A 72,089-nucleotide genomic window follows, 5' to 3' on the forward strand; every position below is an offset into this window, starting at 1 on the left:
TGTCTATGATGACCTGAGGATACAAGTAATTTTGAAAGCGAGTATCAGCTTTAAAGCTGGTGAGATCATAAGTATTTTAGTGTCTTAATTTGTATGTAAATACTTGTATGTATTTGAAATGTAAGTATTTGTATGTATACGAATTGTAAGTATTGAAAATGTAAATGAACTGTAAGTATGAAAATGATTATGAATTGTAAGTATGAACATGTTTGTAAAACAATTGTAAACGCTTGAAAAACCCTAGAAATCCCTATGATTACTATTAGTAACAAAAGGAGTCTTCTACCAAGACTTAACTGTTTTCATGTAGTCTTCTACCAAGACCTAACGGTTCTGAATGTAGTCTTCTACCAAGACCTAACTGTAATAGTATCACCCTTTGGTACTAGGGTAAATAACAATGTTAACTGAAGACATCCGTAGATATACATTTACCTCTGTTGCTAACAACTGGGTATAGGAATAGTCAGTCCCCAAAAGTATACCTATAATGGTATCAACCGTTGACATCTGTGGATGTGCTTTTACCTTTGTAGCTAACAGAGATTCTAGGAATGGTCAGTCCTGCAATGTATCCTTGGGTACCAGGATATTAATCCCAATATATCTCGTCGATTGTGTAATTGAATCACAAGGTAAAGATAAGAATGAGGATTATATAACAGAATCTATACATATAAAATGTACTAGTAATTCCTGTAAGTGTACTCATGTACATGTGATCATGTAAACATATCTATGTAATAGTATAATAATGTACTGTAATGTTCCACGTGTGCTAGCTGTAAAGTGTGATATCTCTCTATCTAGCATGTATAGTAATGTACTCATTCTAGTATCATTGTATATGTGCTTCTCTACTATAGTTGTATATGTTCTTCTCTAGTATAGTTGTATACGTTCCTCTCTAGTATTGTCGTATATGTTCCTCTCTAGTATTGTTGTATATGTTCTCATAGTAGTAATTATTGACTCATGAATGAACTGACTCATAGTATGATATTGTGTTCTAGTAATAGTTCTAGTATCTTTCTAAACTACCCCTATGGTAGTTTAGTAGTAATCTAACTTGTATGTATGGACATGGATGTATACCCTTGCTACCCAAGGGTATTGATTGAACTGGAAGAACCTTTATGACTACATATGTACACATGATATATAACTAATATTTAAACGACCTTCGGACGGGTACCCGATATCCCACAAGACCACATCTCAAGCGCGAAAAGGAAATAGGATAGCCTTCCTGAGTCTTTTAAACATTACTCATATAAATATACATATATAGGCATGCAATTATTAATATAAAAGCATAAAGTAAGTTTTCTAAAACCTTTGAATATAATTATTATCTTAATAAAAGATCGACTTGATGTCAATCTATAAAACAATTTGAAGGCATGGGTTTGATAAAACAGTTTAGTATAAAGAAACATTTGTTTGAAACAAAATTGTAAATAAGTTTGAAATGTAATATACATAGTAAAATGTACAGTGAAATAAAGAGTTGTAAACACATAAAGTGTTTATGAAAAACATTTGAAGGAAACTATTTGGTAAAACGGCTAATGAATAGCCAATCATTTGAATGCTGCTTACTAATCACATGTGAATGATATAGTAACTAGCATGATTCTAGTTGTATCCCCCCCATAAAACATTTAAAAATGGTTAAAACATTGATTAAGGGGTATGAACTCACCTGTAGTAAGTGGATCGGAAGTAAGTGTCGGATAAGTGCTTGGTGTCAAGTGAAGGCTTAGACACGCACAAAGATCCTAATAACATATAAGGATATATGTATATACATAATTAGTCTTTAAACAACTAATTAACAATGTTAAGACACTCTATGACATGTTAAACACTTTATACAAGTGTTATAAGTCTCAAGGGTTGCATCTAAGTGTTGTAGGGAAAGGCTAGTGTGTTTGGGGTTCAAGGGTAAACTCTCTTGGAGTTTACGGTTTTGATGGTCAAGATTTTGGGATTTTATGGTAGTAAACTCTAGTTTTAAAGTCCAAGTGTTGTTTTGTGGTTTAGCAAGCCAATGAAGCATTACTACTAAGTGGTTTGGCCTTTGGAATGGACTAGGGCAACAAAACACCTCATTTGAGGAGTTTACGGCCTCATGGCTTTTTCCTTTGGGTTCAAAAATCGTAAACGCATATGGAAGAGTGTATGGCCATGATTTCAAGTCCCTAACACATTTAGGTAAGTGTATGTGCTAGTTTATAAGCCTAAGGAAGGAAAATAACCCATATGGACATACTTTTGGGTGTTTACGGTTTTGGGATATCCCCAAACCGTAAACACTTATATTTGTGGGTATTTGGTGTTTTTCAAGCTTTAGATACATCAGAGGAAGGTTTAATCATTTCTTGGAAGGCTTAAACATCAAACTATGGCTTTGATAAGGACTTAGGCACACTTTGGTGCATTTTAGGGTGTTTACGGTCCAAGCATCTCCTTGGACCGTGAACACCTTTAAACATGTGTTCTTGGCATAAAATCTTGATGTTTAAATGTTGTACTAGCTTAGAATCACTCAAGGATGAAAGCACTTACTCGTAGAAGGGTTGATTTGAGCTAAAAGGCCAAGAACACTTAGTGTGTGTTCTTGGTGTTGTTGGTGTTTTGCAAAAAACTAGTCAAAACACATCAATGAATGGATTAAAGGATGTAAAATCACTAGATTAAGTGATATACTAACTTGAAAGGGTTAGAACACTTACTAGTTTGAAGATCTAGAATAAAAACTTGGATGATACTTGAGAGGATATTTTGGAGTTTACTCTTTATTGCTTAGTAGTGGGTTAGGAATAGATTTGAATCATTGTTGCTACTCGTCTGATATGGTGAGAAATATTATTTCCTTTCATTGTTTGTACAAACAAGGTTTCACATTTTCGTGTGATAATGAAATTGGTGGAATAAATGCTTATTATAATGATGTTTTTTATTTTAAAGCATTACCTTGTAATGGTGTACATGAAACTGTGAATGTTGTAGACAAATTAGGAAATGATGTGTTGCATATCGATTCTTCCAATGAATTGGATAAAGCATGCTTGTGGCATTGTCGTCTTGGACATGTCAACAAGAAGTGCATAGGCCGACTCTAGAAGGATGGAGTTTTAGAGTCATTCGACTTAAGGTCATATGACACTTGCGAATCTTGCTTACTTGGAAAGATGATTAAATCACCCTTCACTAGTACTTGTGAGATGAGTGAGGGTTTCTTGGATCTCATACACACTGATGTGTGTGGGCCCTTCAGAACTGGCACAAGGGATGCTAACCACTTCTATGTGACTTTTATTGATGATTATAGTAGATAGGGCTATGTCGACTTAATCAAGCATAAGTCAGAAACCTTAATAAATTCAAAGAGTTTAAAAATGAAGTGGAGAAACAGCTGGGAGGGAAGATAAAGATGCTCCAATCTGATCGAGGTGGTGAGTATCTTAGTATTGAGTTCCTAGACTATCTTAAGGAGTGTGGAATTGTTTCACAGTTAATGCCACCTAGGACACCACAAGTTAATGGTGTGGCCGAGAGGCGCAATCGAACCTTATTGGACATGGTTTATTCCATTATGAGTCGAGCTTCGTTACCAATCTCATTCTGGGGGTATGCCTTAGATACTGCCGCCCATATCCTTAATCTAGTCCCTACCAAGAAGGTTTCCAAAAGACCTCACGAGATGTGGACCGGGAAGGCTCCCACATTATACCACATCAAGGTTTGGGGCTGTGAGGATTTCGTGAGGCGCGAGACTCGCGACAAGCTCAAACCTCGGAGTGAGCAGTGTATTTTCATCAGCTACCCACTGAAATCATTTGGTTATCTCTTCTACAGACCAAGTGACAATGTTGTCTTCTTTTCAAGGAGAGGATTCTTTCGCGAGAGAGAGATCATAGGCCAAGGAGATAGTGGGAGGCAAATTGAACTTGAAGAACTTCAAGAGTGAAGCGGTGAAGGAATCTCAAACACTAGCGATCAAACTAGGTAGGAAACTCCTGTTGAGCCAATTGACGTGTCCGTACCCCTGAGGCGTTCCAGTAGAGTTAGTGTTCCACCTATGTTATATGGTTTTCATATAACATCTGAGGTTGATACATTTATCAGTGATAGCACAATGATAAATTTGGATGAACCTAACAACTACAAGGAAGCCATGCAGGCCCCAAGTCTGCTAAATGGAAAGAGGCTATGGACAACGAGATTCAGTCCATGTATGAAAATCAAGTTTGGAACTTGTTGACAATGTATCGGGTCGAAAGACAGTCGGGTACAATTGGATCTTCAAGATAAAGACCGACATGGATGGGAATGTACACACTTATATGGTGCGACTGGTTGCGAAGGGTTTTACTCCAACTCCGGGAGTTGATTATGATGAAACCTTCTCACGAGTAGCGAATATTATGTCTATTAGGGTTATGCTAGCCATTGCTGCATTTCATTATTATGAAATATGGCAAATGGATATCAAAACCGCTTTCCTTAATGCAAAGTTGGCTGAGGATGTTTACATGAGTCAGCCATAGGTTTTTTTTTGATGCAAAGTACCCTAATAGACTATGTAAGCTTGAGAAAACCATTTATGGATTGAAACAAGCATCTCGCAGATGGAATCTTGGTTTCAATGAGAAAGTCAAAGAGTTTGGCTTTTCAAGAAGTGAGGATGAGTCCTGTGTATATGTCAAAGCTAGTGGGAGCATAGTTAGCTTTTTATTATTGTATGTGGATGACATACTACTCATTGGATGTGACATCCCAACCCTGCAGGAGGTTAAGTCCTGGCCTGGGAAGTGTTTCATTATGAAGGGCCTCGGAGAAGCTGCCTATATTCTTGGGATAAGGATATTGAGAGATAGGAGTAAAAGACTAATTGGACTTAGTCAAAGTACCTACTTGGATAGGGTGTTGAAAAGATTAAGCATGCACGATTCCAAGAAAGGAGTGTGACATCCCCATTTTCACGGCCAAAAAAGATAGATTTTGTTTATGCTTGTTTGAAAATCAGAGTAATATTTTTCATAAAAGTGTTGCGGAATTTGTTCCCAAATAAAATATGATAAATATTTTTCAAAGCATTTCCGTAGAAATGTATTTCATTAAAAGACTCGGGATGTCATGTTCGATACAGATCAAAAGTATAAACAATACAATATAAGCCATACTACATTATTTCATATCTACAGGCCTATATCTGTAATCCCTCATCCAAAACATCACATCTATGCTCGAGCGCCACTACCTGTAATACATGAAACTAAGTGGGTCAGGCTTGGGAGCCTGGTGAGCACATAGGGTTTTCAACCCACAATAAATACGTTATTTAATTTCATCAACCAACAATAACCCGATTATCCATCCTGTTATCCTCACTATACATCCCTAAACACCTATCATAAGGGACCTAGCCTAAGGATCATCATTGGGATGGACACTACTGCTAAGGGGGTTCCTCAACAATAAATGTCCTAAAGGCAACCATGAGGGGGATGGAGTACACTGGTGAACACATCGTTCACAAACGCGTACACGTTGTGAGCCTGCTAGTGTTCCACTGGACTGTCTAAACGAGTCTGTGGTCATCATCCATACTCCGCTAGATGACAGAATCAACAACAACAACATCGAGTCCTCTCATTATTTTATAACACATCGTCTATTACATCTACCCATGTTTTACCCCCCAGAATTTTTTGTAGATATAAAATACATATTGTAACGACGTGAAAATTTAAAACAAAATTTTCATTTTTAAAATGCATACTTTTTATAACACTTTGTAAAACAATCTCATTTGTTCACTTTTCAAAACACAACTCGATATTTGAATAATTAATAATCCAGGATCGTCAAAACATAACTCTTTCTCTGGTGTGTACAATCAAGTCCGTGCCGTCCCGCTAACCTGAAAACTTGAAACACATAACACATAACACTATAAGCACTAAGCTTAGTGAGTTCCCCAAAATAGCTCATACAACACATACGCTGCTCGAGGCTACAGTACGACCCTCCGGTCGATGTGTCTCAGCAGGAACCTCCAATCTTGTAGCTCGTTGGACCCTCTGGTCCGGTCATATCCCGTCAAACCCTTCGGTCCAGTCTGTCGTTGGACCCTTCGGTCCAGTCTATATCGTTGGGCCCTTCGGCCTGGTCTATTCAACAAACAGCATACATATAAAACAATGCACATAATCTCATACATATACATAGCATACAAGACCCTCTGGTCTACACATAAATATCACTGTAGGTAATGTATAGTGAGAAGACTCACCTTGGGTGAAGAACAGCACCTATAAACACTGATGCTACGCCCCGACCTCTAACCCTATGCCAAACCCACAATTATCTCAATTAGGAGCTAAGTCCAACCTCTCACTTATTGGGTCTAAGGATAGACCACCTACCAACCCATTATTTCCCTAAGCTCATTGGGCCCACCAAGGCCTAATAATAAATGGACCCTCACACGGCCCAAATCCCAAACTAAGAGGCAAGCCCAAACCATGGGCTCAAAGCACATATATCCACTTCTCTAGTCCAAGAGTCTATTGCATGAAGTCCAAACTCTAGGCCCAACACTCAAGGCCCAACACAACGCTTAGCCCAAAAACCCCCAGAAGGAGTTACGCAGGGCGTGCCCCCTTGGTACACTCAATGTACCCAAACGCGCATGGAACTGATCGCGGACCTTAACCCACTACGCTGCGCATTCTGAGACTTACGCCCAGCGTAAGTCCTAGACTCATCCTTTCTATATTTTGGGCTGAATAGATTAAGACAATAGTTCATATCTCAGATCTCGACATTCCTCAGTCTCCTAAACCATAAAGTCGAGACCTTTAGGCCTTTACATGGCTGAAAAGGTTGTAACTCACTCCAACCTTTTATCCCCTTTTCTCATTAAGACCAAAACTCATGCATGACCCTATAACCACAACCAAGTTTGGATTTTTATAGATCCACAACACATCTTAAACTGAAATAGGTCAGATCAAGGCTTAGGGAGACCATTTACACCAAAAAGTCTCCTTCTTGGGAAAAAAAACCCTATAAAATGGACCATGAAACACAAAACCAAAATAAAGAGGAAAGTTCTGAGCTTTTTACAACCAAGTGAAGCTCCTCCCTCTGAAGAACTCAGATCCAAGCTTGAACACCAAACCCTAGCCTCCACAAGCACCTCTCCTTTTTCTGCAGTAACACAAAAAGGCACTTTCTAGCTCAAAACACTCACATACAAGCTTTAGAACGAAGATAATGCTCTCTTAGTGTTTCTCTATGTGTAATGGTGGCTGAGGATTAGGTCATAGCATTCCTTATATAGTGCACAAGTCTCATTTAGGGTTTGAATTTGGGCCCACTACGCCCAGTGTAGTTCAAGGTACGCCCAGTGTACCGTGAGTATTCCGCATCCAACTTAAGCGCATGAGTACGCGCATCGTACTCTTCAGTACGCCCAACGTACTCATTTTACATAACTTTCATTTAATGGCTAATCTTGACAACTTGAAGAAGCAGAAGGGTTAAATAGATATATCCATATTCCCGGATGTTACAATTCTCCCCCACTTGAATTAGATTTTGTCCTCGAAATCGCTGCTTACAACAAAGATCGAACCCAACTAATCGAGAAGCACCAACGAAGGTCCTCAATCCAAATCAAAATCACTTCCAAAGATACTTGATCCCACCAACAACTCTTGACCCAAAAGGGGCAGACCCAACTGCCGCTGCGGTACTCAATCTAAATCTTCAGAACATAAAAACTTTTGTGGTTTACCTCCTTGCCAGAACACCCTCGAAACATAACCCTGTTAATCTCCCACCAACTAACATACACTAATAAGACACATCAATGTCCTTTCCACTCAATTATCACTCTTTCCCACGTTTTTTAGAGCTGAATATTCATCCTCTCTCCTCACTCCTCTCATTTGCTCTCATTTCACAAGAAGATCAAATATTTTTTCCTCTCTCATTTTCTCTCTCTAGAAATTCGAGATTCAAGGGTTGATCTTGAGTTTTTCCTCCACATTTGGTAAGCATAATCCATTCTCTTTATGATTATCTCACTTATTTCCACTCAAATCATGGATATCTTACACAAACTCCATTATATTTGTGTTAGAGCTTCGAATCTTCAAGTGATTCCTCAAGTGTTCTTGGGTTGAACACTTCTCTTCTTCAACACTTATCTACTGAAATCACTCAAGGTGAGTTCATACCCCTACATTTTCATGTTTTCTCAAGTTTTCAGGGGGGGGGGGGGGGGAATACAAGTTAAAACACTAAGAACATAACTAAAATTTTCTAACAGCCTTCATCAGAAAATTTCAACTCCATTCACGGACTGTTTTGGGCATCTTAAACATTTTTGTTTTTAAAACTGTACAAGGTGCAAATAGGTCAAGTTCTTAGCTTTAAAATGGCTACTTGCACATCTCCATATGATTTTTCTACAATTTATGGTGATTTTTACAAAACTGCCTATCATTTCAAACAACAATCCGGACCAGTCTGTGATTATGGACTTTTTCACCCAAGTTGGAGGTCGTTAAAAATCGTGATAAAAATTATGAGTAAACTAGACACATTTTTTTGAACTCTCAGAATTTACGGATCTAGTTTTCGACTTCGTATGGTTTTTCTATGATTTTTCCAAAATAGGGCAGAATGGCTAAAGTTAGCCAACAGCATGTAAATATCATAACACTTTGTATTATGTTGAGCAAAGTGTATAATCATAAGTTCTAATTATTGAATGTGTTTCCTTGTTAGTTTGTCATCATGAACTGAAACTAAGTAATTCATAATAAATATTAATCATTCATTTTAGAACACGTATATTAAACTATAAAGGTATAGTTTGACAAATTCATAACACTAATACATTTTCATAAAAGAGTTCATACATATTACATACATTTTAGATAAACTATAATAGGTATAGTTTATGATACATCACTCAACACACTCGTACAAAAAGGGTACATTCATACAAGAAAGATTTATATCCACACACATTTCACGTAAACTTGTTAACCTATAGTTTGATAAATTCATAACACTAATACATTTCCATAAAAGAGTTCATACATATTACATACATTTTAGATAAACTATAATAGGTATAGTTTATGATACATCACTCAACACACTCGTACAAAAAGGGTACATATATACAAGAAAGATTTATATTCACACACATTTCACGTAAACTTGTTATCCTATATTGTGAGACTCTCTCTCTCTCTCTCTCTCTCTCTCTCTCTCTCTCTCTCTCCCCGTACGTCCGAGTGCGGGATATAATTCCTGGTAGTTATAATCAGAATCTCCTTGAGGGAGAACGTGATACTTGTATATAGATCTATATTAGGTTTGACACCCCACACCTTGCTGCTAGCTACAGTTGGACCTGCAGGTCTACAGGTGACAAATGTCATTTCAGTTTTCGCGACGCCTGAGAACGTCGTGGCAGGTTCACATAGTCATAGTATTATTATAGCGACTCACATAGGATACAACAATCCATAAGTTTACGGGATTTTATTTTTAAAACCTAAATGAGTTTTATGTCGATCAAAAATCACTTTTTATCTCTATGAATACAGATTTTACTGTACACTTTTGGTTTTGGTAGTTACGACTACACATCATTTGAAACCATATTTATACCTTTAAGTATGGTCAATACTTGTTATTACTCGGTCCTCTAATTTAGGACTACATATATATAATGTATTAACAAACATGAGAACGTACAGAAATTTCATTTAATTCAAAAGCGTCCATGTCTATTTAAATACATAACATTTTCTACTAATAAGCAAGGTTACTTATACATTTTGGTCTTCAGTCATAAGACTACATTACACAGATTTTAAATAAAATATCGGATTTTTTGGATACATACTCTAACGCTTTTACAAGGAAAACGATTTACTTTTCTAACGAAATCTCTTATGAACTCACCAACCTTTGTGTTGACACTTTTCAAAACTACTTGTATTCTCAGGAATTCAGTGAAAACAGGAAATCAACAACGTTTTGAGGATGGGACGATAAATCGTCAAACAATTCATTTTGTATCATAATGTAATTGATGTGAATCATGTAAACATGTGCTTTGATGTAACGTTTTCAATTATATTCGTGTTGGTTGTATTTACTTTGAGCACTATTATACTCATTGTTGTGATACTCTACATTTAGTCCTCCACCCCCGGACGTTTCCGCCATCCTTGGTTTGGGGGTGTGACAGATTTGTATCAGAGCATTGTTTATAGTGAACTCAGAGTATCAAACCATATAAGATATACCAACTATAAATGCATTGGGACTAAGTCTCTGATTTAAAGTTTCAAAACAACTATACTTTTAGAAATAAATAGTTTCTTATTAAAGGTATACATGCATACATACATATTAAGGTCAGCACCACTCTAGAATAAAACAAAAGTAATGATTGTTGAATATCACAGGTAAACTCGGGGATGTATGGTCAGTCTTGGGAATGGCATAGCCTGATCAACTATGCTGGTCTGAGGAGTGATTAGCACATTCCCAAGAATAGTTGTGATATGGCAACAAGTCTAAAACTTACCAACACTACCACATTGAGAACATTAGAACAGAACATGAGTTTAAAATACTATAGGAGTATTTTGTGATATCATAACTTATATGAAAACTAAATAGATCCTTAATAATAGGTCTATAGTCCCTAAGTGGATACTTTAAGGTTATATATAACCTAGAAATTATAGACTTAGAATTTGTGGTCATTACTTTACTTCCTTTTCCTTGTTTGGATGTGGACCTAGAGTGGAATCACTTATTCAAAGGTCTATCGTATCATGTTATATGTAATTAGTATGCACTATGTCATTATAGGAGTAACTAATAAGGATCACCCCCTATAAGTAAGTGATAATAGAGTTAGACGCATCATACTTATCTCCTCCACTTCTATTCTCGAAAATACGGCATAGCAAAAATCCTACTTACCGGACGACCCTTACTTTCCTAATCCGAACTCGAGGAATGGTGAATGGTTATGAGAAGAATCATAAGCGGGACCGGAGGAAATCGATCCTCCATGCATAGCAAGGGTTCCGCGAACCGTTTCGACTATAACGAACCTTTGACCCGTTGGGCAATCGTGATCGAGGGTTGAATGTCAACAACAATGACAACAACCACCATGTGGAGACCAACGAGGGTGCTATGACCTCAACCACGGGGGACTGATGGACAGAGCCCTCCCGGCAAAGACCCGGCGGATCGCGATCATCGGGGATCAAAACAGGAAGACTACAATCTGAGTTCAGAAAACTGCGCGCTACTATAAACCCCACCATCTCATGTACCGGTGACTCAGAATTATACTACTATTCCCGAGACCAACTCTCTTTTCAGGACCTTATCAACACTCGTGAAGAGGAAAGAGAGTAAAAGGGTAGGACACACAACATTCAAAGAAAGGATGATTGTAGCCAAGCGTTGATTGGCAAAGCTACAAAACCACATCGACCTTGCCTCAGGCATCACAAGGGATGGATCATCGTAAGTAGAGTTCGTACCGCTCACCAGACCTGGTAAATTAGCTTCATAAGTATGCGTTGGTGCTACTCTATTGTAAGTAAAATCACGACACTACAAATTAAGTGGTCATACTAATCGAGAAATCTATCTACTATCAAAGCCCGCCCATGCACAAATGTGAAGTAGACCTGCAATGAGGTCGAAATTTTCACTGAAACCATGAATTCTGGAGTCATATTAACAAGATGGGCTTAGGATGTACCTAACAGACTCGATGGACTATCTAACCTTAATTATATAACTAAGCATACATCAATAGGTCGTGATAAGGACCTAGCTTGGGTCAAGTATAAGGTTTCACTTGGATACAGAGCTACTAAAATACATGAGTTTATTATACAAAGAACTTCATTATAAATTGTTTTCAGAACACCCTAAACAACCAAACTTTGATACAAATCGATATGAGATAAACTTAGTTAGAAAACTCGTGACATATAGCCATTCTAAAAGCTCATTATCGTCTCACCTTTAAACATTTATTGAGAAGTTTCTTCTTCATAGACCTATGGGTGCGATCACACCAGCACTAATGCACCGGATCCCATCAAAATTCCTCAGCCAAGTGTGTTCGGACAAACATGATTCTAAGAGGAGTAAAGCTTAACGTCCATATGAAACCTACTCCTACCTACTGCCATAACTCCATCTCGGGAGCGTTAGCAGAAACACTAAGAATAGTTCGAGCTATGTCTTCACCAAGAGGCAACAAACCAACTAGCAAGGCGCCAACACTTCAGATAGATGCTACTACTTTTCAAGCTGCAGTCACGGCAGCCGTGGCAGCCGTCATGGTGCATTTCAATACTAACAACGTCAGCAGGGGTGGAAGCGGTACTAACAATACAAATTGTGGTAACAATCAGAGACACCAATGGGTACCTACCAACAAAAATACCTCAGGCCACGAACCTACGAACAAGAAGAGAAAGTTTTGGAACATGAAAGAGCGCCACCCATCTCAAGGATACACTAAAAGACAACAACCTAGGGCCGCCCCTACCATTACAATAGCAGTCACGACACATGCCTCGACACTAGCCTCGGGGTCTGCCACCCAAATGCCTGCCAAACCATATGAGGGATCACTCCCAAAGTGCAACAAATGTGGCTTTCATCACCATGGGGCTTGCCGGGAGATGCACTGTAAAAACTGCAACAGGAAAGGGCATACCATCCGTTTTTGTAGGGCCTTGGCCCATCACCTCCCTTCAATCAATTGCACCAAGGTAGGCCCAGTATGCTACCTATGTGGTGAAATGGGACACTTCAGGAGAGAATGTCCAACTGAGAAGAATGACGAAGGAACAGGAGGAATGTGATGAACACACCAACAGGAGCAGCAAGGGAACCATGTTAGGACTTTCGTAATGTTCCCAATGATAAAACGTTTAAGTACTATATGTTTGTAATAAATTTGGTACGCTTACTAAAGTAACCTTCCTTCTAAAAAGTAGCTAAAACATTTTCTCTCTCATACAAATCAAATCAAAGACGTTCATATGTGACCTTAGGAGCATTACCTGTAAGTTGTGATGACCTTGTCCATACATTGGGGTTAATTTAAAATCAAAATACTTAAGTCTTGAAATAGATAATTCCATCCTGACTCCGATTCCATGTCTAGTATTAGGGGTTGAGTGGGGTCACCCACTCGACAATTTCACGATGTCAATTTACATACGACGATCATATACCGCTCGATCGTAAGGAGACCTGTCAGGAATCATGATATCAAGTATCATTACTGGCTATCGAAAACACACCCACTACCAGTGCTAGACACTGTGGTATGAATCATCTACAATAATCATAACATCAAACAAAATGGAACACACAGAAAAGAAATACAGGACACTCTATCACTCTAGTGATCTCTTCCTTCGAATACAACTTATCTCATGTTATCTAAAAAGATAGTGTTGTCGTATTCCAATTTTGATTGATATTGCCCTTGTCTTCCTGATTAAACGACTACAAAAGGGCCTTTCGCCTAACCCCTGAATATCGAAACTATCGTCTCTCATAAACATCCAGCACAGACCTTTGGGTCATCTCTCGCTGTGGAACTCCAAAACACGAACCAGAGGAGTGTCATACTTCCCGAAGCCTTATCACATGTATTTACTGGAGACCTTCAGGAATGTCACGCATGTATCAGACAAGATTCAAGCATAGAAGCTTGGGACAGATATGGTACGAGTCATGCCATGAGCTTCGGGCTAAGGTTGCCCAGAAGGACGAGTAAATGTCCTACCATTCAAAAATTCCTAGTCGCGTAAACCAATCCCACATACTTCCTACCGAGCTACAAGAGCTGTCATGTCAAACCTATCGAACTACTCAACAATGAAATTGAAGAACCAAGCTTCTCACCCTGAAAATCTCTGGTCTTATTCTTCAAATTAGAAAGACAAATTGCTCATAATTCCATCGATTTCAGAGGCCCCGACAACATCTCTAATAGAAACCTTTACTATCTGCCTCGCATAGACGAATAGGCCGACCAACCTCAAGGAACGAGGTACCCTTCAGGATTTGGACCTGAGATCAGAATATCACAAGTCACGAGTATTGAAGAAGGATGTCTGAGAACAATCCTCGAATTTCGATGCAGACACTGAAAGTTCATAGTGATAACCCTCGGTTAGGACCAAACCCACTTGTTGGATTCATGAACATAATAAATAGGATATACCATTCTTGCTAGGATCACTTCATCATCGTCATTACAAATGACTTACTTATCTACCCTCGTAGTAAGAAGGAAACCAAGGAGAGCAGCTACAACAAACCACGAAAGCATTACGATCAGAGAAGTATTACCCGAAGTTCTCTAGATACGAGTTTTGGAATTGAGGAGTTCAATTCTCAAGACACATCGTTACCAAGGTGGAAATTCATAAGGACCCTTTCAATTGATCAAAACCATTGAGAAACAGTCAGCACCGAAGGCGTTAGCAGAAATACGCCAAAATTCTGGGTCTCGCTGACCTACCGTCTTAGTTCCTTTGGAACTTCTCAAAAAATACGGACCCCCCTCCCAACTTTGACCCTAAAGGGAGCAACCCTTGACAGGAAGAGAAGCAAGAAGAAGAAACCTTTAGAACTCCAGTATAACCGACCAAATTCCTCTAGAAACACTCACTCTGGGAAGGCTTAGTACGCTTCGAAAAGCGTGGAAAGCCAATACCCCAAATAATTGTGTCTTTCGAGATTCTTGTCAGAATCAGCCCTGTAACTCGCTACTTCAATCTACTCCCGCAAGCTTGGTAAAGTACACCCTACCCAACACGTCCCAAAATTTACAGGAAGTATCTATCCGACGAGACTCTAGCAGTTCCCCTCGACGAGATCGAGTTCCACAAGAGCCTCACCTTCTTGGAAGAACCATGGTGACCATGGACCGAGGTCAAGCGGATGAAACAACGCCAATTCCCATTAGTGAAAGTTCGCTGGAATACTAACCAAGGACCTAGAGTCACATGGGAGCGCGTGAGTCAGTCGATTAGGAAGTATCCTCACTTCTCGGCTTGATTATTCATGCCTACTCCTTGCCTAAATTCAAATTTCGGGACGAAATTCCCTCTAACGGGGGGATGATGTGACAACTGTCAAATTTCGGTCAAGTCAAAGTCAACTAAAGTCAACAAGTCAAACCGTTTGACTCAATTTGCCCTTGGGTACTAGAATTTACATTATGAAACTTCTACATAACTCTCTATTCTAATGAGGAATCATAAAGCAAAAAGTGCGAACACCTAGATCTCCTTAACCTAAAACTGTGGTACGTGGCGAGCCAAACCGATAAAACAATGTTGCATACTCATCGGGAGTGTGTAAGATCCTTAAACAAGGCTTAACAGGGTTTACGAACCTTGCATTGCGAAGCCGGACACTCACAAATGCCACACTCGAAACCTCTCTCAATCGTTTTCACTCTATCTCTCTCTATTTGAAATCTCTCTAAGTATGTGAAATCTCTCCCAAAACTCTCTTTGTATGAGAAATCTCTCCCAAAACTCTCTTTGTATGAGAAATCTCTCTAAGTATGTGAAATCTCTCCCAAAACTCTCTTTGTATGAGAAATCTCTCTAAGTATGTGAAACCTCTCCCAAATCTCTCTAAGTATGTGAAATCTCTCCCAAATCTCTCTAAGTATGTGAAATCTCTCCCAAATCTCTCTAAGTATGTGAAATCTCTCCCAAATCTCTCTAAGTATGTGAAATCTCTCCCAAATCTCTCCAAGTACGTGAAATCTCTCCCAAATCTCTCTTCAAAGTTTCCCGTAACTTTTTGGAATCATTCGGGTCATTCCGACCCTTAATCGGGTCAAAAACGGCTTAAAACGGGGTAAAAACGAGAAAAATTGACATTAGGAACCGAAACCTCTCGAGGAGAGAGAGAAGCTTCTTAGGACCCGAAGGTCCTCTTAGGGACCGAGAGCAAGAGGACCGAACCCGAGCCCAGGAGGAACCGAACCCGAGAGCAGGTGGAACCGAACCCGAGCTCAGGAGGAACCGAACCCGAGAGCAGGTGGAACCAAACCCGAGTCCAGTAGGAACCGAACCCGAAGGTACTGTTCACTATTGTTCATTTGGTTCATTTCGGGTCTGACTTCTGGCCTTTCACCTCCGGACCGTACCCTCGCCTTTGCCTTCGCTTCTCGCTTCCTCGCCTCCTCTCGCTTCCTCGCCCCTTCGTTTCCCTCTGCTCGTTTCCGGCTACAAATCCTCAGCAAGGACCGAGTCTCGGCCTAGGGACCGAACCTCGGCCTAGGACCGAGAGGTCTCGCTGGGAAGTCATTTTCTACCGGTTTTCGCGTAGTTTTGCGTTTAAGGCCCGTTTTTAATTATTTTAACGCGAGATTTTCACCCAAAATCATATTTTAACATAATAAACCCTAAATATTCACAATTTAATCATATTTTCATAAAAATCTTTATTTAAATAATAAAAGCAAGTGGGTAAAGTACAAAGAGGTGGAGTGTTGACTTTGCTTTACCTTATGACACAAGCAACCACTCCCACACCCACTCTATGACCAGCCACACCTCCCCACCTTACCTAGGTCACATCAATGTCTTTTCCACTCAATTATCACTCTTTCCCATGTTTTTTAGAGCTGAATATTCATCCTCTCTCCTCACTCCTCTCATTTGCTCTCATTTCACAAGAAGATCAAATTTTTTTTCCTCTCTCATTTTCTCTCTCTAGAAATTCGAGATTCAAGGGTTGATCTTGAGTTTTTCCTCCACATTTGGTAAGCATAATCCATTCTCTTTATGATTATCTCACTTATTTCCAGTCAAATCATAGATATCTTACACAAACTCCATTATATTTATGTTAGAGCTTCGAATCTTCAAGTGATTCTTCAAGTGTTCTTGGGTTGAACACTTCTCTTCTTCAACACTTATCTACTGAAATCACTCAAGGTGAGTTCATACCCCTACATTTTCATGTTTTCTCAAGTTTTCAGGGGGGGAATACAAGTTAAAACACCAAGAACATAACTAAAATTTTCTAACAGCCTTCATCAGAAAATTTCAACTCCATTCACGGACTGTTTTGGGCATCTTAAACATTTTTGTTTTTAAAACTGTACAAGGTGCAAATAGTTCAAGTTCTTAGCTTTAAAATGGCTACTTGCACATCTCCATATGATTTTTCTACAATTTATGGTGATTTTTACAAAACTGCCTATCATTTCAAACAACAATCCGGACCAGTCTGTGATTATGGACTTTTTCACCCAAGTTGGAGGTCGTTAAAAATCGTGATAAAAATTATGAGTAAACTAGACACATTTTTTTGAACTCTCAGAATTTACGGATCTAGTTTTCGACTTCGTATGGTTTTTCTATGATTTTTCCAAAACAGGACAGAATGGCTAAAGTTAGCCAACAGCATGTAAATATCATAACACTTTGTATTATGTTGAGCAAAGTGTATAATCATAAGTTCTAATTATTGAATGTGTTTCCTTGTTAGTTTGTCATCATGAACTGAAACTAAGTAATTCATAATAAGTATTAATCATTCATTTTAGAACACGTATATTAAACTATAAAGGTATAGTTTGACAAATTCATAACACTAATACATTTTCATAAAAGAGTTCATACATATTACATACATTTTAGATAAACTATAATAGGTATAGTTTATGATACATCACTCAACAAACTCGTACAAAAAGGGTACATTCATACAAGAAAGATTTATATCCACACACATTTCACGTAAACTTGTTAACCTATAGTTTGATAAATTCATAACACTAATACATTTCCATAAAAGAGTTCATACATATTACATACATTTTAGATAAACTATAATAGGTATAGTTTATGATACATCACTCAACACACTCGTACAAAAAGGGTACATTCATACAAGAAAGATTTATATTCACACACATTTCACGTAAACTTGTTATCCTATATTGTGAGACTCTCTCTCTCTCTCTCTCTCTCTCTCTCTCTCTCTCTCTCCCCGTACGTCCGAGTGCGGGATATAATTCCTGGTAGTTATAATCAGAATCTCCTTGAGGGAGAACGTGATACTTGTATATAGATATATATTGGGTTTGACACCCCACACCTTGCTGCTAGCTACAGTTGGACCTGCAGGTCTACGGGTGACAAATGTCATTTCAGTTTTCGCGACGCCTGAGAACGTCGTGGCAGGTTCACATAGTCATAGTATGATTATAGCGACTCACATAGGATACAACAATCCATAAGTTTACGGGATTTTATTTTTAAAACCTAAATGAGTTTTATGTCAATCAAAAATCACTTTTTATCTCTATGAATACAGATTTTACTGTACACTTTTGGTTTTGGTAGTTACGACTACACATCATTTGAAACCACATTTATACCTTTAAGTATGGTCAATACTTGTTATTACTCGGTCCTCTAGTTTAGGACTACATATATATAATGTATTAACAAACATGAGAACGTACAAAAATTTCATTTAATTCAAAAGCGTCCATGTCCATTTAAATACATAACATTTTCTACTAATAAGAAAGGTTACTTATACATTTTGGTCTTCAGTCATAAGACTACATTACACAGATTTTAAAGAAAATATCGGATTTTCTGGATACATACTCTAACGCTTTTACAAGGAAAACGATTTACTTTTCTAACGAAATCTCTTATGAACTCACCAACCTTTGTGTTGACACTTTTCAAAACTACTTGTATTCTCAGGAATTCAGTGAAAACAGGAAATCAACAACGTTTTGAGGATGGGACGATAAATCGTCAAACAATTCATTTTGTATCATAATGTAATTGATGTGAATCATGTAAACATGTGCTTTGATGTAACGTTTTCAATTATATTCGTGTTGGTTGTATTTACTTTGAGCACTATTATACTCATTGTTGTGATACTCTACATGAAGTCCTCCACCCCCAGACGTTTCCGCCATCCTTGGTTTGGGGGTGTGACAGTCTCGCCCCTGATCTGACCACCAGGCTCCCAAATACTCATAAATTAGGGCTATTCAAGCCTAAAACCCTTCTGTGTCATGCTCTGAACAAGAATGCTTCATCAAAATAGCCTTTCGCTAACTAAGTGCATACTACGGCTCCCCATAGCATCACAACAACCTCCTACTGACTATTGAGTACTACGGCTCCCCGTAGGATCACAACACCCTCTCTCTGACTATTGAGTCCTACGGATCCTCGTAGTATCACAACACCCTCTCTCTAACTAGTGAGTACTACGGATCCCCGTAGCATCACAACACCCTCTCTCTGACTAGTGAGTACTACGGCTCCCTGTAGCATCACAACACCCTCTCTCTGACTAGTGAGTACTATGGCTCCCCGCAGCATCACAACACCCTTTTCTCTGACTAGTGAGTACTATGGCTCCCCGTAGCATCACAACACCCTCTCTCTGACTAGTGAGTACTATGGCTCCCCGTAGCATCACAACACCCTTTCTCTAACTAGTGAGTATTACGACTCCCCATAACATCACAACAACCTTCCACTGACCGATAAGTACTATGGCTCCCCGTAGTACCACAACACCCTTTCCATTTGGCGAATACCACGGCTTCCCGCAGCATTCCCACCCTTCTCGCTATCCGTTGGATACTACAGCTCCTTGTAGTATCACCACACCCCTTTGCACTAACTCTTTTAACTGCAGCTCTCCATAGTCTCACCACACTAGCTCTTATCACTTCACAACTCATCCTTAGATCGACGCCACACAACGATCATTAACTCATGCTCTGCAGACCATCCCTAGATAGGTGCATGCACCTACCCAAATTATGCACCACTATAACTGATGACAATTGCCATAACCAAACACCTTTCCTTGCTGCAATCCATTGCCTTAAAGAATCCACTTGCCGTCATTAACTGAAAGGGCTCCTACTGGAATCATAGATGCTTGACATACCACCCTATAACCTCACGATGTTTTGCCTCAGCCACTTATCTTCCTGTTACACAATCCGGATTTTCGGAACATTCTAATTCTCACTTACAACAAGGAGGGATTTCCAATGACTCAGAACACGATGACGACAATCCGAAACTCCTTCCTACAATGCTCAATTTCATGCCCGAATACTCATAATGAACCTGGAATTAGTTGCCAAAATCAACTTCTGCCCTTCCTCAACTTCATAACAGCCCAAAGATTTGAACCAGCATTCTTCCATCATCGAACTAACCCTACGAGCCAACCACCTCGAAGAATTTCTATCCATCACAAGGTCTTCGACCGATGGCCACTTTCCATGGAGACATTCATCCTTTACCAAACACATACCACATGCATTATCTCGCTCTGTACCTCACTTCAAACACCAATAACCATGATCACATAAATCCATACCGTAGGTCTCTATATCTAGATCTCTAACCAATCTCTAACAAATCTCTGATCCTCTCAACAAAATACCCGGTCCTCCCCCACTTAGGGTTTGAACCATCACCAATTGGTGCACCAACACTCTATCCCACAGACTGTCTCTACCTGTAACATCGCACCCAATCTTGCAAGGTGCTACGCAACGCTCGATGATCTCCCTGATAGAGATCAAACAACTCCAATTACCCAAATATCATAGGAAATCCTCAGAACTTACCATCATGACTACCTCTAGTCATTCAGAATCTCACATCGTACCATCACCAGACCTCCCAAATGTCCAGTATTAACCATGACTCCTAATCTGGAAACAATGAACTATCATACTCCTCATCCTCGACTTCTCGCCCAATGCTCCGACACATCCTTTATCATAAGAGCAGAAACCACATTTCCACTCTCTATACCCATTAAAGACAATAAGAGTCACCGCACTGATATACTCCTCTTGATCGTCCAACGCTGCAGCTAACACATGCCCTGATATACTCCTCAAATAGGGTGTATCCTGGTCCTTGACCATCTCAGTCCCCACTGACAACCTGCTTAAGCTATATCATTCCCTCATGATAGACCTATTTCTAGATACTCAGATTGAAGATCACAATCAGTGCAATCCCACAGGGCTCACCCCCAACTCAGAAACCGGAATCTCAGCACCTCTTACGTCTCCCTTAGGAAACGGAAATATCACCACTTAGGACACAAAAGGTAATATCTCTACTATCGGACGGTAGTCCAACTCAGACCGTATTCTTCCATAACGCACCATCCCTACACAACTCTGAGTCTTGCGACTCTACCGGCATATCATCAACCATCCCTTAGAGCTAACTCGATTCCCTTATCCAGGGATGCTCCACTAAAACTCGTTCAACCTGGCCTTCTGGACCCATACGCTTTCACATTCGACCTCGGTCTAGATAATCACTACGGAATAATCGGTAAAACCAGAAGCACTAACCGCCACATATCATGGTACTCAAACCACGATATCTCCTCTCATTCTACCACCAATCATGGTACTCGAACCATGACACCACCTCTTGATCTGCTACTAACCGTGGTACTTGAACCATGACATCACCTCTCGATCTGCTACCAATCCTGGTACTCGAACCATTACATCACCTCTTGATCTTCTACCAATCATGGTACTCGAACCATGACATCACCTCTCGATATGCTACTTAGAACCTCTGGAATACTCCCTGCATCGAGTACGGGTCCTCTGCTTTTAGTAGTACGAACCCATACTACCTGCCACATCTACCCATACTCTCTACACGGACCACCCTAGATTCCCTAAGTAGCTGCTTAACCTTCTCATCACCAATCTCCACATGCATACTTGCTCCCCAGCAGAATGCTCTACTCTGTCAGCGTACTTATCTGACTAAGGTCACTTCCTAAGCTCTTCCTAGGTTCTCACACTTCTCCGCAATTAGCTACTGAGAAACTCCTTATGATGCTAGTCATCTACCTCCTGAATATTGTCACATTCATTTGGTAGCTGCATCCCATCATCAAGAGTTCCACAAAGCACGAAGCAAGTAGCATTCAGGTGATGGATAAACACATATAACCCGCTCTAGGTGATAACTCCACGAGCTTTACTCATACCCAAAAGATATCACCGAACTCTGCAACTCTACCCCCGCGGGTATCTAGCTACTCTCTCGGTAGGCTCCACCAATGCTCATCTAGGTATGTCTCCTAGATTATTCCTCTACTCAAATCCCTCTCTTTAAGGATTCCTGTTGGATACTTTTACTCAACACATACTCGAAAGCGTATCACAGATAACAAAAACTCCTAGGCTAAGGCATCATAAATCAGGCCACTCTACTATTAATATATGAAATACCAAGCCTATCTCTAGCATGCATGATATCTCATAATATCTCATAAAACATAAGGTAAGGGTATTTTGGGAAATAACCATTCGTACTCTGGCTGATTGTACACATTGATCTTTCTCGTCTTCTCTTAGAAACTCTTGCTCATTTTAGAAAAACCATTTGTTTTGAAAATTTTCGTCAATTCCTCAGTTTGAGTCCAGATATAACTGAAGGTGCATCCGAATCCCTCAAACCAAGGCTCTGATACCAACTTGTAACGACGTGAAAATTTAAAACAAAATTCTCATTTTTAAAATGCATACTTTTTATAACACTTTGTAAAACAATCTCATTTGTTCACTTTTCAAAACACAACTCCATATTTGAATAATTAATAATCAAGGATCCTCAAAACATAACTCTTCCTCTAGTGTGTACAATCAATCCGGTGGCATCCTGCTAACCTAAAAAACTGAAACACATAACACATAACACTGTAACCACGAAGCTTAGTGAGCTCCCCAAAATACCTCATACAACACATATGCCACTCGAGGCTACAGTACGACCCTCCGGTTGATGTGTCTCAGTGGGACCCTCCAGTCCCGTAGCTCGTTGGACCCTCTGGTCTGGTCATAGCTCGTCGGACCCTTCGGTCCAATTTGTGTTGTTGGACCCTTCTGTCCGGTCTATATCGTTGGGCCCTCCGGCCCGGTCTATTCAACACATAGCATACATAAAAAACAATGCACATAATCTCATACACATACATAGCATACAAGACCCTCTGGTCTACACATAAATACCACTGTAGGTAACGTATAGTGAGAAGACTCACCTCGGGTGAACAACAACTCTTATAAACACTGCTGCTATGCACCGGCCTCCAACCCTATGCCAAACCCACAATTATCTCAATTAGGAGCTAAGTCCAACCTTTCACTTATTAGGTCTAAAGATAGACTACCTACCAGCCCATTAATGCCCTAAGCCCATTGGGCCCACTAAGGCCCAATAATAAATGGGCCCTTACATGGGCCAAATCCCAAACTAAGAGGCAAGCCCAAACCATGGGCTCAAAGCACATATATCCACTTCTCTAGTCCAAGAGTCTATTGCATGAAGTCCAAACTCCAGGCCCAACAATCAAGGCCCAACACAACGCTTAGCCCAAAAACCCCCAGAAGGAGTTACGCGGGGCGTACCCCCTTGGTACGCTCAATGTACCCAAACGTGCATGGAACTAATCGGGGACCTCAACCCACTACGCTGCACGTTCTAAGACTTACGCCCAACGTAAGTCCTAGACTCATACTTTCTATATTTTGGTCTGAATAGATTAAGACAACAGTTCATATCTCAGATCTCGACATTCCTCAGTCTCCTAAACCATAAAGTCGAGACCTTTAGGCCTTTGCATGGCTGAAAAGGTTGTAACTCACTCCAACCTTTTATCCCCTTTTCTCATTAATACTAAAACTCATGCATGACCCCATAACCATGAGCAAGTTTGGATTTTTATAGATCCATAACACATCCTAAACTAAAATGGGTCAGATCAAGGCTTAGGGAAACCATTTAAACCAAAAAGTCTCCATCTTGGGATAAAACCCTAGAAAATGGACCATGAAACACAAAACCAAAATAAAGAGGAAAGTTCTAAGCTTTTTACCACCAAGTGAAGCTCCTCCCTCTGAAGAACTCATATCCAAGCTTGAACTCCAAACCCTAGCCTCCACAAGCACCTCCCCTTCTTCTTCAGTAACCCACAAACGCACTTTCTAGCTCAAAACACTCACATAGAAGCTTTAGAACGAAGATAATGCTCTCTTAGGGTTCCTCTATGTGAAATAGTGGCTGAGGATAAGGCCATAACATTCCTTATATAGTGCCCAAATCTCATTTAGGGTTTGAGTCTGGGCCCACTACACCCAGCGTAGTTCAAGGTACGCCTAGCATACCGTGAGTATTCCGCATCCCACTTAAGCGACAGAGTACGTGCAGCGTACTCATTTGCCATAACTTTCATTTAAGGGATAATCTTGATAACTTGAAGAAGAAGAAGGGTTAAATACATATATCAAAATTCCCGGATGTTACACATATACAGTTTAAATCATTTAAAACATGTATAAAAATCGTTTATCAGCATAGACAATAAGTATTCAGACAAGATGCACACATAACACGTAGTTTATATTAAATACTTCATATCTATGTGTAAGATGAAAGTGACTATGCACTCACTTGAAAAGGTGGTGATTCTGCCTTCGAACATCGCTTCGTTATATCAAAATAATTATCCCTCAATAAAACCTAGTATCAAGATCACTAGGGTTTAGTCTAACGTTAACCGTGACTAATTAATATTCTAGCTATTATTACTATTTTATAAGTGCGACACAATATTTTTCACCCACTATATACAGATGAGGCCAGACATGGAACACCAGTGGGTAGGATTATTTTGGCATATAAGCACTTTTGAATCCAGCAACCCAAGTGACCCTCCAAACCGGAAGCCCCGTACCGTGAGTAGTTAAAAAGATATTATAACGACATCATATAACTCATAATAATAGCCTAAATACTTATTATAAGTTCCTAATAACGTTACTATATTAAAACATAAGCTATACTAAAGATAGGGTAGGTATAGCTCACTTACAACAGGTTTCCTTGGAAACCGGGCTCCGCCAAAGCAGAGTTTCTGAGTCGGAGGCTCTTCTTTTCGGAGCCTTCAGGTGCTACGGGGCTTCTACCTCGTGCTAGGTGGGTTCCCTAGGCTTTTTAGGGGGTTTTAGGGCTTAAAGATAGAGAGAGAGAGTATACAGAGAGGGGTGAAGGATTAATGTGTGAGGAATGAAGGAGAGGGGGGTTTCCATTTATAGGAGGCTGGAGGAAGGTTCACATCATGAGTTTTTGATATTCACTTCGTGAGCCAGTTGGATACAGCTAGCCACAGCCTGGTGCTAACACGTGACATTGCACACAGGGTGGAAATCAGCCGATTTTCAAAAATTCATAATTTTCGCATACGATCTCCATTTTCGACATTCGTTTTTTCCACGCGTATGTAAAAACAAGATCTACAACTTTCATTTAGACTCTGCCGCCTAATTCTTGACCAATCTTAAATTTAATAGTATGAGGAGATTAGACTATTAAATGACCGCGAAGAATTTGTAACTCTTTCATACGGACTCCGTTTTCGTTTGTCTTTTTATCGTTGAGTTCCTATTAATGAGATCTTCAACTCTCATTTAGGTCGCATAAGCCAAAAACCACATGAACTAAAATTTGAGTTTCAGGACGTACACTGCTAAGCCGAAACTTCGAAAAATCATAACTTCCTCATACGAAGTCAGATTTGGGCGTTCTTTTTATGGATGCTCTCGGTTTAACGTATACTACAACTTTGGTTTAGATTACTAAGGCTAAAAAGTCGCTCCATCATAAATTCACCATTTACGCTTCCTGGTGCCGTGTTGGTTCCATCGCGAAACTTCAACGGGCCATACATGTTGGATATAGTGTCTAAGTCCATAACTTTATTTGGTATGAACTTGACCCGACCCGGCATGGTCCATTTGGGTTGCATGGCATTGCAATACTTGGATAGACTAAATGAGAGAATAAGGCACTTATGATTATTAATATATTATAAGTTCTAATATATTAATAATAGTATTATTTAATTAGTATTTGATCAATTATTAATCTAGTATTAATTTGGTGATCAAAGTGAGACTAATTAAATATATAGGGTTGATTATGACAATCATCAATTCTTTTATGGTGGATTAACGATCCATGGTTTATGGGTTTGGTTATAACCATATGGAGCTCCATGGATAGTCTATGGGAGTTACAAATCCATGGGTCATGAGAAATGATGAGTCATGATAATTAGGGTTTACATTTGTAACTCCTAATTATGACACACTATAAAAGAAACCCTATAGCATGCAAAATTGGGACTAGTGTTACTAGAGAGGGCATAACCGATTTTTGAGTGTAAGCAATATTCTCTCAAGTTATTCCAAGGTTGTAGTGTTGTGTGAAGCATTTGAGGCACAACATTTGGGGTGCTAGGCTCACAAAGTCTTGAAGGAATCCAAGCAACAACAAGGTATGTATTTCTACTAGTTTTTATGTTTTATGTAATCCCCATACCATGCTAGTTAGGAAATAACCTTGAAAAAGAAATTTGCATGTATATAGAGAAAACATAGATTCAAGGTTATTAGGGTTGCATGTACACTTAGGAAGTGTTAGAATGCTCAAAACCCAACAGTGATATCAGAGCCTAGGATTGTTTTCAGTATACTTGATGCAAAACTGCTTAAAAAATCGAAAATTCTGCACTCTGACGACTGGACTCGCCGAGTTCATGGGGAGGACTCGCCGAGTCCATGAACAAATTCATCCTACTCGTCGAGTAGGATCATGCACTCGACGAGTAGGAGCGTGTTGGGTAGTTTTTCGTGTTTTGTTGCTAAAAATTGATTAAAATCATTATCCCAATCTGTTTTGGACTTGTAAAATCTGTTTTTCAAAATTGATAATGATTATGTTAACCCATTTTACATGATTTTTATCAATTTTCAAGTATTGTATATGTTTATATGATTTCTTGAAATTGCTTGACTTGAATTTGTGTTCTTATGAGTTTTTAGAAGATCATAGGAATTAGGTGTAACCTCCATGTGAGTTTAATTCATGATCTTAATGGCAATAATGGTGTCCATAACTTGTCCTCAAGTTATGGATAACCAAAAGTCACTTATTTAAAAGTTGACATTAAAGAATAGTATGTTTCATAAAATGAAGAGTATTCAACATTATGAACCATTAAAACTCATAAGTTACAAATTTGAAGAGTCTTGAAATAGTTTCAATACTTGCACTCAAGTTTTGGAATTTGTAAAGTCTTACACTTTAATACCAAATTAATTTTTCTTTTAAAAGTTAAAAAAAAAAATTCAAACTTTATGGACTTCATTAAATTAATTAAAGTGTTTAATTAAAAGAGTTAATAATTTCATAAAGACATGGTTTAAATTTAATTAAATTAAGAGTATAATTTAATTAATAGATTAAACCACCAAGTATTTTAAATGTTTAAAATACACCCTTATACTATTATTATAATTTTAATTATATAGATATGTATAAGAATATGTCATTCTTACCATTAGTAGGCCTCATTCACGAAGCTGGTCTATAAGGGGGTATAAGGTTGTTGCCTATAAAATGGTGACTTAATGGGTGTCCACTCTCACCCACCGCTTCCTTGATCGGTTGAGGGTTGTTAGCCGAACGGGTAGGATGCGACTTTAAATACTCATTAAAAGTATAATCAATTATAAAGTAACTATACATTATAAATTCCCAATCTTAGTTACTTTAGGAAAATGTGAAATTGGTGCTAGCCCATAAAATTACACTTTCTACCTTACCAAGTCGTTAGTGGAGCGTGTGTGGTTAACCGGCACACTAACATGGACTAATAAGAGTGGCAAAGGGTAACTTGAATTTATTATAGATCGGTGGAGCGTGTGTGGTTAACCGGCACATCGATTAGGTAATATTGTTGAGGGTACCAAGTTAATTTGTATGGTTATTCACACCTGTTTGTGATCCTCGGCATCCCAGTCACAAACTTGAGAGGGCACAATCGAGATTCAAACATGCCATTGAAAGTTCAATGTATCTCAAAAGATCTAGGAGTTTCAAATCCAATTAAAACTTAATTATATTTCGTTTTTCATGGTGGAAATTGGTAAATCGTCATTTACCTACCTTTAACTATTTTATAATTTGGATTACGGCATCCCTCTTCCAGTTATAAATAGGTTATTGGGTCCTAGCCTTAATATTTCATATTGGGTGTTATACTAAGGACTTTAAATCAACTAACTTGAATTTCTCCCATTATAGATGTCTAGTTTAGACAGCTATGGTCTTCCCAAATCTTTAGGAAGAAGCTTCCTAATGAAGATGATATCCCGAATGACAACCAAGGTGAAAGATCAATCCCTTTGTTGTGTATTAGTGGGACTGAAAAGCATACTTCTCTTCCTCCACCTACTCCAATAAATCTCCCTATCCCACAAGTTTCAAGACCTAAAAAGTTCTAAGTCACTCAATCCCTATTGGCAAACAAAGTATATATGTGCTTAGGTCTTGGAGATTAAGTCACATATTGACAAGCCGGGAGAGTCGGGTGTCAAAGTCTCAAGGTAGCTGGCTGTTGACTTGGTCACTCCCTGATGACAGATCACGGCATGACCCCTAATGATCTTACCTATTTGCTTGATGATGCTGAATCAGCAATGATTGGAGCATTGGTAAAGCAAAATTTGATTGGAAGATCAACTTCCCAAACTTCCATGGACATTTACAATGGTAACATTGGAAGTCTAGAAAAACTTTCTCTTCCCAATTGAAAGGGATTGGCCATAGTCAACTCAGTTGACCAAATGGTAAAGAGAAAGGCTAAGTATGTGATAGTCCCGTGTACCATTTCCAAAGAGTCCATATGCTTCTAAAGGAAGGGCATTGGTTGCGAAGCTGCCAAATTTACCTAAAAGTCCATAAGGATAGTAAAGTCAAATGTTTGACGCTACTTTCGGTAAAGTCCATTGTCTAACTCTATTAAGTTTCTATTTTGAGATTCTTATTGCATGTTGTGACTAGGTCACATATTGATGTTTAAGAATCAAAGAAGAGTGAAGAAATTTAAAGGAAGTATATGCTGATTCTGATCGTGAAGATGGATTTCGATTGCATGGTTCGGTGATCAGAATTTTGAGTTGTTACTTAAGAGTTAGATATATTGCTTAGGAAAGGATAACAACAAGTTTTCCATATGGATTGTAAGGATAAGTTTTCCGCAAAGTTTTAAAATAAAAGAAAATGGTTTTGATTTTATTTATTTTAAGTATCCTTACAATGGGATTTGTGAAAAAGGTTTTTGCTTATATGTTTCCATTGATAATAAATATGGGTGAATGGATTTGATTCTTTCATTAGTGGTAGTATCATAATTTACCAAATAAGGAAAGATTCTCATCACCCAAGTTTCAGTTGGATAGAAACTTGGAATTATGCAAGTTGTATTGTGTGATGAATGAGAATTTTCATCTTTGGTAAATTAAGATTGATTCCTTGTTCACATTCACATGTGAGTCAAGCAAAGGACTAAGAGATTGGGTACACTTGGTTGTGTGCTGGTCAGGTCCACCACAAAGGCTGATAAGATTATTCTTTATGATTTACTAAAGTTTAGTAAATATGGTTATGCTTACGAGTTTAAGCGTAATTCTAAAACATTGGAAAAGTTTCAATGTGTGGCAGAATGAATAAGAAGAATCAAATAAGGCAGAAAGATAAAAGTTTCTCCAATTTGAAGAGATGGGAGAGTACTTGTGTATTTTGTTTTCTGATTATCTTAGTGATTATGAAACCAGATCACAATTGATCCTCTAAGGACACCTTAGTTCATTTGTTTGGCTAAGGAGAGGAATCATGAGTTGTTGAAATGGTTAAATCAAAAGATAAATCATACATCAAATCTTAGAGTCATACTCCAAGATTGAGCCATTGAGTGATATAATCTTTAGAAAGTTTATAACACTTATCAAATGTAGAGTAAGATGTGTCATACTCTTCTACATTTGAGGTTGGTTGTGATGTTTTGGATAAAACAAAGACCAACTAAGTCCAATTATGGGAAGTGTTTAACTTGATAAGAATCCGCACTAGCTCTTGAATATTTGTATTGTCAAGGAATGGTTCTTGACAAAGAGAAGTCTTATATGTCAAGAGGACAGTGGGAGTCTAAATGATTCTGAAATAGTTTCAAGAATTAATCAAGAGTTTTGTTAATCACTAGCCCACGACTTGATTTTTGTAACCTATCATGTTGACATATTCTTATATCTGTGTCAATTCCAGTTGAAATTTGATTATGCTTGTGAGTTCTATGAGTTCTCAATTGTTTGCATAACAACCCGGAAGCAATGGTGGGCATTGTGCTACCAGGTGGCAAGAAATTAAGATTGCACAAGTTCAATCTATATGAATTTGCAAGTGTCACTAGCCTAGTCCTCTGATTTTGGTTTTGATAAAATTCACATGGAAAAGAACACATACACCATAAAATCTAAGTGTCATAAGGTTTCTATTCGATTCATGAAAATGATGGTAAAGAAACACTTCCACTAAGAAGATTTGAAGTATATAGCGGTTGTGATTTTTGCATTCTCATATAGTTAGTGGAGCGTGTGTGGTTAACCGGCACACTAACTAGTGAGAATTACAAAAGGTCTAGACAAACATGTGAGTTATCTAAGGAAAGGTGTATGTTTTTGATAAAGTCTTATCAAAGCAATCTAGTATCAGAAATATGAACTTTGGTAAGAAAGTCAATAAAGTATTGATTTCTAGAAGTCTAGTTGATTTCTGAGTACATGTCAAAGCTAGTGGGAGCATGAAGTGTTATGCTGGTAATCATTATGCTAGTGGGAGCATGATGATTATGTTAAGTATTGCAAGTTAGCAATATTAATTATAGAAAACAAAAGTTTCAATTTTCCTTGAAAAAAACTGTTTTGCTATAATTAAGGGAGAGAATTTTATACTTCGTTCCAATTCTACCAGCTTAGATTGAGTTTTATCAACTTTAGTCAAGGATATATATATGAATGTTATGTTGAATTGTTCAACATAAGGAATTTCTATATATGTTGTGTTCTCAAAATTCGATTATGATTATGGCATACCTCTTTATAGTTCGAATTTTGAGAACATGGCAAATAAAATTATTATAGCATGAATCGTGTCCCATATGTTTCGGATATAGGATCGATTGCATGTACTATAATATTCATCCATTCTAAAATTTCCTAATGCTTATGGCATTAAAAGGGAAAAAAGGAATAGAACTGGAAATGACTAAAATGATTAAACAAAATTGTCGAGGACAATCTGAGGTTTACCAAAGATTGGTTGCTCATGGACAATTAGAAGTATAGAGTAAGGACCATATTGACGTATTTTGAAAAGCGGTAACTCTTGTTCAGAAGTGATGGTCAAAATGGTAATATGGAATTATCTCCATAGGTGGAAGTTATTCTTTAAATCTGTGTGAGATTAAAGAACTTAATGCTAAGAAGGATGTTCAAAGGAATGTACTTTGAATTTGAGACTTCATTTCCATGGAACTTTTTTTCCATTGGAATGCTCTGTAATGTCTGTTGACAAGTCTTTGTGACTTCTGTGCATAATCATTACAAGGGGATCATTGCATATAAGTTTAGAATCTAACAAATTATAGTAAATGGCAAGAGTTTGGTATTGTTGCATTTACAACAAGGATTGGGATTGTGAAATGAGCATCATTTGAATATTGACAATTGATCAATTTCACAAACAGAGGACCATATGTAAACATAGTATGCATACTTGGAGTATGGCATAATTGTTGTTTGGAAAAACATAGTGTACGTGCTTGGAGCATGGGACAACTAATGTTTTAATTCAAGCATAAAGTTGATTAATCGAAACATAAATAATGAGTAATCAATATGGTGCTTAGATAAAAGTTGTTTTATTTACACCCAAGTGTTGGCGTCATATAGGATTAAGTATTATTCTTTTGTTTCACTTTTCATGTTTTGATTTCCAGAATAATTATGTTATGGTATATATCATATTATTCAAACCATCCACAATCAGTCATATGTTGGAAGTAGATATGAATCAAGACTATCATGAATTTGGCTTGTATGATTTGTCTAAAGTGCTTTAGACAATGCAATGGTTGCTACAACATTCATGAGTACTCATAAGGGCTGAGTATTGGATTCAACCCACGCTCACTTGCATCACTTCATGGAATTTATCTCGAGTGATCGTGAGACGGTAATATCATATAAATCTTCAAACCTAGAGATATGAGTTGTTGACTATGAGTTGGTTATTCATTGATTGTACGAAAACGCATTGGTAACTCGATGTTATAAAACGTGCCTTTGTGAATAATTCAACAAGTAGTTAGTACAAGCATATCAGTCGAAGTCTATCTGTTCCTTCTAGAAATAGAAGCGATATCCGGGCACCTCGATGATTTGGTTTTTACCTATGTACCGGGCCCGGTCAGAACCTAATTGATGTGTTCAATTTAATTCTATGTTGAAACAAATTGGAGATCGAGAAATAAATGTTGGACAATAAGCAAGACCATGTTCCATGTGTTTGTCCGGATGATATCATGAGAACAGAGGATTATATGATCACTTATCTTAAATGGCGTATCATCATCATCTCAGTTCTGAGAGACTTTGAAAGAGCTACGATTTCTAGTTGGATTTTGAAGTCATATTTGCAAATATATTTATTAGACTTATCCAAGTGGGAGACTGTTGGATATAGTGTCTAAGTCCATAACTTTATTTGGTATGAACTTGACCCGACCCGGCATGGTCCATTTGGGTTGCATGGCATTGCAATACTTGGATAGACTAAATGAGAGAATAAGGCACTTATGATTATTAATATATTATAAGTTCTAATATATTAATAATAGTATTATTTAATTAGTATTTGATCAAGTATTAATCTAGTATTAATTTGGTGATCAAAGTGAGACTAATTAAATATATAGGGTTGATTATGACAATCATCAATTCTTTTATGGTGGATTAATGATCCATGGTTTATGGGTTTGGTTATAACCATATGGAGCTCCATGGATAGTCTATGGGAGTTACAAACCCATGGGTCATGAGAAATGAAGAGTCATGACAATTAGGGTTTACATTTGTAACTCCTAATTATGACACACTATAAAAGAAACCCTATAGCATGCAAAATTGGGACTAGTGTTACTAGAGAGGGCATAACCGATTTTTGAGTGTAAGAAATATTCTCTCAAGTTATTCCAAGGTTGTAGTGTTGTGTGAAGCATTTGAGGCACAACATTTGGGGTGCTAGGCTCACAAAGTCTTGAAGGAATCCAAGCAACAACAAGGTATGTATTTCTACTAGTTTTTATGTTTTATGTAATCCCCATACCATGCTAGTTAGGAAATAACCTTGAAAAAGAAATTTGCATGTAGATAGAGAAAACAAAGATTCAAGGTTATTAGGGTTGCATGTACACTTAAGAAGTGTTAGAATGCTAAAAACCCAACAATACCTTCTTCGTAATAACTCAGATTTCGGCGTTCTTTATATCCCCATAATCCTTGTTTCGACCACTAAAACTTTATGTAAAGATATTGGGCTTATCTCACACTTTAATTTTGATGCTTATTTTTATTTTTTATTTATTATAAGTTTATAAATAAGTAACAAGCATACAAATTGACATAATACTGAAATATTTCATCTTTATTACTTCAAAAAGAGTTACAATAGTTAACATATAGTATTACATCGTCTAAAATGCATAGCCCTGAAACCCGTGTGTTACAATTCTCTTCCCCATAGGATGATTCCGTCCCGGAATCATGCATTAGCAAACAGATGTGGGTAGCGACTCATTATGTCACTGTCTGTTTCCCAACTGATATTTGGCCCATTCGAACGTTTCCATTGGACTAGCACTAAGTTGACCGTCTTGCATCATAACTTCTTAGTCTTACGGTTAACAATTGCCTTGGGCTCTTCAATTAGCCTCTTATTCTCATCCATTCTTAACTCTGAGATTGGAATTATGTCAGGAACTTCTCCCGTGATCTTCCTCAAATAACACACATGGAAAGTGTTATGAATACCATCTAGTTCTTCATGTAATTCGAGCTTGTAAGCTTGGTTCCCAATCCTATGAAGAACTTTGAACGGCCCAACCTTGGACTCAGCTTTCCCTGTTTCCCGAATCCCCAACTTCGAAGGTCATCGTTCGTCTTTTCTTGTCAGCATAGCTCTTCTAGCGATCCTGAGCTGCTAACATCCTTTCCCTAATCACTTTCAATTTCTCAGCAATCTCATGGACTATCTCGAGGCCCATAAACTACTTCTCTCTGACCTGAAGCCAACAAGACGGCGTACGACACTTCTGTCCATACAAAGCTTGGTAGGACGCCATCTTGATGCTCGAGTGGAAACTGTTTTTGTAGGAAAATTCTACCGAAGGTAAGTACTCATCCCAGTTACCTTGGAAATCCAGGGTATATGCTCTCAGCATATCTTCAAGTGTTTAAATTGTTCTTTCGCTCTGACCATCAGTCTGCGGTTGGTAAGCTGTACTTAAACACAATTTCGTACCCAATTCCTCTTGTAGACTCCTCCAAAACCTTGACATGAGATGGCTATCACGATCAGATACAATTGTTAGAGGAACACCGTGAAGTCTTACTATTTCCTTCACGTAAGCCTTTGCGAGCTTATCCATAGACGACTTCTCGTTGGCTGCTATGAAGTGTGCACTCTTAGTGAAACGATCCATGACCACCCAAATCATGTCGTGGTCATTCTTCGCCCTGGTCATTTTAGTCACAAAATCCATGGTGATGTCTTCCCATTTAGCCATGGGTACAGGTAAAGGTTCTAAACTCCCATACGGTTTCTGATGTTGTGCCTTAACTCTCGCACATGTTACACACTCGGCCACATATTTTGCAACATCGAGCTTCATCGTCGGCAACCAGTAGTAGGGTTTTAGGTCCCTATACATTTTAGTGCTACCGAGATGAATTGAGTACATGGTCTTGTGCACTTCTTCCATCAGAAGATCTCTTATCCCTCCCATCTTAGGTACCCAAATCCGATTTTGGAATACCTTCAACCCTTGACTGTTGGTACCGAATTCTAACATCTTGCCCAAACGTTCTTCCTTTCGGTCATTCTTCTTTATAGCTTCTTATTGATATTTCTTCATGCTTTCCATGATTGTCGAGACAACTTCTATGCTTAACGCTCTTGGCCTTTTCCTTTCAAGATTGACTTTACGACTGAGACCATCAGCAAAAACATTTACTTTACCGGGGTGGTAAAGTATCTCACAGTCATAGTCCTTGAGTAATTCTAGCCAGTGTCGTTGCCTCATATTCAATTCTTTCTGATTAAAGAGATACTGGAGACTCTTATGATCAATGAAAAGCTTGCACTTTGTACCATAGAGGTAATGCCTCCATATCTTTAGAGCAAAAACTACTACCGCCAACTCCAAATCGTGAGTGGGGTAGTTCTTTTCATGCTCCTTCAATTGTCGAGATGCGTATGCTATTACCTTTTCTCTTTGGGTCAGAACACAACCCAACATGACTCCATGATTTAGACATGTCATCAATCTGTGTTAATGATCATATTTCATGAGTCCGTGAAGTATGTAAAACCCAAAATTCTCACACATTAAGGAATTGACGGGGAATCATGCTCCAAATTTTTATGAAACATTTGTTTATGTACTCAATATTTCATATACTCCAAATCATATTTTTTCGCATGAGTGGTCCTGATCAGATGTTCGAAGCCCACAATGTTTGTTTCCCAACAGGATCTAGCACTTAATTTTTTTTTATAGATGACTATGATTTCCGTGTGAGTATATATCTGAATTCATTGTCACTTTTCAAAATGATCCAAAGCAAACTTGTCCCTGATCACAATGATCAAACAAGTAATTTTGGTTACAATTACTCACCTTATGTTTAGGTTGATATGTAATGAAATTCGCATAACCACCAAGTCAAGCCTATAAAAGAAGCCCTTCGATACTTTTCTACAAGTAGTCGATTGTATATCACGAGAACATACGAAAGCAGTTGATTACCTCTCTTGGTAATTAATAAAGTAACCTTTGCCCGAGGTTTTACTGCTTCGTGTCACTAAAATTTGACATCACAGAATCCTAAATTTTTCTTAAAATTGCTTCTTATCGCATTCGTTTGACTCACATGCACTCACGAAATCCTTGTGGTTCTAAGTACTACTAACTTAGGCTGATGATTTCAAAAGTCTGGCATATGACTTCGTTTAACATCCCATAAATGAAAGAGCCTAACCTAAAAAATGAAGGGTTCATTTTTGACAACTAAGATTGCGAAGGGTTTAAAGTAACCGTTGGCCCTAGTTCCAAGGCATTTAATAGGGCATGATCATTATAATGGCGTGTAATTATGAGTTTTTAGGAACACGTAACCTAGTCTATAATTCTTAAACGGTTCAATTTTGGGGAAATATATAATAAGGGAATTTTTCACTATAATCTTTACGTGATTCATAATTCTCAGACGAACAAAAGCCCTATAATTTTTCTCTCAAAATGGCAGCCAATCAATCCAACACTGAAGAAAGTGTCTCACAACCTCTGATGAAAATCCAAAGTACCAATTATTAGGTTGATGCTGCTGTGTCAACATATCTAGAGGAGTTGAAGATGTTGATATTTTCTCTAAAAAGATCACCTTCAGCTACGGTGATGTTTAATTCTTTTTCTGTTCCAATGACCTGGTTATCAATGGCGGCTTCCACAGCATCATACAATAAAGCAACATACATCATCACTTTCAACCTAGTGAATGATAAAAGGATTCGATTGACAAAGTCGATGTTCATAAGTTTCTTGGAAATTCCTAACTCAACCCCATTCTTTAAGCCTCACAATGCCCAGATTGTTCATATGTTCAATGAGATGGGGCATCAACCACCATTGGACAACATCAGTGATTTCAGAAAGTCAGGCCTACCATGTATGTGGAATTTTCTCTTTGGAATTTTCCTCAGATGTTTAACAGGACGAAGTATTGGTCTTGATAGAGGAAGGATGGAAGTGTATGCAATGGTAATGGGGTTATACTATGATCTCAGTGTGGATTATGGGACTCAATTATGGAAAGAATTCATTAAGAGTCTTGAAAATACAACTGTTGAAAAGGGGATTTCATGTGCTCGTTATTGGAGCTTAATTCTTCAAAAAGTCTATGAAAAAGCCGGAATTCAAGTTCCTAAAGGTGCAGAGGTTGCAGAGTTTACCAAGTATCAATGTCCTAAGGTGGTAGACGATGATGAAAACATTGCGAGAATTCCTGATACAATGCTTCGCAAAGTACATTCCTCGCATAAAGTGCTCATCAGATATATGAAGACTATCAATCCAGATGTTCAAACTGGAGTTTTATTGAATGTTGAAGGTGAGTCTTCAAAACAAGCAAAGAAGTCGAAGACTGAGGAACAAACAAAGACTGAATTACCTAAGTGTCACACCCCGAAAATCAAAGGCGGAAACATTTCCGGGGTGGACTTCCACATTGTGTATCAAATCCAATGTACATATTAATCACAGTAAACAACCATTACATTACATATATATGAAAGTTTACATTTGTTTCAAAAGTAAAGTTATACAAGATATACATATGCACCATATTAACAAAAGTTGAGACGAGTCTTCTGAGCACTCCGTCTTCACCAAAAGATATCGTCGGGTACCTGTCTAACTTGGACCTGAGAATACAAGCGGTTTGAAAATCAGCATAAAGCTGGTGAGTTCATAAGCGGTTTTATTTTATGAAAATGTATCGGTTTCCTTTAGTTTTCCGAAAAGGTTTGTTATTCAAGAAAATCCCATATTTTCTTATGTGAGGTTAGTTTAGTTATCATTTGTTAGTAATTTGATTACGTGTTGTATTTTACCCCAGGAAAATCCCATATTTTCCTAATTGTAAGACCAGTTGTATATCACAAAGTATAGTTTAATACACAAAACTATATATTGAAAATCTTGGGATCACTATCCCAAAAGAGATATAAGATAGTTTGACACATATGAAAATACAGATTTAAGGTCATGGGACTACCATCCCGGACTAGACACAAGATGGTTTGATATATATAAAAATATAGATTGGGAACCATGGGATTACTATCCCGGACAAGATATAGATTTAGACCATGGGATTATCTTCCCGTACTTGATATAGATTGAAATTCATGGGATTACTATCCCGAAATAAATATAGATTGAAAACCATGGGATCACTATCCCGGACAAGATATAGGTGTAAACCATGGGATTACTTTCCCGTAATAGTTATAGATTCAAAACCAAAGGATTACTATCCTGTATAAGATATAGTTAAAAAATAATGGGGCAAACATCCCGAATTAGATATGAAATACCATAATATTCGCGAATTGTAGATAGAAGTAGTTTGATAACCTTGGGACTAACATCCCGAACTAATTACAAGATAGTTTGATATACTAAGAAATATATTTGAAAACCATGGGATCACTATCCCAGACTAGATATAAATTAGTTTGATAAAACCATGGGATCACTATCCCGAACAAGATATAGATTCTAAAACCCAAGCTGTGAATAAACTTATATTAATACATGTTGTGAGTCGGGTAACCATGCTAATACGACAAAGAGACCTCCTTGACGTTTGTCAGACGTTGAAACGATATCCAGAAATTTGTCACCCCAGGCGTGCCCGCCTAACTGTAGCTAGCAGTTAAGGTGTGGGATTGTCAGTCCCGAATAGATCTATTCACAAATTCCACGCTCTCCCTCCAGGAGACTCTGGTTACACTTCCGGGGAGGATTTACTGATCATCCATAAAGGGTAGTGACTATCTCACAAACTAGTACTAAACTATTCACAGGATTCTCATACGATATCAACATACAGAAGATTATGAAACGTAATACAGCGAATATAGATACATACAATGAAATTATCTGACAATACATTCAAATGATACGGAGATAAACTGAATCAGACATAGTTTATCTAATAACTTTATATAGATATTAGTACATGATAAAACGAACAGTAAAGAACCCCAAATTATTCCCATAATAATTTGATTAGTTTGGTTATTTCCTTAACTAAAATTCATTTAGTTGTAGTTGATAAATCATTCCTTATGCTTAGCATAATACATAAGGAGTAAAAGAGTTTATAAGTTTGTCAGATATTATTTGAAACACATCAATGTTATGATTTGAAAACAATTATAGTTTCCTTGTATTCCCCCCCCCCCCCTGAAAACATTGAAAAACACGGAAAAGGGCGTAGGGGTATGAACTCACCGGGCGAGAAATGTGACGATTTGGATGCTAAGTGTTGGTCCGGGGTTTGCAAAAGCACGAGGTTCCTAATTATAATGTAAAGATACACATTTGTATCTAGTTAGGACCTAGATTGATTATTTGGTAGGGACAATTGCTTCTAGTCGCGAAAACACCCCGATACAAGTGTTTGGAGGGACCCGGGTGACATTTAGGGACACATATAGTTAGGATATTGAATTGGGACAACAAAGGAACACTCCTTAGGGAGTTTACGGCCACATGACCCTCTACCCATGAGTTTACGGCCGTAAACTCATGGTGGGGTGAGTTATGGCACAAAATGGCTTGTAACACTTAAGGACATTTTTCTAGGTTTGGTTCAAAGGCTTGGAATGGATTTAAAACATCCAAATGACTTATTTATCGGAGTTTACGGCCAAGAATAGGCTCTTGGCCGTAAACTCCTTAATACTCATAAAAATGGTGTTAAATGATGCTAAAACAAATCACATGTGATTGGTAAAATTGTTTCAAGGCTTTACATGCATTTACTTGATGTTTTGAAGAGATTTTTGGAGTTTACGGCCTATGAGACCCCTCTCATGGCCGTAAACTCTCTTAGAGAGTATGTTCATGTGTTTTAATGCCAAAAACTTGTTTGTAAGGACTTCTAAATATCATTCCAAGGCTTTAGGGGTGTTATATGGGCTAAATAACACTTTAAAATGAATTTATACCATATTATAAGGAGTTTACAGCCCAAGCTTTTGCCTTGGCTGTAAACTCACAATAATCCCTCAAAATTTATGTTTCAAGTGTCCAAATGCTAAAACCAATATTCTATAATTCATATCTAAGCCTTATTAGTGATTTGGAAGGGTTTAAGGTCAAGAAAACCCTATAAACATGAGTTTACGGCCCAAGCTTATGCCTTGGCCGTAAACTCCTTCAAATCCATCAAAAACCATGTTTTAAATGTTATAAGTCCTTTCCATGAAGCCATTAAGCCATATCTAAAGTCCATTTGTGTTTAGGAAGGGTTTTAGGGCTTAAAAACCCCTTAATTATGAGTTTACGTCCTAAGCTTAATCCATGGCCGTAAACTCACATTCATGGCTTTAAATCATGATTAAATCCTTAATTTGGAACCCAAATATGCTATAGATTAAGGTTAGGAAGGTACCTAGGGATTTGAGGCCTTAAAATTGAGTTTTCGACCCTTAAACTTTGGATTTAGGAGAGAGGTTAGAGAGAGAGTAGAGAGAGGAAGAAAAAGCTTCAAATGGGTGCTTAAACACGTTTATATATGTCCTAAAACTTGGACATGGTGGAATTCTACCCGATACCGGCATTAAACGTGGCTTTAGGTCGCACCCGATTAAGTTTTCGTAACCCGGCGGGAACGTTTCTAACTTTTTGAAATAAACACTTTTGGGTTAATTTCATGAATTCCAAAGGGGATTGGACACTCATTAAATTATAATAACATATAATTTTTAAATAATTTAACCCAAAGTGAAAACGGAACTAATTTAATAACGGAGAATTTTTCGGGTAGAACGGGTTTCAGCGATGAACAACTTCGGGTTGTTACACTAAGTCTTCAGTAGGGGAAGATGTTTAGAAAGTGGTTGGATCTGAGAAGCCTGCGGAGGAGATTATTCCTTCAAAATCAGAAGTTTTAAAGAAGCTTCGCAAATTGTCTCACAAGCGGACTTCTTTTGATGATTCTCCAACAATTCGCAAAACACAAGTCAGTAGTAAGGGATTTGTTATCAGAGAAATTCCTGCACCTACTTCTCCAATGTCCAAGAAAAGGCAGGCCCATGATGTTGCGAAGCACATAACTAGGAAGTTGTATAAGAAGAGGAAACTTGCTGTTAGAGATGGCTCTTTAGAAGATGAAGTTGTTCTTGAAACTCCGATTGTTTCGACTTCTCCGATGGTAACTACTTCCATTATCTCTTCAACTATCACTTCACATGTTTCTATCACAGCTACAGTTCCACGCGAAGTAGTCTCTACTGAATCATTTAATGAGGAGGTGCCTACTTCTGATATGGTTGTCAACGTATCTGATACGGGGGCACCTATCATGAGTATCGACACATCATTGCCTATTGTTTTGTCCACTTCGTTACCTATTTCATCTGAAAGCTTAAACACTTTGTTACCACCATTTCCCATTCCAAACCCATGTGTTACCACTTCACCCATTTTTTATCATGTTTTGAGACATCCTTTTACAACTTTATTTCCATCTCAATCTCCTGAGGATCCACAACCTATAACTTCTCAAGCTCATTCTGATGATGAAACAGAAGGAGGTGGTTTCGGAGGAACATTTGAAGAATTACACTTTGATTCAGAGGAGGAGGAGATACCTAACCACATGCTTATGCCGGGTAAACAATTCAAAATTTTGAATCGCAAATTAAATACCATCCTTCATTCACAAGCTGACTCTGGTGCGAAGCATTCGCTTTCTGGTATGGAGGTTGATGCGATGATCAAAGCAGCTGAAAGAAGATTACTTGAGAAGATTGATTGCAATGATAAAAACAATGAGCTTCGGCGTAAAGCTCAAGGGAAAATTTTTGATGGTGTCTTACAAGAACTGAAAAATGTTGCAAAAGAACGACATGTTCTCTTTGTCCAAGATGTCAAGAAAGTAAGGGAGGGTGTAAACTTGAAAGTCGAAGACTTGAAGCAAGATATGGCAAAAGATCTTCAACATCTAACTTCGCAAAAGTTCATAGTGCAAGAGCGTGTTGATATTGTGGAAGAAGCACTAACAAAGATCGTTAAAGACTTTCAAGCAACTGTGCCAACTATCGAAGCTAAGAGAAAAGATGACAACGACCAGTTCGCTAAGCTCATTGAATTGTTAGCTAAACTTAAAGCTATTGTGTCCAAGCCAACTTCACAAACAATTTTAAGTCCTGAATTTCTTACATTGAAAGTCACTTTGTTGGAGCAGGCAATTCAAAACACTTTGGCTCCCATAACGAATTTTACTTCGCTTTTGCCAAAGAATGCCCCACCTGCTTTCACAGCGATGTAAGGGGGAGAAGTAAAAGGAAGTAAAGGGGAGAATGCGAAAGTTGTTGGGAAAGTATATTCAACTCAACTGAAAACGACATTACCTGTGAATACCAGCTCAATTCCTTTAACAATGGTGACATCAAAACCAATTACAAAAGCAATTTCTAAAGGAATTAAAATTGGTTCAATGGATAAAGGAAGCTCTAGTGCGAAGACTGATACTTCAAATGTTGGGAAAGGAAAGGGTATTGCTTATGAAAAGTCGAAGGAGTAGAAGAAAGCTGAAATTAAAGTTGAAATAGAGAAACAGAGACATATTCAAAGCATACTAAGGCTAAGAGAAAATGATCCACTAACAATGAACAAAGGAGATCCAACGAAGTTATACTCTTTTGAATCAATTGAATCTAGAGTGTTGGGGAATCATACGTGCGCTTTTGAGAAAAAGCCAAGGAAAAGCTATGCCACTTCGAACTCTGACATGTGCCAACTGGACTTCCCAATCAAAGAAATGATGTTTATTACTGCTCAGTACAAGGTTAGTGAAAGATTCAAAGATCCTGATGAGTACACATACTTGAAAATTAGATTTCATGTTGTGCTTTAGAAAGATCAAGATGAAGTGTGGTCTTTGATAAAGATAAAAATGGTAAGTGCTATCAAGAAAGAAGTCATGTTCGAGAATCTACTTCAGAACTTTCGTTATTTTGTAGTTCGAGCAGACAACAAACCTTTTGATTTCTCAATTGCTGATTTTCCGTTGATGAATCTAAATGATCTCATTCAAATGGAACTGATTCTGAAGGATATGGAAGGAAATCAACTGAAGGAAACTGATTTGGATGTGTTCATACTTGGCTTAGGGCATCTCAATATATTCATAGATAATTACTATGATTGCTTGGCCTTAACTGATGAAGAACTTGCTTTAGGAGTTGGAAGAAAGGTTAATGTTGCTATGGAACCTACGAAACCACAACAGGAGTTGATGAAATATGCCAATGGTGAAATTTGTCTCAAACCATTAGGCATGCTGTTCGCAGAGAAAGATACAAGGGGAAAAGCAAAGAGATTCTTGTTTCAAGTTGGAGAGATTGAAAGATATACAACTTCGCAATATACGAACTTTATTGTTCGTATGAATAACTGCACCAAGAATAATGATGGAGACAGGAAGGAGCTGAAGAAGATAATCTCTTGGTACTCAGAGATACGAAGTACAATGCACTCTGTTGCTCAAGTTCTCACAAATTGAGTGACTTCGACTGTTTACAAAGGGGGAGAATGTTGAGTCTTTTTGTTGTAAAAGTCGAAACTTTGTCTTGTCTATTGTCGAAGCTTAAATGTATAGACTTAGTATTTTTTTTGCACACTCATGTTTCCTATAAATAGGGACTGAGGATAGAAGTAGAGACAAAGGTCATTCTGCTTATTGTAATCAGTATTGTATTCGAATTCTCTGTTCAATACAAAATTTGTTGATTAATATTTACATCTGATGTTCATTTCATTCATTACTCACTCATCTAAATCATGATTGCTTTCTAAATCTCAATTACAATTCTCATCAAGTTGTTCGTTTAAAATAACATAAAAGTGGTTCCCATTATTTTACCAGCAATATTGGATTTTTTTTCAAACTTATGATATCCATACAATCATGAAAATTGAATCAGGTGCATGTTAAGTATTCGACAATTCTACTATTTTGATATTTCACATTAACATTTATTAGATTTGGAGTTCAATGGTAATTGAACACTTCAATAGGGAAAAAAAGTTTTTTAATTCTTAAATAAATATTATAAATTTGCATTTGTAATGTTTCATTAAACTTTATAGAATTTAATGCAGTGTACGAAAATTTTAACTGAAATATATGAAATCTATAATGATGATGTAGAAATGCATTGAAGATAATGAGTTTCAATGCATTATGGATGCTCTCGTACCAACTCCGTTTCAAACACTCACATCTCACATCATCACAACTAACTCTATATTCAGTGGAACGATTGATTTTTCAACTATGTTACTTTATATTCATTTCATTATAGGTGTTACAACTTATTTCATTAAATATATTTGATTCAATCAAGGGTTTCGAACATGAAAATCATGTTCGAAACAATATTAATAGTTTCTGATCTATTTTTCATATTACATATAAAGTGGACTTGAGTAATATATAAAGTGGACTTGAGTAATATATATATATATATATATATATATATATATATATATATATATATATATATATATATATATATATATATATATATATATATATATAGGTTAAAACAGAAGTTTGAAACTCGAAAAATAGTTTTAAAACTCAATGAACATTTTCAAATCATAGTTTGCAAATTTCCTTATTAATATTTAATTTATACTCCGTTTTAGCTAGTTACATGTTAAATTAGACTTAAATCGGGCTTTCTTTTTGAATTATCGCCCAATTCATGAAAGAGCATGCAATGTAAATTAACAAAATAGCATTTGCGTTTGATACTTTTAGTTTCTTGACCTTAGATTTTATGGAACAAAATATCAAAATATCATTGGTCACCAAGATGATCCTTTAATTGCCATATATTAAGTCATCACTAAATTTTGATAGTGCTATAAATTTTAGTGACAAAATTTATAATGGTCGTCACTCACCGTTCACTAAACTAAACTATAGAACAAAATTCAAATTTATATTTTTTAATATCAGTACAATTATTAGTAAGAAAAAATAGTGGTCATTTGCATTAGATCCTTAATAATGAAAAAAGTGATCACTGCAATTCAAACATGGTAAGAAAAAACAATGGTCATTAAGTACTCTTAAGTAATTGTCATTAGATTACAAATAAAAAAAATAATGACCATTAAATAAAATATATATATACAGATAGAGAGAGAGAGAGAGAGAGAGAGCTAGGTTCAGGTATTTAAAGTAATTATTGCGTTATTGTATGCAGAAATGTGGGCCAATCAAAATTATACAAAAGATTAAATAATTAAATAAATAAATAAGGATAATTTAGTAATATGATTAATAACTTCCAAAAATAATCCCTATAATCATGGTATTGATTTTTAACCTAATATCTCCAGTTTAAATCTTGTTCCCTCACATCCGACCGGTCCCATCATGAGGAATCTCACAGGCGGGTAATTCGTTCCTTTCTGATCGATGGTGAAGATGGTATCTCACAGACTAACGAGGCCGAAGGGGGAGATGGGAAGGTTCAGCGATGGAAGAAGAAGAGGTGGGTGCGACGGGGCTTTGTAGTCGATGGGTATAGCAGAGAACGAAGAATATGAGGGGAAAAGGGTTCCGTTTTCTTGGCTGGTTCGATCGTCATCAACACACGAATAAGGAAGAAGGATTCACAAACGGAGAAGGGGAAGGACGAATGTGGTTACAGGGGTCTCCGGTGGTGCCTTGGAACACGTTCGTTTTTCAAATTTAGATTTAATTTTTTCTTTTTTGTTCAATTGCAATAAATTTGATCATACTTGATCTTATCGTGTTTCTGTTTAGGTTTTATATATAGGGCTTCTGTACATACCTAGGTGTTCAATTAACATCATATTTGTTCACATCTGTTAGTAAAACATGTCTTCAAGATTCATGTGAGCTCTACTGGAATTGAATCTTGAATTCCGATTATGTCATAATAGAAATGAGAGACATCAAAGCAAAACAAGGTACATATGAAACTTACAACATTCTACTGGAATGGAATCTTGAATTTCGATTCTGTCAGAATAGAATCTTGAAGATGAACATTGTATGGGATGAAGATGAACAATGACCACCAATCTTCCAAAAAAAATGGATTATTCCAGCAAAATAATATACAATATTATGAAAAAAAAATATTTAATAGTATAATCTGGTAGAATGATTGTAAGGTCCTGGATGGAAGGATCTTCACCAATGATCAATCCATCATAAGAAAACAGAGAAGAAATGGAGTAGAAGATGAATGAAACTGAGTTTGCATACGATTAAACACTTGAAACCGTCTGATATAACTCAGGGACCAAAAACTGGAAAAAGTACAACTGTTATCCTAGCCTGACAACCTGACATCTATATATACTAACAAGGTCCGAAAACAGTTTTCGGTTAGTAGACCGAAAACTGGTTTTCGGTCAAACCTTAACCAAAAGCTTCCTAGATCGAAAACATCAAACATACACAAAATGACTCCAAAATACATTGACAAAAGCCCAAACTCATCCATACATTGATGCCTAGTCCAAACCATAACTGTTGTCCCTTCAATCTCCCCCTTGGTTTGGGGCTAGCAATGATTCAGTCTTTATCAACCACCAGTACATCTGATTTTCCCATAGCTCCATTCCAGATCCCCTTTTGAATAATAGTAGCAACCATGGCAGTGTATTCCTTAGCAGCAGACTCAAAAATGTCTTCAGCCACCTTGATCTGATGAATAGAAAGTTGATGTGTATCCTACTTTCCAAACTGTAGCAGATCCCTCTTGTCATATAGACGAATACATCCATGTTTAAATTTGATGACAACAGAAGTTGTAGTTTCATCAAACACCTAGTACTGCATGGATTGTAGAGATCCATCTGGATGGTTTTGAAGGATAGGAATCTGCTTCACCTTATTAGTAGCGGGCCACATCACATATCAAAGAGGCCGATTGGTTTTGGGATCAATGACACTAGGGTATACCTTGATGATAGACTCTGTAGTCTTCATTGAGGGAAATCCCTTTGCCACTCGACCTTCCAAAAATAGCCTGAACTAAGTCGCCTTGGGTTCATTTGTTGGATTTGAAAAAGGAGCCTTAGACAATTCTGTAAGATCAACCCTAGTCCAAGAGTTGAAATCGTGAGCATCTTTATATAATTCGGTATTCCACTCTTCCTTCTTACAATCAACATTTTCAGAGGGTCATCGAATCCCCATGAGATGATCCCAGACCTATCACCATAAAAGTCTCTGAAGCGATTTTCTCCAAGATTCGTAAAGGTGATGTTTGGTTGATCCACGGGTACATTCTGATCTGAGATCCTCTTGAACAAAAGTTGACCCTTCTTAGCTGACTTGGCTAATCTAGCACGTTTTAACGCCACGACATTTGGAGCCTACGCTGGTTCTTTGTCAAAATGATTCACAATCATGGTTGTTCTTGTGGGAGGTGGAACTATAGGAGTGTCTTGATTGGGAAGATAGACTCTTGGCTCATTGACAGATGATTTGAATTTGTCACCAAATTCTTCTTCCAGCTTCTTCTTCAAATCATAATAGCTGGCGGTCAACAAACCAAAATGTGTCTGAAGATCGGTGATCTGCTTTGTTTTCTGAGCTTTATCTTTAAGAAGATCTGCAACTTGAATATTTAGCTTGGCATTCTCAGTTTGAAGGTCTGTAACATTGATATCAAGCTCGATATTTTTCTGGTTCAACACACTAATCTCCTTTCTCAGCTCAGGCACTAAGGTGTCATCATCTCCAGATATACCTTCCTCAAGGGATATTCCTTTTTCGCATGAGGAGTGAGTAGGACTTAATGGCTGGGCAACATGAATAGCTAGTCTCTCAGAGACAGTATCATGATAAGGCCTTGGAGGAGATAATCTCAGGCCAGTAGACGGACCACCAGCTTCATGGATGGAGCTGGGATTCTCTTGAATGGGCACAGATGAGGAGGGAGCAAATGTTGTAGATGGAGGAGTCACTGTGGTTTGAATTGGGTCAGGAAAAACTAGTCTCACCATTGGATCAATTCTGCATCTTTTCATCAGGGACTGGGAGGTTTGGACTGACTGGGTATCACTTGTAATTGGCTCGGATGTAGGAACCACATAATCAAGGGGATGAATCCCTGATGATGTGTCCATATGAGTTGAAAAATGAGCCGCTTGAATGGTAATCGGAGGCTCAACTTCTCTATCGTCAGCTTTCTCCCTTATCTTCGGTGTTGAATTGGCACCATCATCGATATCTTTGAGGAAGTTATCGAGGTCTTCATTTGGAAAAGGGTGCTCAAGTCCAGTAAACTGCATCGAAATATCATCTTCGTCGTAACCGGAAACGGTGATAACATCGTTATTCACATTTGCATGTTCTGATGATGCTTGATCAGTTGACATTTGTTCAGACGACCCATGGGATTCTGAAGAGTCTGACAGCTCAGTAAACTTTCCAAATTTCAAGAGAGGGTACCTCCCATGAAACATGATTTTCCCTTTACGGTTTTGCTTGATTAGGCTCACAGTGTTTGGTCCGAAGGCTTTCATGTCAAGTATTTCTCCTGTCTTGACCAGAACGAGAAATAGGTTGTTGATGAAGATTAGAATAAATCTAAGATAGAGCAGGAATTGATCCTTCGACTTCTTGTTATCATTAGAAACCATCTCTTCCAAGATAAACCTTTAGAAGTTGAAGTCAATCCCAGCAGTCAATACAACGATCGCCTGGGTATTTCTCGAGGTAATTTTGTCTGAACCACCCTTTCTCCCAGATATGCAGTTAACAAATACATGGGATAGAAACCTCCAGTAAGGAGGTAACAGCTTCTTTAGGGTTGGTGGAAAGACTCCTTCGTATCCCATCCTCTCAAGATACTCATCAACAACTCTCAGATCTATATCAGTCGGGTAAGCAGCTTGATCATCAATCTTCAAGATATCTCTAATAAATTACTCAGAGATAACAACATTGCGTCCCCTGATAGAAGCTTCGATCTTCACTGATCCATAGTCTCCAATTTTGACACTTGCAGATCTCCAGAATTCGTTGAGGTAGGGTAATGTGAGAGGGTTGGGGTTGGAGTGTGTTTATTTAAATAAGTTAAGAAATCAAGGGCAAAATAGTCTTTTTAGGTGAGACAGGGACCAGGTGTGTAACAAAAACAAATAGTAGGGACCTTCCGAGTTAAAAAAATACGTTAGGGACCAAACACACAAATTACCCTAAACCATAGGGACCATTCGTGTAATTTACTCTAAATTGAATTTTATTAGTCAAACATGGGTTTTCGGTCAAGACAGTCAGACCGAAAACTCATGGACTGAAAACTAGTGTAGACCGAAAGCCAATTAGAACCGAAAAAGGCTTAAATGAGCCGGTTTGACTGAATCATGGATTTGATCGAGAGTCGTCTAAGCCGGCTTGACCGAAAGCTGGTTAGCCGAGGGACCAAAAACGGCTTCGACCAAAAACTTGCCAACGGTTCTTGTTTTCATGATTTGGCCACGATTGCACGGTCGATTCTTGGTAAAAATTACATGGGCATGGTCGTAATCTTCATACCTTCAAGAAAAACAAGTTGGTTTGAAGAAATAACACAAAAAAAAAAATCGAGGGTTTAGAGGATTCTAGGAGGTTTTCGGTCACAGAGAATGAAATGAGGAAAGAACTGAATTCGGTGTCCCCTTTTCCTTATATACTTGGCCCAAACCCGGTTCTTCACCCATGAGCTGATCCCGATTTCAATTAGCATTAAGCCCAATACTCAAAATTTTCAAAAATAAATCATTTTGAGGATTAACTTCAATATAAAATAAAATAAAATAAAATAAATAAGATTTTCTAAATTTTACCAGTCCTAAAAGTTTAAAGACTAAAAATAAAAATAAAATAAAATAAAAAACATTTTCTAAAATTTATCAATCCTAAAAAATGAAAATAAAATAAAATAAAAATAATAAAATTTTAATTCAAACTAAATTTAATCCTCTATCTTAAAATTGATTAACCTTTTGTGATATGGGATCAAAATTGTTAAACAATCATTTTCCATTTATCAGTACCTCTCCTTTCATGAATAGATCTGGTCGATTGTCGGTATTGTGGTCCACTTAAGCACGAAAAATTGTGTCAAATTTTAGGAATGCTATCAGTGATCGGACGGATTGATCCTAAGTTACTAGATAAAAATTCCTAAGGATCATTTATTTGACGACGACCAAGGATATTGTTGTCCACCTAAATTGAGCAGTGACATCTACAGGCAATCCTAGAACATGTTTCCTGCTTCCTGACATACCCCAATAATCAAGAACTTCCGAGATACTCCTTACTTTAGGTGAGCAGACTATTATTCATATAGAGGATAGATTTAGAATGCATATGTCATATACTCAGGTCAGATTTTTCAATCACACAGAGAGTGAAACATATGACTGACTAGAATTTTAGAGGGATTTAGAAGTAGAAGGTTGAATATGCTTTGTACTAGGTCGGATTGTTAATCACACAAAGGAGACAACATATGGCTAACAGATAGGAAAAATTGCATAGATAGAAGATGCAGAGAAATAGAGTTGCATATGTTGCAGTCCATGTTGGATCTTTCGATTACACAGAGGAGGCAACATATGACTAATAGTAGGAGAGAAAGAAACTAATTTTCTACAGACCTACTTTATCAGAATTCCCCAGTCGCCCTATCAATACTGGAATTAAGGAAAAAATACGTACATCGAGGAAGAATTAAACCACAGTTCTAGATACGGGTTTGTTAATGTGACTGGTGGATTCTCATGTATATTGTCAGGCTAAACGGAACTATCTATGTCAAGATTTATCAAGTCTCTAGATTCCTTAAGTTCATATGTTCCTATTCAAGTCCATTTAAATCTTTCGTGCTTACCAGAGCATCGAACACAGAGCCTAGATAATTCAGCTTTGATACCTTACACAGACTCAGATTGCCTGTTATCACTTGTTGATATCACTTCCCATCACATCACTTTTCACAAAATATTTTTGATTTTTCTGTTTTGATAATGTTTTTGGATTTTCTGATTTTCTATTGTTTTTGGATATTTTTTAAATTTCTAATTTTTATTTGGTTTTTATTTATTTCTCCCGCTAAATTTGTGCATGGGAAAGAATGAAATTCAAATGCGCAAAATTTAATTTAACCTAAACAAAAATTAATCCTCAAAGCGAATCATTTTTAAAAAGTTTACGAGCACATCGAATCGAGCTTTGTTAAACGGCTTGGTGAACAGATCTGCCACATTATTATCAGTGTGAACCTGTTCTATCCGAATGAACGAGCGCTCATAACAACCTCTGATAAAATGAACTTTGATGTCGATGTGCTTGGTTTTTTAGTGTTGGACCAGATTTTTAGCAATTTGGATCGCAGCCTCATTATCACATAATATAGGGGTTTCTTGAAAATTCAAACCGTAATCCAACAGCTGATGTTGCATCCATATGACTTGAGAGCAATAGGCACAGGCAGCTACATATTCTGCTTTTGCTGTTGAGGTCGAGACAGTATTCTACTTCTTGCATTTCCAAGACACCAGCCTATCTCCGAGAAATTGACATCTGCCTGAAGTCGATTTCCTGTCAAGCTCGCAACCTCCATAATTGTTGTTTGTAAAAGCATAAAGATCAAATTCGGAATTTTTTGGACACCAAAGACCCAGTTTTGGGCTGCATATGAGGTATCGAAAAATCCTTTTAACAGCAATAAGATGAGACAGTTTAGGATTAGCCTGGTAGTGCGCGCATTGAAAAGCCGCAAACATAATGTTCAGGCGACTTGCAGTCAGATACCTTAGCGATCCAATCATCGATCTGCAGTACGTTTGATCTACGGATTCACCTTCAAGATCAGGAGTCAGCAGTGGTCTCTTCGCCATGGGCGTCAAAGCAGGTTTACCGTCTCTGAACCCAAACTTCTCGAGCATAACATCCACATATTTGGTTTGATGAATCAGGATTCCGATTGAACATTGTTTGACCTGAAGCCCCAAAAACATGGTCATTTCCCCCAATGAACTTATCTCGAGCTGTTTTTTCATGACGTCCTCGAACTCCTTGCATAGCTTAGGACTCGTTGACCCGAAAATGATATCGTCCACGTATATTTGAACAAGATTCTGGTCTGCACTGACATGCTTGATGAATAGGGTCTCATCGATAGTGTCGCGGGAATAGCCATGGTCAAGCAAGTGCTGTGTGAGGGTAGCATACTAGGCTCTGGGAGCTTGATGCAGCCCATACAAAGCCTTGTATAACTTGTAGACATGGTTAGGAAGTTTTGAGTTAACAAACCTAGGAGGTTGGTCAACATAAATCTCCTCCTTCACCTTGTCGTACAAGAAAGCCGTCTTGATGTCCATTTGATATACGGTGAAGTTCATGTAGGAAGCATAAGAGAGGAAGATACAAATAGCCTCCAAGCGTGCCACCAGAGCATAGACTTTTGTATAATCAAGACCATCAATTTGTCTGAACCCACGGACCACCAATCTCGCCTTATTACGGACAATGACACCCAAATCATCTTGCTTGTTCCGACACACCCATATAGTGTCGAGAGATTTCTTACCCTTAGGAAGCTCCACCAAGTTCCAAACCCCGAGCCTTTCGAATTGATTGAGCTCGTCATGCATGACATCTACCCAGCCAGGCTCATTCAAAGCCATTTCGACATTCTTGGGCTCTATTTGAGAAATGAAGCAAGAATATAGACAATTGTTGATGTCTCCACTCTGGCTTCTCGTTTGGACTCCGTCGCCCAGCTGGCCAATGAAATTTTCTATCGGATGATCGCGTTGTATGCGTGTTGTATGCGAGAGGGAATTTCATGATTGGTGTCATTGAATGAAACAGGAAGATTATGGATATTAATAGCTTTGTCATGTGCTGAAGAATCCACGGTAGATGTACCAGCTTTGTGCGGTGAATTTGCTACAAACTCATCTGTGATCTGTTCGGGAAAGAGAAGTTCCATTAGATTTTGAGTGACAGCGGAAGCATCTTGGTTCATGAACTCTCTTTCAACTAGAATTAGAGGAGTAGCATCAGCATCTGGAGCAGAATATTGTGTTAGGGACTCAGGAGAAGCAGTTGGAACAAATGACTCCACCGGGAGATCAGTAGCAGAAACCAATGGCAGTCTGTAAACAACCTCTTCATCTTCTTCCTCAATGATATTCTTCGAGCCAAAAGTAGACCCATCTTGGTTATTAGACGACATACTAAAGGATTTGAATAGAGATGTGTAGTCAAATAGCCAATTAGGACCCACCCTAGGGATCGTCTCATTCTCTTCAAGCCAGCGAACATCGAAAGACTCCACGATTTGCTTCGTCTTCTTGTTGTATACCCGATAAGCAGTACGAGCAACGTATCCGATAAAATAGCAATCATCAGCTTTGGCATTAAAATTTGGGTTAGATTCCAAGTGGAGAAGTGTGCAAGGGCATCCAAACACTCGCAAATGAATGACAGATGGCTTGTGTCCATAGAGAATCTCATACGGTGTTTTCATATGGGCTATGTTGATCAGGACACGATTTTGAACGTAACAAGTTGTGTTGATCACCTCTACCCAAAAGAAAACTGGAAGTTTAGAATCACAAAGCATCGTCCTTGCGGCATCTTATAATGTCCGATTCCTCCCCTCAGCAACACCGTTCTATTATGGCGTCCGAACAGAGCTAAATTGATGTACGATCCCTTTTTCAGCACAAAAATGATCAAGAACAGCGCTCTTGAACTCTGTTCCATTGTTTGTACGAAGTGCTTTCACTTGGTTGTTGGTTTGGTTCTCGATCATCACAATGAACTTCTTGATAAGATCGGCGATCCCTGCTTTATTGGACAGAAAGAAGACCCACGTGAAACGATAGAAATCGTCTATCATAATGAGAGAATACGAATTTCGGTTGATGCTGAGGACGTTGACCGGACCAAACAAGTCCATATGCAACAATTGGAGCACCTGACTGATGTAGCTGACCTGCTTTGGCAGATGTGGTTTCAGATGATGTTTGCCTTAAGCATAGGAAACACATTTTTCAAAGGTAATAAAATCTTTGATAGGTAGACCACAGACGATTTCGTTCTTAGCAAGACGATTCAGATTCTTTGCATTTGCATGGACAAGTCAATGATGCCACAACATTGCGTTTTGTTCTGAGACTTTGAAAAACAGAAAGTAACTTCATCGGGTACATTGTTGTTCATGTCGATAATATAGGCATTCCCATCCCGCTTTGATTTTACGAAAATCCACTCCTCCGGGACGATAATGCTCGACTTTAAGATTAGACATTCTTTATTGGTGAAGTGTGTTGAGTAACACTTGTCACAAATTTGAGAGACGCTCAAAAGACTGTTCTTCAACTCAGGAGCATAATTGACATTCTCAAAACTAAGCACTGCGATGGTATGACAATCGTCAATCTTGAGTCAAGTCAAGTCATCAAGTCAACCCGGTCAACTCGATTAAACCTTGTGTATTAGGGTTTGTGTTATGTACAAACTGTATAACTTGCTATATTAATGGGAAAACATCACTTGGGAAAAGTCTTGTGTTAAAATTTCCTAAGCCTTGGTGCTAATCAATGAACTAAACTGATAAAAATCATGTTGCATACTCATCGGGAGTGTGTAGGATCCTTAATTCATGACTTAACGGGGCTCAAGAACCTTGCATTGCGGGGCCAAACACTCACAATTGTCACACATGGAACCTCTCTCAATCGTTTCCACTCTATCTCTCTCTATGTCAAATCTCTCCCAAATCTCTCCAAGTATGTGAAATCTCTCCAAAATCTCTCTCAAACATCTCTCTGTATGAGAAATCTCTCCAAGAATGTCAAATCTCTCCAAGTATGTGAAACCTCTCTCAAATATCTCTTTGTATGAGAAATCTCTACAAGAATGTCAAATCTCTCCCAAATCTCTCCAAGTATGAGAAATCTCTCCCAAATCTCTCTCAAAAGTTCCCGTAACTTTTTAGAATCATTCGGGTCATTCCGACCCTTAACCAGGTCAAAAACGGCTTAAAACGGGGTAAAAACGAGAAAAATGGACCCTAGGAACCGAAACCCTTCTCAAGGAGCCGAAGCTCCTTAAGGCCGAGACCTAGGACCGAAAGTACCAGGACCGGACCGAGACTTTGTTGGCTGAACCCGAAGAACCGAATCCCTGTAGCTGAGATCGAGTCTCGGTCTCTGTCGCCTTCTCCCGCCTCTCTGTCTCTGTTCGCCTCTCGCCTCTCTGTCTCCTTCTCTCCTCTCTGTCTCTTCGCGCACTCTCTGTTCTCTTTTCCCTCCTCTCGGTCTCTGTTCTCTCTTCTCCCACCTCTCGGTCTCTGCTCCCTCTCTTCTCTTCTCTCGATTTCTCCTCCCCTCTCAGTTTCTGCCCTCTCTCCTCTCGGTTTCAGCATCAGAAGACTGAAACTCGGCCAGATTTCGGAATTTTGTCACTTTTAGCCCCCTTTTGATATTTTTAACATTTTAAGCCCGCTTTTCATGATTTTAAAGCGGGATTTTCTCCAGAAATTATATTTTAACATAATAAACCCTAAATATTCATAATTTAAACATATTTTGATGAAAATCATTATCTAAATAATAAAGATCTAATGGGGGGTTTATTTAAGGTGGAGCGTTGACCTTGCCTTAACTTATGTCACAAGTAACCACCCCACACCCACTCTATGACCAGCCACACCTCCCCAGCTTACCTAGGTCACTTCAATGTCCCTTACACTCAATTTCCACTCATTCCCACGTTGTTAGAGCTGGAACAAACATCCTCTCTCCTTATTTCTCTCATTTGCTCTCCTTTCACTAAGTATCAAACACCACTTTTCTCTCAAACTTTTTCTCCACCAAATTCGAGATTCAAGGCTGATTTTCAAGTGTTATTCCACTCTTAGTAAGTATAATTCATCCTCCTTATGATTATTTCACTTCATTCTACTCAAATCATTGATTTCTTACACAAACTCCATAACTATGATGTTAGATTCTCGAAAATCTTCAAGGCATCTCCAAGTGTTCTTGAGTTAAACACTTCCATTCTTCAATAATCATCCACTGAAATCACTTAAGTTGAGTTCATACCCCTACATTTTCATGTTTTCTCAAGTTTTTAAGGGGGGAATACAAGTTAAAACACCAAGAACATAACTAAATTTTTCTAACAGCCTTCATCAGAAACGTTCAACTCCATTTACGGACTATTTTGGGCATCTTAAACATTTTTTCTTTCAAAACTGTACAAGGTGAAAATATTTCAAGTTCTTAGCTTTAAAATGACTACTTGCACATCTCCATACGATTTTTCTACAATTTATGGTGATTTTTACAAAACTGCCTATCATTTCAAACAACAATCCGGACCAGTCTGTGATTATGGACTTTTTCACCCAAGTTGGAGGTCATTAAAAATCGTGATAAAAATTATGAGTAAACTAGACACATTTTTTGAACTCATAGAATTTACGGATCTAGTTTTTGACTTCGTATGATTTTTCTATGATTTTTTCAAAACAGTGCAGAATGGCTAAAGTTAGCCAACAGCATGTAAATATCATAACACTTTGTATTATGTTGAGTAAAAGTGTATAATCATAAGTTCTAATTATTGAATGTGTTTCTTTGTTAGTTTATCATCATGAACTGAAACTAAGTCATTCATAATAAATATTATTCATTCATTTTAGAATACGTATATTAAACTATAAAATGTATAGTTTAATGAATTCATAACACTAATACATTTCCATAAAAGAGTTCTTACATATTACAAACGTTTTAGATAAACCATAATAGGTATAGTTTATGATATATTGCATAACTCACTCGTACTAAAAGGGTACATTCATACAGAAAAGTTTTACACTCACACACATTATACGTAAACTTGTTACCCTAAATTGTGAGACAATCTCTCTTTCCGTACGTTCGAGTGCGGAATATAATTCCTGGTAGTTATAATCAGAGTCTCCTGGAGGGAGAACGTGATACTTGTATATAGATCTATATTGGGTTTGACACCCCACACCTTGTTGCTAGCTACAGTGGGACCTGCAGGTCTATGGGTAACAAATGTCATTTCATTTTTGCGATGCCTGAGAAACGTCGTGGCAGGTTCACATAGTCATAGTATGATTATAGTGACTCACATAGGGAGATAACAATTCATAAAGTTTACGGGATTTCATAAAACCTAAGTAGGTTTTAGGTTAATTTAAATTCACTTTTTATATCAATTCAAACTCATGACATTTCTATTAAGTAAGAATGATTTCTTATACATTTTGGTCTTTGGTCATAAGGCTACATTATACGGATTTTTAAGGAAAATATCGGATTTTTCTGAAACCAACGCGACATTTACATGAGAAAGACTTCTATTAAGTTTTATAGCAAAAACTTATGAACTCACCAACCTTTGTGTTGACACTTTTCAAACAACTTGTATTCTCAGGAAATCACTAAACAGGTAATCAAGTGCTTTTGAGGATGGGACATTAAGGCGTCAAACTTTTCATATTTTTTCAACATATTGTAATTGATTTTGAAACATGTAATTCATACAAGTGATGTAACTTCTTCAATTATATATATGTTGGTTGTGTTTGCTTAAATTACTATTGAAATTGTGGTTATGATACTATACATGAAGTCCTCCACCCCCGGACGTTTCCGCCATCCTTGGTTTGGGGGTGGGACAGATTGGTATCAGAGCATGGTTTATAGTGAATTAAGTATGTCAAACCACATAATATATACAAACTATAAACACATTTGGGACTAAAAGTCTCTGATTCTCAAAACGTTTTAACGAGTTGTACTTTTAGAAAACAAATAGTTTCTTGTTTTAAAGTATACTTACATGTATCATATACTCGAATGGTATCATAACTTAGGAGAACATAAATTGAAAGAGGAGGAGTCGAACATTATTAGTACGCCTTAGCATGTGTAATCAGTTCTGGGAAGGATATAGCCTGATCAACTATATCCGTCCGAGAAGTAACTTACGCACACTAAGGAATAGTCGTAATGAGCGACAAATCTGATAACCTAACTACACTCTATAAAGAACACGCTAAGAAACAAATATAAACATTTAAAAATACTATAGGAGTATTTGTACGTTTCTATAGCACCATGTTATTATTTTCCGATACGTGCTTCTTAACCCCCCGTTTCTCGTGCAGACGACATGGCAGGATTTCACATACCCGGGGCCCCATACTTTCCCAATCAGGGAAACGCAGGGTGGATCGATGATGAGCCCGAGCAACAAATCGAAGAGGATCCCGAAGAGGAACCCGAGGAGGAAGACAAACAAGAAGAAGAAGAGGAAGAAGACCAAGAAGAAGAAGAGGAAGACGAACAAGAAGAAGAGGAGGAAGACGAAGAAGAAGAAGAGGAAGATGATGATATAGTCATGTTTGGGAATGAAATGGAGGAACAACCGGAAGTATTCAACCCTCCTTACATCGCGAGGGTACCCGCACACCGTTTTGGATACAACGGACCTGAACCCCCTTGGGTAACAACGATCGAAAGGTGGAGCCGACAACAACGCCAGCGGTCACCATATGGCTACCAACAAGGTTATTATGATCTCACTCATGGTGGACCGGCTGACAGAGCCCTCCCCGTCACGATACAGTGAATAGCAAGTATGGATGATCGTGGTAGGACGACGACTGATCAGGTCTGGGAACTAAGCGCCATCGTACAGTCTACCACTGATCGTACCAGAGACCTGGAACAAGACTCCCACCACAGAGACCAACTCATTCAAGACCTTCTCGTTGCTCGAGCAGAAACAAGAGAGTATCGAGAAAGATACATGGCACTCGAAGAGAGAATGGTTGCAGCCGAACGGAGATTGGCAGAACTACAGGGCGCATCGACATCATCGCAGACTCCGTCAAAGAAGGGTCGTAGTGATTAGAATTTGTTACTATTCTCACATCTTGGTAGTAAAAATTTATGAGTACGCGTTGGTGCTGCTCTCTATATGTAGGTTGACCCTACGACCAAGTGATTACACTATTCAAAGGGTTTTTGTAATGTCAAAGCTATCTTTTGTAACGATGTAATGTAGACCCTTATGTGGTCAAACTTTTCCCTCTAAACGTTATGTACTAAAAGTTATCAATGAAATTTGGCATGCGTTTTTTTATTGAATGTTTGGCACTAGACATCATAACCTGATCACACAAACAGTTTACGAATAATAAAGTTTTGATAAAATACAATAGAGATGAAACCAGTAACACTCGACTCGTTATCACTATTGAAGTCTTACCGACTGGTCATTTTTTTATTATGACAGAACCATGCCACCAAGGAGAAGACCAAGACCTTCCGAAAACACAGTGCCGCCTCCACCACCACCTCCGCAGTTTGATCCTGCGATGTTTCAGGCTGCAGTAACGGCAGCCGTGGCAGCAGCAATGTCGCAAATTGGTATCAATGGTTCTGGTGGTTCTGGATCCGGAGCTACCAATTCAATTCATGGGGACAGCACAGGGCGTACGAGGGAGTGCTCTTACAAAGACTTCACGAATGGCAAGCCCGACCCTTTCAATGGAAGCGGGGGCGTCATCACACTGGTGCAATGGTTCGAAAGGACCGAGGCAGTTTTCGAAATATGTGCTTGTCCCGAAGCGAGCAAGGTCAAGTATGCAGCATTCACTTTCAGTCGAAAAGCACTTACTTGGTGGAATGGTCGAGTTAAATCACTTACTTCTGTAGTAGCTAACGCTATAAGCTGGGAGGATTTGAAAGCTTTAATGTTAAAGGAATATTGCCCGAGGGGCGAAATACAAAAACTTGAAGAACTTTGGAACCTCAGAATGACAGGCACTGATCTTGAAACTTATACTTCCTGTTTCAATGACCTAGCACTCCTTTGTCCAACAATGGTCACTCCAGAGGAGAAAAAGGTGGAACGATACCTCTGGGGGCTGTCATCCCAGATTCAAGATAGTGTATTGGCCTCGAAACCCACTACCTTTGAGAGTGCCAAGGAATTGGCACAACAACTCATAGATCACAGGGCTAGCCATGGTACCGTGATAACCACCACCGACCGAACAAAAGGAGGGAACAACAAGAGGAAGTTCTGGGGCAATAAAAAGAAACAACCGATGCAGGACCCCGCCAAAAAGCAACAGATTGTTGTTGTCCGTGCCGCCACTACTGCTATCACTCCAGCGCCGCCAAAACAGTACACAGGAACTCTTCCCAAGTGCAACAAGTGTAACTACCACCATAACGGTGCTTGTCAAGAGTTACACTGCAATAACTGCAACAAGAAGGGACACACTGCACGATTCTGTAGAGCGACTACCCAACCTGCCGCTCAAGCCATTACGACCGCCAACACCGGAGCAAGCCAAACCTGCTATGGATGTGGTGAAACGGGACACTTCAGCAGGAACTGCCCCAAGGCATGAGCCCCTAATGCTGGGGGTGTAGGAAGAGTCCTAACTTTAGGGCATAGAGAAGCAGTCAAGGATCCCTCTATGGTTACTGGTACGTTCCTCCTCAATAACTCTTATGCATGCGTACTTTTCGATAGTGGGGCAGAAAGAAGTTTCGTAAGTCACCAATTCAAACATGTACTTAAGCAAAATTCCCAGCCACTAGAAGATTCTTACGTCGTAGAAATGGCAAATGGAAAGGTTGAGCGCGCTAACGATATTTACATAGGGTGTACTCTCACTCTAGACAACCATTTGTTCAAAATTGACCTTATGCCGGTCACCATAAAAAGTTTCGACATAATCATTGGTATGGATTGGTTAAGCCTTCATCGTGCCGACATTCTATGTTACGAAAGGGTCGTCCACCTCAATCTGCCGAATGGCAACATTCTCAGCGTTTATGGCAATAAACCTAGTGCGAACCTACAAATCATCTCTTGTGTTAAAACCCAAAAGTACCTCCAAAAGCAATACCATGCATTCTTAGCCCATGTCGTAGACAAGAAACAAGAGGTGAAGGACATCAAAGAAATTCCAGAAGTATGCAACTTCCCTGATGTATTCCCAGACGATCTGTCAGGTGTACCACTCGCACGACAAGTCGAATTTCGGATCGACTTAATCCCAGGAGCTACCCCCGTCGCCAGGGCTCCATACCACTTAGCACGGGTAGAAATGCAAGAACTGTCCAGCCAGTTGAATGAAATGTTGAGCAAAGGATTCATCAGGCCAAGCTTCTCACCCTGGGGAGCACCAGTCCTATTTGTAAAGAAGAAGGATGGATCTTTTCGCATGTGCATAGACTACCGAGAACTAAACAAACTCACTATCAAGAACCGTTATCCCCTACCCCGAATCGATGACCTCTTCGACCAGCTCCAAGGAGCCAGCTACTTTTCAAAAATCGACCTGAGGTCGGACTATCATCAACTACGAGTTCAAGAAGAGGATATCCCCAAGACGACATTCAGAACGCTATGGACACTACAAATTTGTAGTGATGCCATTCTGATTAACAAACGCACCTACGGTGTTCATGAATTTGATGAACCGAGTGTGTCGACCCTTCTTGGATAAATTCGTCATCGTATTCATTGACGATATCTTGGTCTATTCGAGAAGCGAAGAAGAGCACAGACAACACCTACGACTAGTTCTGGAGATTTTAAGAACTGAGAAGCTTTACGCCAAGTTCTCAAAGTGTGAATTTTGTCTCCGTGAAGTAGGATTCCTTGGCCACGTAGTAAGCAGGGAAGGAATACATGTGGATCCCTCAAAGATCAAAGCAATCGAAGATTGGTCAGCACCTACAACACCAACAAAAATCCAGCAATTTTTGGGACTCGCAGGCTACTATCGAAGATTCATACAAAACTTCTCCAAGATCGCTAAGCCCCTCACCACCTTGACTCAGAAAGGCGTGGTGTTCAAATGGGAAGATAAACAAGAAGTCGCCTTCCAGACACTAAAGCAAGCCCTATGCAGCGCACCAGTCTTGTCTCTTCCAGAAGGAACTGATGATTTTGTGGTGTATTGCAATGCTTCGAATCAAGGCCTCGGCTGTGTGGTCATGCAAAGGGGAAAAGTCATCGCTTACGCATCAAGGAAACTTAAGACACACGAAGTTAATTATACCACCCATGACCTTGAACTGGGAGCAGTGGTGTTCGCCCTAAAGATCTGGAGGCACTACCTCTACGGCACCAAGTGCACCATCTTCACTAATCACAAAAGTATTCAGCATATTCTCAATCAGAAAGAACTTAACATGCGCCAAAGAAGATGGGTGGAATTGTTGAATGACTACGAATGTGAAATTCGCTACCACCCGGGCAAGGCCATTGTAGTGGCCGATGCCTTAAGCAGGAAAGAATACTCGGGTCGCCGAGTAAAATCCCTAGCCATGACCATCCACTCCCAACTGGCCACGCAGATCAAGGATGCCCAGTTAGAAGCCTTGAAACCAGAAAACATGGAAAACGAAGCACTAAGAGGGATGGACAAGAACTTGGAAGTCAAAGAGGATGGAACTCGTTATCTCATGAACCGAATCTGGACACCGAAGTTCGGTGGGTACCGAGACGTTGTAATGAACGAGGCCCACAAGAATCGATACTCCATTCATCCTGAGTTAGATAAGATGTATCTAGACCTCAAAAGGTTATACTGGTGGCCAAACATGAAGGCTGAAATTGCTGCTTATTTGACCAAGTGCCTCACTTGCGCCAAGGTCAAGGTAGAATATCAAAAGCCATCAGGACTACTTCAACAACCGGATATACCCGAGTGGAAGTGGGAGCGAATAACCATGGACTTCATAACCAAACTGCCTAAGACATCAGGTGGGCTGGATACCATATGGGTTGTTGTAGACAGATTGACCAAGTCCACGCACTTTCTGCTAATAAAGGAAACAGACAAGATGGAGAAGTTAACCAGGACTTACATTAAAGAGATCGTGCGACTGCATGGTGTACCTATATCCATTATTTCTAACCGAGATAATAGATTCACCTCGTGGTTCTGGCAGTCCCTACAGAAGTCTCTGGGAACTAGGCTTGATATGAGTACGGCCTACCATCCACAAACCGACGGGCAAAGTGAGAGAACCATCCAGACATTGGAAGACATGTTGAGAGCCTGTGTGATAGATTTTGGTAAGGCATGGGATACCCATCTGCCGCTTATCGAATTCTCTTATAATAACAACTATCACACTAGCATTGGAGTCGCTCCATTCGAAGCTCTCTACGGTCGCAAGTGTAGATCACCTTTGTGTTGGGCCGAAGTCGGGGATACTCAGCTAGTCAGAGGGCAAATCCCTGATAGCACCCTTACTGGGCCTGAAATCATAAGTGAAACCAAAGAAAAGATCATTCAAATTCGGGAAAGACTGAAGGCGTCTCGTGATCGACAAAAGAGTTACGCGGATAAGCGACGCAAACCTTTAGAATTCCAGGTCGGAGACCGAGTACTACTAAAAGCTTCCCCCTGGAAAGGGATGATACGTTTCGGTAAATGTGGGAAACTCAACCCAAGGTACATCGGATCGTTCGAAATCCTTTCCAGGATTGGTCCTGTGGCGTACAAACTCCGACTACCACAAGAACTTAGTAACATACACCCTACCTTCCACGTATCCATCTTAAAGAAGTGTCTGTCTGATGAGACACTCGTAATACCGCTCGATGAAATCAAAGTTAATGAAAATCTCCACTTTGTGGAGGAACCTGTCGAAATCATGGATCGAGAGATCAAGAGAACGAAACATAGTCGCATTCCCATAGTGAAGGTTCGTTGGAACGCGAAACGAGGGCATGAGTTTACTTGGGAACGCGAAGACCAAATGAAGCAAAAGTATCCACATCTTTTCCCAAACCCTTAAAGTCCCAGTCGAATTTAAATTTCGGGACAAAATTCCCTCTAACGGGGGGATGATGTGACAATCGTCAATCTTGAGTCAAGTCAAGTCATCAAGTCAAACCAGTCAACTCGATTAAACCTTGTGTATTAGGGTTTGTGTTATGTACATACTATATAACTTGCTATATTAATGGGAAAACATCACTTGGGAAAAGTCTTGTGTTAAAATTTCCTGAGCCTTAGTGCTAATCAATGAACTAAACTGATAAAATCATGTTGCATACTCATCGGGAGTGTGTAGGATCCTTAATCATGACTTAACAGGGCTCGAGAACCTTGCATTGCGGGGCCAAACACTCACAATTGTCACACATGGAACCTCTCTCAATCGTTTCCACTCTATCTCTCTCTATGTCAAATCTCTCCCAAATCTCTCCAAGTATGTGAAATCTCTCCAAAATCTCTCTCAAACATCTCTCTGTATGAGAAATCTCTCCAAGAATGTCAAATCTCTCCCAAAGCTCTCCAAGTATGTGAAACCTCTCTCAAATATCTCTTTGTATGAGAAATCTCTACAAGAATGTCAAATCTCTCCCAAATCTCTCCAAGTATGAGAAATCTCTCCCAAATCTCTCTCAAAAGTTCCCGTAACTTTTTAGAATCATTCGGGTCATTCCGACCCTTAACTAGGTCTAAAACGGCTCCTTAAGGCCGAGACCAAGGACCGAAAGTACCAGGACTGAAAGTAACGGCTCAAAAACGAGAAAAATGGACTCTAGGAACCGAAACCCTTCTCAAGGAGCCGAAGCTCCTTAAGGCCGAGACCAAGGACCGAAAGTACCAGGACCGGACCGAGTCTCTATTGGCTGAACCCGGAGAACCGAATCCCTGTAGCTGAGACCGAGTCTCAGTCTCTGTTGCCTTCTCCCGCATCTCTGTCTCTGTTCGCCTCTCGCCTCTCTGTCTCCTTCTCACCTCTCTGTTCTCTCCGCGCCTCTCTGTTCTCTCTTCCCTCCTCTCGGTCTCTTTTCTCACTTCTCCCACCTCTCGGTCTCTGCTCCCTCTCTTCTCTTCTCTCGGTTTTGCCTCCCCTCTTGGTTTCTGCCCTCTCTCCTCTTGGTTTCAGCATCAGAAGACCGAAACTCGGCCAGATTTTGGAATTTTGTCACTTTTAGCCCCTTTTTGATATTTTTAACATTTTAAGCCCGCTTTTCGTGATTTTAAAGCGGGATTTTCTCCAGAAATTATATTTTAACATAATAAACCCTAAATATTCATAATTTAAACATATTTTGATGAAAATCATTATCTAAATAATAAAGATCTAATGGGGGATTTATTTAAGGTGGAGTGTTGACCTTACCTTAACTTATGTCACAAGCAACCACCCCACACCCAGTCTATGACCAGCCACACCTCCCCACCTTACCTAGGTCACTTCAATGTCCCTTACACTCAATTTCCACTCATTCCCACGTTTTTAGAGCTGAAACAAACATCCTCTCTCCTCATTTCTCTCATTTGCTCTTCTTTCACTAAGTATCAGACACCACTTTTCTCTCAAACTTTTTCTCCACCAAATTCGAGATTCAAGGCTGATTTTCAAGTTTTATTCCACTCTTAGTAAGTATAATTCATCCTCCTTATGATTATTTCACTTCATTTTACTCAAATCATTGATTTCTTACACAAACTCCATAACTATGATGTTAGATTCTCGAAAATCTTCAAGGCATCTCCAAGTGTTCTTGAGTTAAACACTTCCATTCTTCAACAATCATCTACTGAAATCACTTAAGGTGAGTTCATACCCCTACATTTTCATGTTTTTTCAAGTTTTTAAGGGGGGAATACAAGTTAAAACACCAAAAACATAACTAAAATTTTCTAACAGCCTTCATCAGAAAAGTTCAACTCCATTCACGGACTGTTTTGGGCATCTTAAACATTTTTGTTTTCAAAACTTTACAAGTTAAAAATATTTCAAGTTCTTAGCTTTAAAATGACTACTTGCACATCTCCATACGATTTTTCAACAATATATGGTGATTTTTACAAAACTGCCTATCATTTCAAACAACAATCCGGACCAGTCTATGATTATGGACTTTTTCACCCAAGTTGGATGTCATTAAAAATCGTGATAAAAATTATGAGTAAACTAGACAAATTTTTTGAACTCTCAGAATTTACGGATCTAGTTTTCGACTTTGTATGATTTTTCTATGATTTTTCCAAAACAGTGCACAATGGCTAAAGTTAGCTAACAGCATGTAAATATCATAACACTTTGTATTATCTTGAGCAAAGTGTATAATCATAAGTTCTAATTATTGAATGTGTTTCTTTGTTAGTTTATCATCATGAACTGAAACTAAGTCATTCATAATAAATATTATTCATTTATTTTAGAACACGTATATTAAACTATAAAAAGTATAGTTTAATGAATTCATAACACTAATACATTTCCATAAAAGAGTTCTTACATATTACAAACATTTTAGATAAACCATAATAGGTATAGTTTATGATATATTGCATAACTCACTCGTACTAAAAGGGTACATTCATACAGAAAAGATTTACACTCACACACATTATACGTAAACTTGTTACCCTAAATTGTGAGACAATCTCTCTTTCCGTACGTTCAAGTGCGGAATATAATTCCTAGTAGTTATAATCAGAGTCTCCTGGAGGGAGAACGTGATACTTGTAAATAGATCTATATTGGGTTTGACACCCCACACCTTGTTGCTAGCTACAGTGGGACCTGCAGGTCTACGAGTGACAAATGTCATTTCATTTTCGCGACGCCTGAGAAACGTCGTGGCAGGTTCACATAGTCATAGTATGATTATAGTGACTCACATAGGGAGATAACAATTCATAAATTTTATGGGATTTCATAAAACCTAAGTAGGTTTTAGGTTAATTTAAATTCACTTTTTATATCAATTCAAACTCATGACATTTCTACTAAGTAAGAATGATTTCTTATACATTGTGGTCTTTGGTCATAAGGCTACATTATACAGATTTTTAAGGAAAATATCGCATTTTTCTGAAACCAACGCGACATTTACATGAGAAAGACTTCTATTAGGTTTTATAGCAAAAACTTATGAACTCACCAACCTTCGTGTTGACACTTTTCAAACAACTTGTATTCTTAGGAAATCACTAAACAGGTAATCAAGTGCTTTTGAGGATGGGACGTTAAGGCGTCAAACTTTTCATATTTTGTCAACATATTGTAATTGATTTTGAAACATGTAATTCATACAAGTGATGTAATATACAAGTGATGTAACTTCTTCAATTATATATATGTTGGTTGTGTTTGCTTAAATTACTATTGAAATTGTGGTTATGATACTATACATGAAGTCCTCCACTCCCGGACGTTTCCGCCATCCTTGGTTTGGGGGTGTGATAGATGGTCACCGTTCCCTTCTGCGTTATCTTTCCATATTCTCCGCCCGTGAAGGAGACATATCCCCCATTAAATGTCTGAATGTCGCGCAGTTGGCAGATATCTCCAGTCATGTTCCGGGAGCAGCCGTTGTCGACATACCAGGGTTTGATGACATTCTTCCGCAATTTTCCCTGCACAATGAGCGGAATCATTTAGATTTGGGGACCCACATCATTACAATCGTGGGTTGACCCTTAACTTTCACAGATTCATCTTTCAATTTTTCCTTTGATTTTCCTTTTTCAACAGATACAGGGGAGGATGATGACTGATCAGATTTTAATTTTAGCATCCATTGATATTTAGGTTTTGAAATAGTTTTCTTTTCAGTTTGCTTTGAGCAGGTGGATTTTCTACTCGAAGAGTTTGAAGATTCACACCTACTCTTTGACGAAATCGACTTTGGCTTAGCCTGGGTCGATTTTGGCAAACTATTTGTGAATTTATTGAAAACCTGTTTGTTCTTTTGAAAATCTGCCATTTTCTTGTTTTGATTTGTTTTCCAGTCATCATCTCGAGAGCAGGTTCTGGAGGATTTTCTAATTAAAGATCGTCCTCTAGACTCATTCTCTCCCCTTTTTGACATGTGATCACCAAACATCCGGTTTAAACAATTTCTGGCAATATGACCAGCAGTACCACAATTGAAGCAAATTTGTTTATTATCATTGGATTGAGTACTGCTCTTGTCATATTTCTGGTTTTTATTATCTTTTCTAGCATTTTCACATTTGCAAGAACAAGCACTAGATTGTGTAGCAAACGTGGAAGATGTAGAAGCATTCAAATCAGATTTAGCAACTTTATCAGAAACAACACCACTATTTTCAAAATTATCGGTGTGAAACAACACACCACCAGAAACAAAAACTTTAGTGTTTGAATTTAACACAGATTCGTCACAAAATTCAACACCATATTTGGACAAAGAATTATTCGACTTAGACTTTTCAGCGTCTTGTTCCCCCTGTACTACTGACTTATCTGCACTTGAGGTAGAAATGTTAGTATCCAAGATTTTATCATTAGATCATGTTCCTTGTTCAGAAGCTGATTTACCATAAACCATGAAAGGTTCTCTATCAATTTCTTTTTGAGACAAGGGAATAGTAGTGTAATTATGATTGAAGGGAGGGGGGACACTCTCAAATCCTCATCCTACTTTTATCTGATTACCACAAGTAATATCCTTCCACTGCATATGTCCTTCTATCATTTTTGCAACCACTTCACTTGACCAATCAAATTTGTTAAAATAAACTCAGCATTTTCAAGAAGATGTGTCAAGTTCAACGGTTACAGCAACAAATTTTCTTTTGAGATGATCATAGTTCTCACATTTGTTGTTGTAATCCTTTTGCAGTTTCTTTAATTCCTTTGTTTTATTTTCTAATTGTGTCTTTAAAGGCTTTTGATTTTTCCTAACTGTGTAACCCTCATATTTAAGGTCCTTGTTCTCTCTCTTGGTTAATTCAATTTGGTCTCGCAAAAATTTAACAGTTTTAATACAAGATTGAGAGCAACCAAATTCACTAACCTCGGGTTTGGCAGGCTCTGGAGTGGTTTTCACCATGAATGGCAACTGAAGATTCATCATCTCTTCTTCAGGTTCCTTGTCTGTTTCTTCTTCCACACCATTCTTGATCTGGGCAAGATGTGCTTTTTCAGGTCCTGAAATATTTAGAGCCTGAACTTGGTCTTCCCATTAAAGGATTGGGCCACCATCGCCAAGTTAGCAGCCTGATTGCTTGAAGAAGATCCCTTGTTGACATAGGTTACCGGCACCATGGTTCGTTCAGAATTCTCTCTTCGATCTAGATTTGGACATTCCCTTGCAAAATGCCCAGGCTCATGGCAATTGTAACATCACATTTTTCCTTTGTTGAATCCCACTTTATTGTCGGAATTCACACTCCAATTGTTGTTTCCTGTTTTCTTAATGAACTGCTTTGCCCTAAAAACCACCATGGCCATCTATCATATAGTGTCCATCTCTCCCACATCCTCAGGATGGATCTAGTCTAGGTCAGCAAATGAGAGTTGTGAGGAGTTCTCCGGCCACAAAAGTGTTGTAGCAGTTTACCAAACCAGTGGCGAGGGCCGGATTTTCTTCCTTTTCTTTTGAAGATGAAACTTGAGGACTGATTCCATGATATTGAACTGGTGCAGCTGTGGATGAACCAATACTAAAACCAACTTGTTGAGCTAAAGTTTGAGGTTGAGGAACTTGCATGTGTTGCATTTGAGGTGTAACGTATGAGGTGGGCTGATGAGTCACATAGTGTTGAACTTGAGGAATATGAACTTCAGAAGCCTGAGGAGTAGAAAAGCTTGAGAAAGTAGTGTTGTTGGTGGTTTGGATCCCAAGATTTGTTTTGGAGTATGAATTGACATGGTTAATCTCCCTTTGCTTATCATCGAGATCTCAATCCTTGATGATTGCCATCGTTTCAGCCAAACTCAAATGGTTCAAATCTTTGGTCTTCTTAATCACTGAGACATTCATATCCTAGGATTTTGGCAGAGAGTTTAGCAGCTTTTTGTTGATCTCCAATCTTGTAACCATCACACCAACAGAGCTCATTTCTGTGGTGAGTGTGATAAACCTTTGCAACTAATTCTCAAGTGTTTCTCCCATGACATAGTTAAACATATTGAACTTTTGTCGCAGCATATCTTGGCGACTGTGTTTCATGTCTTCGTTGCCTTCATAGACTTCTATCAGTACTTCCCAAAAGGCCTTTGCTGATGTATACTCACGGAAACCTTGATCGATTTCTGTAGATAATGTCATGGTAAGTGTAGCAAGAGCCTTTTCCTACTCCTCTAATCTCTCGAAATCATCATCGTTGTAGTTCTCAACTTGCTTATCAATTATTGTTCCATCTTCCAATGTAGTTGTAATGTGGATTGGACCTCTAAGAATACTTCGCCATATCTTGAAATGCTTCATTTTGATGTACTTCTCGATACGATATTTCCATTCTGGAAATCCTTCCGCAGATAACAGACGTGGAATTTGAGAAGTGGTTCCCATAATCGCATCCAATTCATGGTGAGCTAACATGCTTTAAGATTCCATTTTTTTGATTTTTTTTTTTTTTTTGAAATTTTTAATAAAAATTAACTTGAAAAATAAATAAAAAAATCAATTAAATAGAGTTTTTCGGTTGAGTGGTGATAATTGAAAATAAGGTTTTCGGTTTCTGAAGTAAAAGGAGGTTTTTCGGTTTCTGAATTTTTTCGGTTTCTGAATTTTTTCGGTTTATGAAGGATCAAGGCTTTTCGGTTTCTGAAGATTCAAAGGTTTTCAGTTGAAGAACAGTTTTCGGTTTCTGAAGATTCAAAGGTTCAAAGGTTTTCGGTTGAAGAACAATTTTCGATTTCTGAAGATTCAAAGGTTTTCAGTTGAAGAACAATTTTTGGTTTCTGAAGATTGAACCGAAAACTAATCAGTTTTCAATGAAAATCTTAAATTTTTTATTCGATCTTGATTTCCACACACTTGAAACCTCAAACACAGCTTCCAAACAGCTTAGATCTTAGCAGAAATCAATTGAAGCTACGTTTTCGGTTGATGAAGATCAAACCGAAAACATTAAGATTTCAACTGAAAAGCTGAAATCCAAGCAGATCTCTATTCCACACGATGCGAACCGTGATCTGATCTTCAAAACTCGAGCAAAAACAAGCTTCAAGAGACCGAGAATGTGAAGAACATGACTGTGGAGCAGAAAACTAAATAAACACACTTGATTGACACTGGTTTGTGCTCTGATACCAATTGTAAGGTCCTGGATGGAAGGATCTTCACCAATGATCAATCAATCATAAGAAAACAAAGAAGAAATGGAGTAGAAGATGAATGAAACTGAGCTTGCATTTGATTAAACACTTGAAACCGTCTGATACAACTTAGGTATCAAAAACTGGAAAAAGTATAACTGTTATCCTAGCCTGACAACCTAACATCTATATATACTAACAAGGACCGAAAACAGTTTTCGGTTAGCAGACTGAAAACTGGTTTTTAGTCACACCTTAACAACAACCTTTCTAGACTGAAAACATCAAACATACACAAAACGACTCCAAAATACATTGACAAAGGCCCTAACTCATCCATACATTGATGCCTAGCCCAAACCATATATGTTGGTCCTTCAATGATTTATATATTGTATTTCTTTGTTATTAATAAGTGTAACATTCTTATAGAATAGTATGTAAAAAAATTTCTTTTCTAAGAATGTAATGACATTTTTTTAACTTGTATCCAAAATTTTGTTATTCTTCAAGAATTTCATTAAATCAAAATATATATTATATCAGAATGTCCATTCTTGTATGGTTCAATCATACTTGTTATTTTTCAATATATTGATAAACATATTCTGTCAGAAGTTTATGAATTAAGAGAATTATCATCCATACATTAGATTTTTAAAATTAATAGAATCTATTTTCCCTTAAAATATGCAATTTTCCTTAAAATATGCAAA

The sequence above is a fragment of the Lactuca saligna genome, chromosome 4, assembly GCF_052625555.1.
Source record: "Lactuca saligna cultivar CGN05327 chromosome 4, ASM5262555v1, whole genome shotgun sequence".
Lineage (NCBI taxonomy): Eukaryota > Viridiplantae > Streptophyta > Magnoliopsida > Asterales > Asteraceae > Lactuca > Lactuca saligna.